The 71,134-nt window shown below is 46.7% G+C and overlaps 1 protein-coding gene and 6 non-coding genes across 7 annotated transcripts in view; 5 read left to right on the forward strand and 2 right to left on the reverse strand.

Moving 5' to 3' along the window:
- The first annotated feature begins 343 nt into the window (after positions 1-343).
- On the forward strand, positions 344-417 carry TRNAN-GUU (transfer RNA asparagine (anticodon GUU)). Its single transcript has one exon. It is a non-coding gene; the product is annotated as a tRNA-Asn (tRNA).
- Positions 418-25,309: 24,892 nt separating this feature from the next.
- On the reverse strand, positions 25,310-25,383 carry TRNAN-GUU (transfer RNA asparagine (anticodon GUU)). Its single transcript has one exon. It is a non-coding gene; the product is annotated as a tRNA-Asn (tRNA).
- Positions 25,384-26,072: 689 nt separating this feature from the next.
- Positions 26,073-26,144, forward strand: TRNAH-GUG (transfer RNA histidin (anticodon GUG)). Its single transcript has one exon. It is a non-coding gene; the product is annotated as a tRNA-His (tRNA).
- Positions 26,145-37,060: 10,916 nt separating this feature from the next.
- Positions 37,061-37,131, forward strand: TRNAG-CCC (transfer RNA glycine (anticodon CCC)). Its single transcript has one exon. It is a non-coding gene; the product is annotated as a tRNA-Gly (tRNA).
- Positions 37,132-51,860: 14,729 nt separating this feature from the next.
- On the reverse strand, positions 51,861-51,932 carry TRNAH-GUG (transfer RNA histidin (anticodon GUG)). The gene has a single exon. It is a non-coding gene; the product is annotated as a tRNA-His (tRNA).
- Positions 51,933-52,621: 689 nt separating this feature from the next.
- On the forward strand, positions 52,622-52,695 carry TRNAN-GUU (transfer RNA asparagine (anticodon GUU)). The gene has a single exon. It is a non-coding gene; the product is annotated as a tRNA-Asn (tRNA).
- A 13,015-nt stretch (positions 52,696-65,710) lies between these two features.
- Positions 65,711-71,134, forward strand: part of LOC137761259 (neuroblastoma breakpoint family member 6-like protein) — an 8,901-nt gene continuing 3,477 nt past the window's right edge. The window contains exons 1-3 of the mRNA XM_068538169.1: positions 65,711-65,888; positions 67,759-67,861; positions 69,705-69,940. Coding sequence (XP_068394270.1) covers positions 65,711-65,888; positions 67,759-67,861; positions 69,705-69,940 — 517 coding nt within the window. The remainder of the gene's footprint in view (positions 65,889-67,758; positions 67,862-69,704; positions 69,941-71,134) is intronic.

Consider the following 71,134-nt stretch of genomic DNA (forward strand, 5'->3'; position numbering starts at 1 on the left):
GCAGATGGTCGGGTGAAAGCGGAGCAAACCGGGAACCGTTACGGAGCCCACCGGGCGTTCAGCTTCCCTTGGGCCCCACTCGGCTCAGGCCCCGGCCGTCTCCGGGGCGCTGGCGTCGGCGGGTGTGGAGCAATGCGCAGTGGGGACGCTCGGCTGCCCTTCTGCCTTCGGAATCGCCCAACGCACGGTTTCCCCACGGGACAAACACGCTGCGTGGACTCCACCTCTCCGGTTGTCCGAGGCTTGGAGCCGGGGCCGCTGTCCTGGGAAAGGCGAGAGGCTCCGCCTAGCTTGGTAGGCATACTTGCTCTCTGTGGGCCTGAGGACAGAGGGGGCTCCTCGTGTCTCTGTGGCGCAATCGGTTAGCGCGTTCGGCTGTTAACCGAAAGGTTGGTGGTTCGAGCCCACCCAGGGACGCATCTCACCCTTTTAGAATGTAAAGGATGTACCAAGGTTTCTAGTCTGCGCATCCTCTCCCATGCTCCACTATTAGGCTCCTGCCCCCTGACACAGGAGGACCTAAGTCCAGATAATCACTGAGCCTCAGAGAGGATCTCTGGAGGAAAGCACTGGGAATCTCGGAATTCACGAAAGAGTAGACTCATCATCTTTACCCTGTAAACTCCTTTTACCAATGAAGTTTCTTACACTGTTTGTACTAGTCTTTATTTAACCCTTTCCATATACTTTTGCAATTAATTTGGTACTATGCTTTTCCTATTACAAATAATGCTACAGTCATCATTCTTGTACACATAGCTATAGGGTAGAATCTTGGAAGAGCAATTACTCTATCATAGCTTATACATGGTTTTGTATATAATTCCATTCTCTCGCCTTTGTTGGCTTACTAGTTATAACTCTTTCTCTTGTTATTTCATTGATTGCTTTAGGCTTTAGAGCAGGCATCTGTAACTTACCACAGCCTGCCTTCAAGTGATGTCATACCTCTTCACATTTCTTGCTTGCCTGCCTTTATGCTTTTGTTGTCATGCATTTTACTTTGCATATGTTATGAACCACAAATCCAAGGTTATTACTTTTCCTTAAACTCTCCCGTGTTTTTAAAGAGATTTAATTGATAATAAAAAATCATATATTTTCCCATGCAGATACTATGTCTCTTGTCCTTTCATTCCTTTGGTTTTTTTATTTAATTTTTTTTTAATTGAAGTGTGGTTGATTTACAATGCTGTGTTAATTTCTGCTGTACAGCAAAGTGATTCAGTTTATATATATATACATATACATATATATACAAATATATATATATATATGCTTTTTCATATTCTTTTCCATTAGGGTTTATCTCAGGATATTGAATATAGGTCCCTGTGCTATAGAGTAGGACTTCATTCCTCTGTGTACATCCAGAATTCCATCTGATGTGAGCTCTCTTCTTGGAGGACTCCTTTAACAGTTCTTGCATTATGGATTTGCTCCTGATGAAGTCTTTCAGCATTTGTATGTCTGTAAATGTTGTCATTCACTTTCATTTTTCAAAGAGTTTTTATTTTGGAGGGGGGGAGGAGGCATAGAATTCCACCTTGACTTTTTTTTTCCTTCAGTCCTTTAAAAATGTTGCTTCACTGTCTTCTCACTTCCACTGCTTTTGATGAGAAATGTGACGTAATCTTTTTGTTTTCTGTATGTACTGTGTCTTTTCTCTCTGGCTGCACTGGGGAATTTTATTTTCTTTTTCAATGGATTTGAGCAGTTTAATTATAATGTGACTAGGTATGGTTTTCTTCATGTTCCTTGTGCTCAGGGTTCATTTGGCTCTCTGGACTGGCAGGTTTATAATATTCATTATGACTGGAATATTTTCTGTCATGTTTCTTCAAAATTGTTTCTTCAAGAAATTTCTCCTGGTATTTTCAGAGACTCCAAACACTCCTATATTAGACCTTTTAAAGTTACTCTACGATTCAATGATGCTATGTTCAGTAAAAAAAAAAAAAAAAATTTAACTGGAGTTTCATTTTGGATATTTTCAGTTGTTCAAGGCTTTGTGTTCCCTAATCTTTTTTCCTGCAATGTCTAATCTGTTGTTGATTCACATACGTTATAGTTTTCATCTCTAAAGTTAGCTTTTTGCCATTTTTGTATGTTCCACACTTCTAATGAACTCTTTGGACATATGTAACATAGTCATGATAACTGTTTAAACTCCTCTCTGCTGATTTTTACATCGTGTCGGTTCTGGTGCAATTTTGATTGATTATATTCTTCCTTTCACATCATATTTTCCTGCCTCTTTGCATGCCCGGCATTTTTTTGCTTGGATGCTGGACATTGTCAAAATTTCTCTTCTGGATACTAGCTATTTTGGTATTCCTGTGAATTATCTTGAGTTTTGTTTTGGAGTACAGTTAGGTGACTTGTAAATGGTTTGATCTCTTTGGATCTTGCTTTACGAATTTTTAGGTAGGTCAGTCTAGAGCTGATTATTCTAGGGCTGAGTGTTCTTCCCAAAGGCTCATGAATTATATGAGTAGTCTAGTCTGGCTGGTGGTGGTGAGTACAATTGCCTGTCCTGTGTGAACACCAGGCACTGTTCCATGATCTTTTCAAAAATTTCTTTTCTTGGTCTCAGGCATTTCTTCACAAGCTCTTATCAGAACTCTGTTTAGTACTTGAGGGAGACTCTTTCATATCCTTGGATTCTCTCTCTCTCTCTCTCATCACTGGACCTTTGTTCTATGAACTCTAGCTGCTTTGCTCTCCACCAACACTCAGCTTCATCTCCACAATCTAAGGAGTTGGTCTCAGATAGCCCTCCTCATGCCCAACTGGAAACTCTCTGAAAGCATTTATGTGGGCCAATGGCAGGACTCAGCTTGTTTCTCATCTCTCAGAGATTGCTGTCATCTGTTGCCCGATTTTCTGTGTCTAGAAAACTGACATTATGTATTTGTCTTTTTTTTTTCCCCTTTGGGGGCAGACAAGAAGGGAAGGGTGAAATTTCAGGCGGGAGGGTAAATCTGGTTTTTGTCATTCCACCTTTGTCAGAGGCTGAAAGCATCTCCTTATGTGTTCCCAGTTTGATTTCAGTAGCAGGTGTGCCAATTTGTATTCCCAGTTTTCCAGCTCCATGAAAGAGCTTTCTTCTTCATATTCTTGCCATCACAACAAAATCTATACATCTATATGATACTCTAACAAGGGGAGTGGCGCCCTCCTGATTCAGCTAAGCCAGAGGTACAACAAAAGTCCAATGTGGACATTACTCAGCGATACCTTATTGCACATGTTCAGCAGCTAAACTTGCAAGATGTTTAGAAAGTCTTCCAATAATTGTAATTATTTTTGGTGGTGACCTACTTATTCAGGTGCAGAGAAGACTGACCAGAATGACTTCCAATTGCTTCATACTAAACAGTCTATGGATAGGAGGGGGAAAAAACATTGGTCTCAGACATTTATTCTTCTTCCCTTTTCTTCATGAATATATTTTTGCCATCTTGGATGCACACATCTAATGATTGGTCACCCTCTTATTCAAGGCTGTGTTAGCATGCTAATGACTGTCTCTATATGATTCCTTGACAGTGTTTGGCTGTTTCTGCAAAAATTATCCAATTTGAGACAAATCACCATGACCAACAGGATTCTGCGCCTGACAATCCATCTTGTGCAGACATGGATGCCAAGAGTTATTGGTTGACCTTCCCTGGGTTCTTCTGTTGAATCTCATGAGCACACATGAGCTCTTAGGCTTTTACACACTAAATCTAGTTCTTGGACATTCTCTCTACTCTCTTAGTGTGTGTCTTTGTCTGTCTTCCTCTGTCCCTCATACTCTAGGCCTCCACCAATCTACCTACTTTCTTCTCCTTTTCAGCTTTCCAGGACATTGCACTAGATTGCCTTCAATCACTGAGCACTTATTAGGCACTTACTAGATGCCAGGCCTTGCTATGGGGGGAGGGGGAGAGAGATGCTGCATCGTGAGCCAACTCGAGGTCTCTGGCCTGTGGAGCCCACATCTGGAGGCAGCGAAAAGGACAGTGCAGCGGGAACATAACTGGTTCCTGGCAGTTTTTCCCAGGCTTATCTGCCCACCTTGGCCTAGGGGCTCTAGAAGTGATAGAGACAAGAGAAGCATAATGAAGAACAGTAAGATGGATGACTTCAGGCCTAGAGGTAGGTAACCTAGAACCAGAAACATTGTTTTATTAAATAAACAAGCACTTTAGGAAAACAGGAGGCTTTCAGTGACAGCTCCCTACTTCCTGGAGCAGATATTCCATGCGTTCTACAATTCTTGCAGTTACATTGATGGCCACAGTCACCAGCCTCCCATAAACGTTACCTGAGCCTCCTCTCAACCTGTTCACATATGGCCATTCTCTAATCTACAAAAATACGAGGCAGGGCTTCCCTGGTGGCGCAGTGGTTGAGAATCCACCTGCTAATGCAGGGGACACGGGTTCAAGCCCTGGTCCGGGAAGATCCCACGTTAAAAAAAAAAAAATACGAGGCAGCATCATAGTAGAACAGTGTTTCTCATTTCTATCTCAATTATAAATTATACAGGCAAAGACCACACATTAATTAATTTAATATCAATCAAAGAACTTAAAGATAAAAATAGACCTTAAAATCAAAAGTTGAGCTGACACATAATAGAGAAATGCATGTTGGAGTCATACAGTAAATGATATCCCAAATTGTAAGTGGAATAATTAAGTTACTATGATTTCTAGAATTATAATAGTAAATCTCCATTTAAAATATATTATATGGTATACTTAATTTACTGGAACACATGATTTTAAATTTCATAAACTTAAATATTTATTGGATTTAAAATTTCTTGTTAAACAAGTAAAGCCAGTATAAGAATTTAAGCAGTTCAATGTTATTAGAATTTTGAAGAGAAAATAAATCCAGGACTTGTGAAACTAGAGGACTATGCTACCCATATGTTCCATATTATTGTAATATTTGTAAAACAACATAAAGTAGTTTTTAGACCGAAATTATTAAACTGGTGTGATGCATACAAGGAGTCATCTCTAGAAGTATAACATTTTCTATACAATCATATGTTAATTATTAGAATTCTCTAGAGTGTTAAAAGTATTCGAGATTTATCCTTACTATCAACTTGAATTTTTTTTCTTGTACCTAGCACACTAGGTACATACTAATTTATCTCTATGATACAGTAAAGCTAAACTTTTTGGTTTTTCTTCAGAGTTACATTTCAGCAAGAAAGGTCAGTAAAAAGCACCTTGGACGCTATCCACTGGAATCCTCAAAGTATAGAGGCTCTATCAGAGCCCCACTTTGGGGAGTGACACAATGGAATGAATACATAACTACAAATCAGGATGCCAGCGAAAGGACACTTCCCTGACCGGGAATTGAACCCGGGTCCCGGCGGTGAAAGCGCCGAATCCTAACCATTAGACCACCAGGGAGCCACGCAAAACGTCCAACTTAATGTCTTCAGGTGGAAACTGTTAAAATAAAAATTAAATTCCTGAGATGCCTAGAGCAGGAAAGGAGGCGATTCCCAGTGGCCCACGGCTGAAGGCAGCTGTGCCAGGCTCCCAGCCCTTGCCCCGCTGCTCATCACCTTTTACCTCTCCTGTCCTGGGTGACACTTTGGGCTCTGAGGCCAGGCCGCAGGGTAACTGGCTGGGTTCCATCCTGGTCTAGCTTTAGCGCTGTGTGCGGCAGAGCCAAGGTCATGCTCTCTTTCTGAACCTCGGTTTCCTTATGAGTCAGGTGTTGACTTGGTTTTCCGCGGGTGATGAGCGGATCCGTTTACTTCCTGATCTCTGACCTGGCTCCGGGGGCTCTCTTGATAATGGCACCTGCACGGGCTCCTTTTCGTGCCGTGACTCAGTTAGTGGAGTTCTTCATCTACCCGTCTTTGGCTCCAGCCCCCCGTGCAGAGTCGGGTTCGATCTCTTTTGTTCTGTCACGCAAACCGTGTGTGCTGAGGTGTGGGAAAGCCAAGTGTGCTTCAGAGGGATGAACTCCTTGGTTTTCACAGCCATAATACTACTGTCAGTGTGTAGAAGAGAGTTAGGCGCCAGATGAGATGAGGGGATTTCCGGACGTAAAGGTAACCTGAAGTTGGCCTTGGCCTGTGCCCTCCTTGGAGTAACTGGTGTGGCCTGGTGTCCAAAGTGACTCAGACAGAGGAAGCCTGGCTCATAGTGCTGAGTAGGCATTCAGGTAGTCACGGAACTCCTCGCAGGTTTCTTGGGGATCGAAAATGCAGCTGCTCCCCACACCGCTAGCCTCCTTTTAAAAAGTTTTTCAAATGTGACTGTAACTCTGGAAAGAAATAGAAGCTCTTTCCTCCTGATTTTGAAGTGGGGACCTCTCGCGTGTTAGGCGAACGTGATAACCACTGCACTAGGAAAACCACCTGAACCACAGGCCCTAAAGACACATTCAAGAACTGTACCTCTTGCCACCATTGGCCACAAACATTTTTGAAAGGAAAGGACCCTGGGAGCACAGGCTATCCCTCAGGTAAGGAGGCTGCGGCTCCCAAGAAGCCCTAGTTTAGGGTTCCTCGCCTCCCCGGAAGCGAGCTCCCTGGGGCTCCCACAGTTTGACTTCCAGATCCCGCATCCAACACAGCTAGGCACCGAGTGCAGGGGTCGCCCCCGCGGACTCTCCAGCTCCCGGAAGCCCCAGGAGCCGGGGGTTAGGTGAGCCTGAGCCTCAGGAGACCCCGTCTCCCAGCAGTGTGGACGCAGCCGCTCCAGGGCTGCGGACCGGCTCTTCTGTGGCCCTTCTCACAGCGCGGGCGCTCACTGCGCTCGGCTCTCAGAAATGATCGATGCTCTGAATCCACCCGGGAACCATAGGACCCTCCCTCCCCACCTCTCCCTCCCCACCCTCCCCACCCTCCCCACCTCTCCCTCCCCTCCCTCCCATCCCTCCCTCCCCACCCCGCCCTCCCCTCCCTCCCCTCCCTCCCCTCTACTCTGGTGCGCCTGACCCGCGCGCTCCTTCCTCGAAAACCCTTTCGCAGCAGCTCTTCTCTGGAGTCCTTCCCGGCAAACGGGCTTCCTCAGGTTCCTGCCACTGTGGCTTATTCTAGTCGTCTAGTTTAAGTCCAGTACTTTAATCACACTTTCACGTTTAGCAGGAACCGTAGCAAAGGCTGACGTCTCAGGTCATTTGGCTGTTGGAAAAACATCGAACATCAAGGCAGGCCGAGCCGCGCTTCCCGGCCTGTATTGACTTCGTTGGAAGACCAGGCCCAGCAGAAAGCCGCGGAGGACGCAGGCGCGGTCCACGCCGATCTCACGGTTGTTCATTCCTCCCTCATCGTACTTGACATTCTTCTTGAGGAACAGTTTTGTTTTACCTTTTACAATGTCTGAAACGTCTTTTATTTGCCTTTTATAATTTTCCACTTCAACAGGTCATGGAGAGCGAATTTTAACCTAGGAAGACAAAGAGGTAAAGGCGGTTTTCCCAGAAAGCCGGTGTATGGAGGGGGTTTCGTGTTCGCCTCACAGCACACGGCCAGCAGGCAGAAGACTTTCTTTTTGCTGAAAGACTTTAATGCAACGTTGTCTGTCTGTGTGTCTGTGTCTCCCTGTCTGGTTTCCTTTAAAAGTAAAGCTTTACAAGTTTGGGGAAGCATGTGCCATTTTCTCCAGCGGTTGCTTTTCTTCTTTCTTAGTGTGGCGGTTACCGCGTTTCCTTCACACGTGAGGTTCAAGTGCTCCGACCCCGAGGAAGGCGCGGGCAGCGTGCGCACTGACCCCCAAGCCGCGGGGCTCTGCCTTGTTCCGCGTCGACTCCAAGTGCCGTCGAGGGTGCGACCGGACTGCAGCATCCTCGCCAGCGCTGGAGGGCTGAGTCCCCAAAGAGGCGGACTTGAAAATAGCTTTAGATCAGGACATTTCATGAGATTTTCCCTCTTTTCCCTCCCCTCCAGGTTCCAGTTTTTACCTCCCACGCGCAGCCAGAGGAACGGATTCGCCGTCTTTCGGTCGCGTCCGGCGCGCTGCCGTCCCACGTGGACAGGACGAGGGGGCGGTCGTCCTTTCCCCGACAAGGGCGGAGGGACAGCGGGCCCCCGAGGGACCACAAACACACGCCCGCGCCGCTGGGGCCCGCAGACCCAATCAGGCGGCCCCTGGAGCCTCGCTGCAGCCGCAAGGGGAGGCGCGGGGCTCCAGAGCCGGCGACAGGAGCGCGCTGAGGGCACCCGGCCCCGCCCCTGGCCTCGAGGACGGGCCCGGAAGAGGGACGCAGCCCAGGAAAAAGCGCAAGGGTCACCCAACGCCCCCATCCGAGGTTCAGGGTGAGGGAGCCGAGCGTTACACTGATTTCCCCGCCTGTATCAGGAGAGTCGTTTGCCCAAGTCCAGAGTCGCGAAAAGGAGGGACTGTGTAGGCCAAAGTCCACCTGGACCGAGAAGCAAACACGAAGTCCTAACTAATTGCTTGTGGGGTCTGAGGAAAACGCTGCGTCAAAGACAACTCTTGGTCGGAGCCTTAGGAAGCTGGAGTTGGCGTCATCTAAGGCGGGAGAACGGCAGGCGCCGCAGGTAGTGAGGGGAAGACCCGGAATCCAGGTCTGGGGAGAGGTCATGCTCTCTTTCTGAACCTCAGATTCCTTATGAGTCATGGGCAGACTTGGTTCTCAGCGGGTGATGAACGGATCCGTCTACTTCCTGATCTCTGACCTGACGCTGGAGGGTCTCCTGATAATGGTACATTTACCGGCTCCGTTTCCTCCGCGACCAGCTCAGTTCGCAGAGCCTGACGTTCTTCATCTTTGGGTCTTTGGCTCGAGCCCCCGGTGCAGAGTTGAATTCGGTCTCTTTTGTTCTGTCACGCAAATCAAATTGTTCCGCACGTGTGCTGGGGTGAGGGAAAGCCTAGTGTGCTTCACGGGGATGTACTACTACTTGGTTTTCAGAGACATAATACGTGTCAGCGTGTAGTGGAGATTTAGGCGCCAGAGGAGGAGGTGAGGGGATTTCCGAATGTAAAGGTACCCCGAAGTCGGTCTTGTCCTGTGCCCTCCTTGGATTAACTGGCTATGGCTTGGTCTGCAATATGACTCAGCAGAGAAGGGAGGGCTGGCTCCTAGTGCAGATTAGGCTTTCAGGTAGTAACGAAACTACTCCCAAGTATCTTGGGCCAAGGAAAATGCAGGTCTGCCCGCTGTCTCACACCTTCCGCCCCCCTTTTTAGTTTCTTGAATGGGAATGTAAATGTCAGGGAAAAGAAATATGTTGCCACCCGGTTTCAAACGGGGGACCCTTCACGTGTGAGGCAAACGTGATAACCACTACACCACGGAAACAATCAGCTATGTAAGAGTTCAAACCTATGTCCATGAAAAGCTCAGTTCCTGCCACCACTATCCTAGTCACCAACCTTTTAAACTAAAGAATGAACCTGGAACCACCAGTGATCTCTCAGCGGAGGAAACTGCGGCTCTCGAGAGGCCCAGCTTTAGGGTTCCTCACCCCACCCCATCCCCGCCCCGTTTTACAGATGAGGTAGCTGAGGTAACTGAGATGCTGGAAAGTTAAGTACATTTGCCCAAGGTCACACAGCTAGAAGACACATTGCTAGTATTCCAACCCAGGCATGTGTCTCCATTTTATTCATATAGTATTTGAGGGAGAATCCAGAGGCCTAACTAGTCCACCATCCAGTTCCCACAGCCCCGCAGGCTGTCTTTGTCTAGTTCTGGGCCTGCCGTGTACATGTCTGCCCTTCTCCTTGCACAGATTTGTTCTTTATTCTACCAGCCTGGGCTTCCCCACTTCACACACGTTCCCACACAGCTTCCTCCTTACCCAAGCCTTGCAGCCGGTCTCATCTTCTCTGCCAGCTCCCCCTCCTCAAACAGCACTTCCTCCTCCAGCACAGATTCAGTGATGTCCTTAAATGCTTCACACTCTGGGGAAACAGAGACGCTGCCTCAGGGGAAAGCTGGACAGGCTGCTGCGGTCACTGCCTTCAGGGGAGGAGGCAGGGTCCATCCCAGGGACAGATGTAACCTCGGTGCCAGGCTCTACGCAGGGATTTCCACATCTGATTCCTCAGCCTCCCAACTACGTGGCATTTGATTCCTCCCCATGTTACAGCTGAGGAAAGAGAAGCTCACAGACAGGTATAATAACTTTCTCGAGATGATTCAACTGGAATGAAGCAAAGTCAGAATTCACATACCCTGAGTTCTGACTCCAAAACTTTACCAAGCCTTGCAGCCTCTTAAGTAGAATATTAAGCTGGGGCATGGAGTAGGAATTTCCCGTGTTTTGGGGAAGGCTCCAAGGACTGTAGGGCTGACAGTTGTCCCACACTGAGAGTGTCCGTAATCCCCCAATATTTCAAAGATTTTAAAAAAATTTTTATTTATTCATTTATTTTTGGCTGTGTTGGGTCTTCGTCGCTGTGTCCGGGGTTTCTCTAGTTGCAGCGAGCGGGGGCTACTCCTCGTTGCGGTGCGCGGGCTTCTCATTGCAGTGGCTTCCCTCATTGCGGAGCATGGGCTCTAGGCCGGCGGGCTCAGTAGGTGTGACACACGGGCTTAGTTGCTCCGCAGCATGTGGGATCTTCCCGGACCAGGGCTCGAACCCGTTCTTAAACACTGTGCCACCAGGGAAGTCCCTCAAAGATTTTAAAGTTTATCTGGATACAAACTATGTAAAAATGTGCATGAAGGGAAAAAAGTCTGAAAGACATATGCTCAAATGCTAACAGGTGCTGTGTGTTAGTCTGGAGACAGAACTAATACACAGTGTTTGCCAAGGCCCTGTTCTAGTAGATTTTCGAGAATTATCATCCTGTAATCATCACCACTACCTGAGGAGGTAGATACTAGTCCTATTACCATTACAGATGTGGAAACTGAGGCAGAGAGAAGATAAATAACTTGGGTTATTTCCAGGAAGTCTGGCGCCAGGGTACATGCTCTTAATCACTGCACTGTATTACCTTTACATGAAGATGTTAGATGATACGTTTCTTCTTCTGCAGTTTCAAAAAAAGCTGTGTTATGATTATAATAATTGAAACTTAAAAACCTTACATTCCCATACCCCAAAGCTTGTCTTTTCACTTCTTTGACAAGTAGGTTTTAATTTTTACTTTTCGGCCCATGTCAGTAAGTTGGATAGAAAATTTTATATTCCATTGGTTTATTGAAAAATAATGGTAGAAATTTGAAAGCAAACTCAATTTCAGTATCAGTAAGAATCCTCCCCTTATATCCCTGTCCCTCTCATGCCCCCGCTCCCGTGTTCCTCAGTCACTACAGCTCCACCCCTCCACTCTCTGTTATTGATGTTCTCATCTCCAGATATCTGCGGTTCACTTGGGAACAGAGAGCTTTAAACTCCTTTAAGGTATTTGGGGTCTCCTATCACTTCTTTCTCCCCAAGTGCAGCTGGAACTGTGCTTTGCAAATGGGTACTCATAAAAGTTTGAATTAAATTCTAACATGTTTAAGCCAACAAGGATCTGACATGTGTTCCTGGGAGAGAAAAGAAAGTTTAGTGCCTGAACCGAGATCTCAGCCCCTATTCCTCCATACAATCTCACTGCAAACTTTACTCCTTTGTGCCTCAGTGTTTCCATCCTCTGCAAAATTAGGGTAAACTACCCACTTCCACCTTTCTAGGAGTATAGTAAGGAAGAGATTTATTTTATTTGATTTGATGAAGAAGAGAAAAGAAAGTCTGGAGGGTGTTTAGGTGCTTAGAGGGAAGATGGACAATCATTTATCACTCTGGTGACTGTGAACCCATAAGACTTACTGTATTTCTGCAGCTGGCAGTAGCTTGGGACATGAGGAATTTCTCTGTGAGGTCTCAAAAGTCCTGTTTGCTTTTTTCCAGCTGGGAGCGCAAGTACTGGTTGGTTTCCAGGATGCTCATTTCTGTTCTTGGACCAGAGAAAGTGGTGAGAGATACTGCCATGCTGAAGCTTATGGTGGAAGAAGTAGAGCCAAAACCTGGGGAGGAGAAACCCAAACAAATAATAAATTAAAAACAAGTGAATGGATTCTGGTGATGGCTGTACTGCCTGGTAAATTACTAAAATCACTGAAGCATACAATTATATTGGGTGAGTTTTATAGTATGTAAATTATATCTCAATAAGGTTTCATTAAGTGAAAAAATGTATTTAAACAGGTGTAAAGAATGCAGATGTAATTCATTAGTTAGTTCGGGCCAGACTTTGTCAGCATTCCACAACTGAGAATCCTTAACCACAAAAATAAGGCAAAAGATGCCAAAGCTCAGAGGTCAGGCTCTGACAAGAGTGCCCGAGGGAGGACCCAGTGTGCCAGGTAACCATGTGGAGCTGCAGTAACAAAAATGGAAGGTGGGGCTGTCATGGAATCGTGGGAGCCCCTGTCTTCTAGTCGCCTAGGCCACACTGATACTCAAGGCCACCGGGTCTGTTCTGAAGGTCACCACTGATGGGGACACCCCCTCAGCAGCTACTCTCAGTAACTTGTACTGAAACCACAGACCTGTCTCTTTCTAAAATTCAAGATTATTTTGTACTGTTTATTCTTACAAGCGTAGAAAACATCAAGGAATTGAGATTTTCCCAAATTCTTTCATTGTTTTAAGGACTGTCATGAACACACTTTTCTTACAGAAAAATTGAAAACTTTTAGTTATATTAAGGGGGTAAATACACAGTCAAAATTATTTTATTATTTTTAAAGGAATAAAAAGGAAGTATTAGCCTAACTGGCAAGAAAAGGAGCAAAAATGTGCAACTTCAAAGAAAGCAGAAAAGAGAAAATAATAAAGCAAAAAATTTTTAAATGATGAATTGAATGGTTGCAAAATTTTGTGAATATACTAAAAATCACTTAACTACAAACTTTAAAATGGTGAATTTTTGGTATACGTAAATTATATCTCAAAGCTCTTATAGAAAGAAGTAAGGAGTCAGTAAAGAGAAAAGCAGTAGAATGAAAAATGAAATAAAATTTAAAATCTGGTTCTTTTGAGAAAAAAATAATGAAATACAGTAAAATTGGCAACTTTCTGGAAAATTTAATCAAAGAAAAAAGGAGAGAAAAATAAACTTTAAAAAGAGAAAAGGGATAATATAAATATGAAAAAAATTTAAATTATAAATGAATACTACATGTCAACCCTTACACAAATTTTAAAATTTCAAAACAAGAAAAAGAAAAATTGAAAACTTTTAGATAGTCTTGGTGTTCTTTGATTCTCTAGTTTTCTCCACACCATTTTAATATTGTGGGGAAAAAATCCTGAGTATAATACTGTGCTCCGTGTGTACATAATTAATTTATAAGGATTACCGGCCAGATTGTCTCTTATTTACCTTCTTGCTGGAGACCAATGCTATGGTGGCTTCTTTTCACTCACTGGGGAAGCATGTAGGCTTCTCATTAAACTTGAAATCAGGTTTGACCTCCCTGCCTCCAGTCCTGCCCTCCTCTTCTCCTGTAGGTTGCTTTGTGTTTTAATCTATATATAAGATGTCGTGCTTGTCACTTGTAAATGTCATCCTAGCACCACAGGGTTTCTTTCCAACTTGTCAAAGTCACTGAAGTACTTTTTATATGTTTCTTTCAATACATGCAGTGGCCACCTAATTTGGGATGACTTGGAAACAAATGCTGCTCCTTATGCCCAGAGCAGTTTTCATAGAACTCTGACTGATAGTTTGTGTTGACCCAAAGCTGTTGACCTGTGGTTGTATTCTCAGCCAGAGCACAGTAAACATCAAGATCATGGGTCTATGGTTGTTGTTGGTGACCCACAGCACTCCTGCACAGTGGGATCTAGTGACATAGAAGCTGAGGTTTTAAAGAGAGGCACAGACAGGCAGGATAGAAAGTGATCCCCTGACCTCTGCTTACTTCCTATGTATCAATTCGTCCCTGGTTTTGTGAGCCTGAGACTAGGGCAACTTCCCTGAAATATCTATCTCTTCTCTTCAGCTGTCTAGCTTTTCCAGGCTGATGGCCTACACGTAACATGTGGGACCACGGCCACCTCCATAAGTGCCACTGAACATTCATGACAAAGTGAAGGATGGAGGACAGACTACCCAACCCGCTTGCCACCCTGCTTCTAGACTGTAGTATTGATGTGTGAGATGTCCCAAATTGTATATGACTTCAATCCCTTTAAATGTATTCTAGCTTATTTTATGTCTTAGTGAATAGTCTCCTGGAGAATGTTCTCAGTGCACTTGAGGGAAATTCTATTCTGCTCTTGTTGGGTGGAGTGTCTATAGGTGTTGTTTAAATCTTCTGTCTCCTTCGGCTCTTCTGCCTGGTTGATCCATCCACTGCTGAAAGTGTGGTATTGAAGTCTCCAACAATTATTGTTGAATTGTCTGTTTCTTCCTTTGATTCTGTCAGTTTTTGCTTCATGTATTTTGGGACCCTGTTAGATGCACTGTGTTTAAAACTATTACATCATCCTGATGGATTAACCCTTTTATTGTTACAAAATATCACTCTTTATCTCTGGTAACATGTTTTGTTTTTTAACATCTTTATTGGAGTATAATTGCTTTACAATGGTGTGTTAGTTTCTGCTTCTGGTAACATTTTTTTTAAATTTTTATTTATTTATTTATTCTTGGTTGTGTTGGGTCTTCGTTTCCGTGCGAGGGCTTTCTCTAATTGTGGCAAGCGGGGGCCACTCTTCATCGAGGTGCGCGGGCCTCTCACTATCGCGGCCTCTCTTGTTGCGGAGCACAGGCTCCAGACGCGCAGGCTCAGTAATTGTGGCTCAGGGGCCTAGTGGCTCCGCGGCATGTGGGATCTTCCCAGACCAGGGCTCAACCCGTATCCCCTTCATTGGCAGGCAGATTCTCAACCACTGATCCACCAGGGAAGCCCTTCTGGTAACATTTTATTGTTGCAAAGTCTCCTGTCTATTTTGTCTGGTGTTAGTATAGCCACTCCACCTTCTTTATGGCTACTATTTGCATAATTATGTTACATTACATGGCAAAAGGTACTTTGCAGAGGTAAAACAGTTGACCTTAAAATGGGGAGATTATCCAGGTGGACTGATCTAATCACAGGAACCCTTTAAAATCTGGGTCAAGAGGTCAGAACTAGAGAGTTGGAGAGAGTCCAAGCTTGTGAGGGATTCAGTGAGGCTTTGCTGGCTTTGAAGGTTGGGGGAGCCACAGGCAAAGAAACAAATTCCTCAGTCCTACAGCTTCATAATTACTGCTACCTACATACATTCACTGGTAACTTTAAAAATGCATTTATAGTGTGTGCTGTAGAGATTCAGATGGATTCCCACTGCCTCTGACCACCCTTGTCTTCTTGCAGGTTACTGTATCTGTCTAAATTGGGGGACACAACTGCCAGGGCTTTGTTCAGCCTCTTCTCTTCTCTCACATGTGTATGGCTCCCTGGAGCCAATGACACTGTTGAGGGCGGAGTGCTGAGCCCAGGCTCCTGGTGTGATTGGAAGCCACAGGCTCCTGATACATCTAGACTCTGAACACCACTTACCTGGAAAGCCCCAGTACCCTCCTCAAGCTTCCTGTCAGCAATAAATAGATTAGTACATTCAAGCCCTGCCCTTCCGTGCACCCCTGAGGCCATGGCCTCTAACATCTCAGCCACTTTTGGATGGATATGTCCCACCCCAGGGCTACTCTCCTTCCTGGAGGTTCACTTCCTTCATCCCTACAGCACGTTGAGAAGCTACCAGTGACCAGCCCAAGGGCCAGCTTGCAAATCAGGGTTAAACAGTAACCTGAGGATGCTTTGTCTAGATCAGCCAGAGGTGTAGGTGAATATGCCACGGAGATTATTTCCAAATATTCCACACTACAGAAACGCCCCACAACCGACTTCCCACCATGGAATATACAACCTGGAGGAGCGATTGTTACACCTCAGGCCAAGCACTAATCCCTCCAGGATCACAACCTGGCACCCAAGGCTGCCAAGCTACTGTTTAGACAAACTCTTGAATATCTTTTATTCCAAAATCAAGGCTGGGTTCTCCACACTTTCTTCAGTTGACAGCATCATTGCTCCTGGCTGCTAGATCTCTGCATGGAACAGACTTACCTGTGCAATAAACAGTCCAGCAGAGGTAGTAGAAAGGGTGACTCTTCTAATCTTGCATGCACAATAAAGATTCCCACACATGCTCTGCAGAGGCAGAAAATAAACTGTGGCAGAGTGAATGGCAAACACATACCTTGGCCGGGAGTCAAAACTGGGTACTGCACATGAAACCACAGATACTGCCATTGAACTACTGATGTTGTAAATTCAAGGTTGGGTGCAAGCTCATAACACTCCCAATAGCTCACGTTCTGCAACCACCATATCTGGACTTGGGGACACCACAGCTCCCAGCTACACTGAGAGCCCTCGTGGTTTGGGACCGTGCTGTGGAAAGAACCAACTGGACCAGAACTGCAACTAGTATCCAGTTCCTCCTCAAGGCTACAAATTCCCACCTGGGGTCTGGAATCCAAAACTGTGCCTGTACAAAGGTCAGGGTGCGCCAATGACACCTCTGACACTTGACTACTAAGAATTCCCCAAGCCTAAGTTCCATAACGTTCCTCTAGCGAGTTTCCCTAGAGGGATCTTTAGGGGCCTCCATCCCAGCTGCCAGAGAACTGAGTTGAATGAATTCATTAGTCAGAAGTTCAGGCACATCAGAGGACTGCTGTTGGTCAGTTACTCCTCTGATGAGTGTGGTCCAGATGCCTTCAGGACCTAGACTGATAGTTGAAAAGCAAACATTCGAGTGGTGCAAACCTTTGGAATTTTGTCTTCCAAAAAAGGAGGCGGGGGACGGGAGGTTCCCAGAGTGAGACCCAGGATCTCCAATATCATAAAGGACGACGGATGCGGGAACGGGGACGGCCTGGGTGGAAAAGGCTTTCAAGGAAGGCCCCAGGGCTCTGAACGAAATTCCGGGTCTTTCCCCTAAAACCTGCGGCAATTGCAGCTTTCCCGCCTTAGTTGATGATCCGTGTGCTCAGACCAAACACACTTCTCTTTTACGCCGGTCTCGCTCTCACACCACACTTCCAACTTGTCACAAAATCGTATTTTTTCTTTGATTAATTGCGCACTTTGATCCACACATGTTTTTCTTGGTCTGATTTTGGCCCTCGACTCTCCTGATAAAGGCGTGGAGATTGATTCAACTCGCGACGCTCGGTCCGCCAAGGCTTCGGGGTTTGAGACCTTTAACCTCGGGAGCGTGGGGCCGGGCCGCGCTTGAGACTTTTCTCGGCTCCGCCGGTCCAAATCGGCCTCTTCCGGGCCTGTCCTCAAGGGCCGGGGGCAGGGCCGGGCCGCCTCAGCGGGGCCCCTCTCGCCGGGTCGGGAGCCCCACACCTCGCGTGGCGCCCGCGGAGAAGCTTCGGGCGGCGTGGGTTCAATTGGCCCGCGGGTAGCGAGACGCAGGGGCGCGGTGCGCGCGGGCGCACGCGGCGACTTTGTGGTTCTCGGGCACCCGCTGCCCTCCCGGCTCCTCTCGTTCTCCCTCGCGGGCAGTAACGTCCGGGCAGGAAGAGACCTGTAGGAGAAGGGCAGCCTCTCCTTTAAGTCCTGTCCACTCAGGATCCAAAAACGGTCTTGAAGACACAGAAAGAGAGGTGGAAACAGACTAAGGGAAAAGAAGAAATCCTATGCGAATTCCTCATCTAAACGCACCCTGAAGATGAGGTCGGCGTCGGCAGGGACCCGGTCCTCCCGGCGCTGGTGAAGGTGAGTCGAGTTCCCGTGAGCAAGTGGCGCCAAAGCCGACAACCTTGGCCAGGCGGCCAGCGAGTAAGCAGCCCCTCCGCCTCCCCAGACGGGCAGCACTTTAACTGGGAGCAGTTGAACCTCTTTCCCTTGTCTTTTGATGGATTCCAAGGATGCAACAGATAGGTTTCTTTTTAATGCACTTACTTAGCGTAACACCACTTTAAAAGTTTTAGCAAAGAAAACGACTGCCGAGAGGTTTTAAAGTGAGGATTTTTAGGTTTGGGGGAAACTAGACAAAACGACCACATACTGTTGAGAATGTCACACACTCAGGGGCACCTCAGCCGGGTAGGTGTGACCCCCAGATCGGTCCCATTTTACTTTCAACGCATTGTTTGTGGAACTCACTGAAATATGCGTTATATGTCACAGGGGGACTACCTCAATGCGGTTTTGTGGAAAGACAGAGAGAGAGATCAGGCTCAACGCTGAATACAACAAAGCAAAGTGGGAATTTATAGCCACGAAGCACGGTGAGGGTTAGTGAATGGAACATTACTAAGAGGAAACACCAGGAGTAAGGGGAGATTATGGCTAAACCAAGCTAAGGGATTCTTACTGAATGCTGGCCAAAGTGATCAAGCATCAGCTGGGGTATGGTGGTGGAGGAGGAGGAGGAGACTATCATGGGGGGGGGGGGTTCTGTTTAAAATGACTTAGCAGGATTCTTGCTAAAATTGGACAACGCAAACACAAACTCTGAAGTCTGAGAATCAAGACCTAGTTGAGAAGAGAGTTCAGAGGAGCCTGACGTAGTGTTTGGTCAAGGAGAGAATATGTGTCAACAATCAGAGCTCTCATACATTGCTGGTGTAACTACAAAGTGGTACAACCACTTTGGGAAACATTTAGGCAGTTTCTTATAAAATTAAATCTCCACCATGCCTCTTAAGTATTCAACCAAGAGAAATGGAAGTGGGGCGGGGGGGGGGTGTGGCTGGGGGGGTAATGTGCCCACAAAGACACATATAAGAAGAATGTTCATAGAAGCTTATTCATAACAGCCCAAATGGGAAACAACCCAAATGCCCAATATCAGGAGAATGATAAAGAAATTGGAAAATATCTCTGCAATGGACTACTACTCAGGAATAATACTACTTCTTCAGTCTTGCCTGTGCAATAGAGAAATTAGCTTTGCAAAATTCAGTAAATCTCCATTTTGGGGAATCAAAAGCAGTGTCCTGGGGATGGGAGAAAAATTCGACCACTGTCCCGCAATTGCTGACATGACTGCCTTACTCTCGTCCCAGCAGCCTTCCAAAACAGGGAAATCCCTGCAGTATACAACATAGGCGCCTGCACAGTACTGCAGCGATAATAATCAAACGTGGAAGGAAAGGAGGGCTTGTGGGACTAGCCAAGCAGCTGAGACCCCTCTGTGAGAGAGCAGGACTGGCTGAGGCTCTTATTCTCTTGGTGAAGGTGTTGGGATCTGATGAGGAAGCAAAGGCAGCTGCACAGCCGGCCGCACCCCGGAGTACCCGCGGCTGAACTGACGTTCAACTGTATCTAAGCAGATGGAGAAAGGCATTCAGAATTGTTATTAGATGTGAGATCTTATGAAATCTGTTTATCACTACAGGGAAATAAAGCAGATGATTTTATGGTATAATGGTTATTCTCTAACCTGTGCTGTCCTATAGTGTAGCCAATAGCCACATGAGAGTATTTAAATTTAAATTAATTACATATTATGAGGTAAAAAAAGAAATATTCAACATCTCCACACTAGCGGCATTTCAAGCACTCAGTTGCCACGTGTGTCTAGTGGCCACTGTATTAGATAATGCAGATCAAGGTCATTCATCTAGCGAGTCAGTACACATAAGATTTTTAAATTTCAAGGTCCTGACTTCTCACTCAACATTAGATTCATTCTAGTCCATTTCGTTCATCCCTCGTACCAGTAGCTCCTGGGTCTATACTGACCTCGATGTGGTCTCTGAGCTTTGATTGAGAGGACGACTTTAGTGTTCCCTTGGCTGGAAAAGAAGAAGCATTCCATACCCTAAGGGCTACTATAGGGCAGTGGTAAACCAGGCACAACCAGGGTTTTCTCACATTGGTCTCTCCAGCCCCAGTGCTGCTCTAGATTGCTCTAAAGGCCGCCCCTGCCCAGACCTCCAGGGGATGTTTGTGCACACTCATGAGCTCTGCTTATTAACTCTGCTATTAGCCATAATAACACCTGTTTTCTTTTTATTTAATTTTAGAATTACATCCTGCTTGTGGAAACTCATAGTGGTATTTCAGTTGTGGTAGTGAGAGGTAATTAATTTTAAAAATAAATTTTCCAAGCAAAAAGGTGAATCAAAGCATGAAAAATATCAGGTAATCAATGATAAAGATACATGGCTATGGCTAAATATGAAAGTGATTTGTTCATTAATGAACTTAGAAAAGCATGCTTTTGTCTGATTTCTATGGGATGTCCTCCCTACCTCTTTTCCCTCGAGGAGCGCTTCCTCTCGCCTGAAGTCAAGAAGGCAGGAATGCTTAGCTGTTCCCTCTACAACTTGAACACAGAAGGCACTATCACCTTTTTCTGGGAACTCCCGAGTTCGGATCAGGAAAATCAAGGCCCATAAAGACATCTGGTTAGAGATGTGATTGCATCCTCCCCAGAGCCATAGAGTCTGTTTCTTGGGAAGACTAAATGGTTCTGTTTAGTCTCTCTCTTCTTCATTGCATTAATTGGTTCTGAGTGTTTTGTAGGCCTTCCTTTCAATCTTCTTTTTCTCTTTGAAATCTTGGAGGTTGAACAAGAAGGAGAGGATGCAAATCTTAGTGAAGTTTTCTCAGTTACCCCTGAGCATGGTGGCCAAGGGAAAGGGCGCTGGAGGCAGACTGCCTGGGTCTGAGTGCTGGCTCTCACTGTCACGGGGGTGGGACCCTTAAAAGGGTAGCTCAGCTTTTCAGTCTTCTCCTCTGCCACAAGGAGGTGGTAATATCCTACACTATCTTTTAGGGTTGTTATGTGGACTTAATAAGTTCTTGCACAGTAAAGCCCCGAGGAACAGTGCTGGTCACACAGTGAAGCTCCGAGAAATCTGGTATTATTTCCACTTCTAACTGTACCACTGCTGACTTTCAACATTCCCCAGATAAATGAGTGTTTAATGGTTTAACTGATCTCTTCTGCCCCATATTAGTGATCACCAACTGGAAAAGTGGTTGGTTTTGATGTTGATCTAAGTGGTGATCTAACTGCAATGGGGGACTGGATCCAACTTCATCAGTTTCTTGGACCTTGGACAGGCATGATGACTGTTTAGCTCACGGTAGACAATATTTTGCACGTGCTTCCAGCAAGAACTTTCAATATACAGTCAGTTAAGTATTATAAGAAAAGTCCAAGTATGTACCAGTGACCCAGTCTTTTTGGTTGCTTTTGTTTGTTTTCTTTGTAAGAAATCAAAGGAGGGAAATATACTTTATCTGGAAGTTGTAGAAGATTTCCTCTCTCGGTTATGGTGCAGTGTTTGTAGCAAAGCAGCATTCACCCTGAAAATAACCAAATAAAGTCTGGCTTAAAGAAATTCTGTTTGAGGTCATTGGAGAAATACCTATGCAGCGAGGACCCACAGGATCAGCTCCAGAGAGAGAGAGAAGGAGAGAGAGAGAGAGAGAGAGAGAGAGAGAGAGAGAGAAGCTCATTGGAACGAAACTGATTCTCTACCTTTTCCCCTTAGGGCATTTGCCAGTTCTTGGCAAGGCACAAACGACTGGGAAGCTGGGGACAGGGCAGCTGCTGAGGGTCAGGGAAAACAGCAACGCTCTAAGTAGTGTCAGAAATCTGGTGAGCAAAAAAAATGAGGAGGAGGAGGGTGAGGAAGAGGGGAGGGGTGGAGGAGGGGAGGGGAGTGGGAAAGGGAGGAGAAGACGGGGTAGGAAGAAGAGAAGGGAGATGAGAAGAAGAAAAAGAAGAAGAAGAAAGAAAGAAATGTGGAGCTGTCCACGTATTCAGACTTATGGAGCCAATATCCTGGAGTGGCTTGAAGAGTGTGCTGGATGCTTGCTTCAGGATTTCCCCTTAAGACATTTGCAAATTAAGCCATGTGCGTGTATGACGCTATGAGGGCAAGCAGAGTGTGGCTGAAAGAGAGTGGAATTTCCACCAGTATCATGGTACGAAGGAGATAAAAATGCAAGTTCAGAATTCCGCAAGGGGCAGGACACAAGGAAACACCTCAAGGTCTCAGGTGGGAGCCCTAGCCATCTAGAGCACGGCACTGTGAGCAAACTAGCTATGGACTGAGACTTCCCTGCAAATCCGCTCAGTCAAGGACTGGATTGAGGCGATCTTCCCCTCTGCTGCCTGCTGGGGGAGAGGGTGCACAATCTTCACACAAAGATAACATCATGACTCTATCTATGATTTTTCACACAACAGGTTCATCCTTCAGTCACAATATTCTAGGACTATAAAGGAACAGAAGCAAGGAAACGTGGAAGTTGACTCAACAGATGATTGAGATATTGAAGTTATCAGGTAGGAACTTAAAGTGATATGTTTTAACTGTTCAGAAAATAGATGACAGGATCAGTCTTTTTCACCAACGGTAGAGAATCTATTTTAAAGAACCAGTGGAGATTCCAGGAGCTGGGGAGTCAGCGGGGGCGACTCCTGCCCTCGGGTGCTTAGTTGTGGAACTGGAGAAACTGCGTCGGATGCGGGATCCCGAAGTTAAGCGAGAGCCTCTCAGGAGTCACAATCTTCTCGCTTGAGGTGTCGCTGGTGCTTCCCGGTTTATTGTTCACTTTAAAACGTTGGTGACCACGATACTGGTGGCAGGACCTACGGTTTTCATGGATATAGCTGACGGCTTTCAGCATCGTTTCCGTAGTGTAGTGGTTGTCACGTTCGCCTAACACGCAAAGGGGCCCCGGTTCGAAACCACGCGGAGACACACTCGACTGCGCTGGCATTTTCCTAAAATTTACATTCCCATTTAAAACATGAAAAGGGGGCGAGCGGAGTGAGGAGTAGGGACCTGCGCAGCTGCATTTTCCATCCCCAAGATACATGGCCCGAGTTCAGTTGCTGCCTGAAAGCCGACTCTCCTGATAACCAGACAATTTTGCATGCATCACAAGAGTCTAAGAACTTCTGTCTAAACACTACTTTATGTTGTCTTCCGGATTTTCTAATGATGTGGAAAGTATTGCTGGCACAGTATTCTAGCGTGTACACGTCTTGGATTTATTTTCTCTTCAAAATGCTCATGACACTGAACGGCCTAAATTTCCTCTTCTGGTTTTACTGAGCCAATAAGCAAACTTTAATTCCAATAGCTATTGAAGTTCATAAAATTTAAAATTATGTGTTCCAGGAAAATACACGTGCCCTAGAATATCTTTTAAATAAAGATTACTTCTCAGAATTCTGTAAAATCATAGCGACTTAATTATGTCAGTTACAATTTGGGGGTAAACTGTTTTAGGCGTCACCCAATATATGATTCTAACATGCATTTCTCTATTAGGATTCGGTTCGAGTTGCCATTTTAAGATCTATTGTTCTCTTTAAGTTCTCTGGCTGATATGAAGTTGAGTTAATTGATGTATAATCTTTGCCTGGAGAATGTCTAATTAAGACAGGAAAAACAAAACACTGTCCAACTTGGTATAATGCTGCCACATATTTTTATAGACTGCAGAGTGGTCAAAGTTTCACAGGTTAGGAGGAGTTGTGGGAATCGTTAGGGGATGGTGGTGAACGCAGCCATCATGTCACCTGAAGAAGTGTAAAACGGACCCCAAAAACCATGAAAGCAAGATCCAAAGGGATCCAATTGTTTACAAGTTGCTTAACTGTACCCCAGAAGAAAACTCAGGAAGATTTAGAGGAATACCAAAATAGCCAGTGCCCAAGAAGGGAAACTTTGACAATGTCTGGCATGCAATCAAAGAACGCCAGGCATACAACGAGGCAAGAAAACATGAGGTGTAAGGAGGAGACTAATCAATCAAAACTGAACCACAACTGACATGATGTTAAAATTAGCAGAGAGGACTTTAAGACAGTTATTATGACTGTGTTGCATATGTCCCAAGAGTTAAGTAGAAATGTAGAACACATACAAATGGCCAGAATCAAACTTTAGACATGGAAATGATAACATCTCATATTATGTAATTCACCAGATGGCGTTAATAGTAGGTTAGACATTGCAGGGGGAATTTTAAAAAAAGAAAGAAAGAAAAAAGAAGGATCAGGGAACGTAAAGCCATGAACGACTGACAGTATCCAAAATGAAACTACAGCCAAAAAGCATTTTAATGAACATAGCACCACTGGGTGGTGAGGTATGTTTAAAAGGCCCAATATATGAGTAATTCGGAGTCCCTGAAAAGACCAGAAGAGAAGGAACAATTCTTGCAGAAACACTGGCAGAAAAATTTCCAAAGAGCCAAATGAACAGTATGAGTACAAGAAACAGGAAGCAAAGCACACTTAGCCACATCATAATTAAACTGCGCATTACTCCATTGAAATAGAACAATATCTCCAAAGCAGTGAGGGAAAAGACACAGTACATACACAAAACAAAAATAAAGATTATTTCAGATTTCTCATCAGAAGCAGTGAGAAGACAGTGGAGCAACATCTTTAAAGAACGTGGAATTCTATGCCTCCTCCCCAAGAAATGTCTTTCAAAAATGGAAGTGAATAATGACATCTACAGACATACAAATGCTGGAAGAATTCATCACCCGCTGACCCACACTATAAGGAATGTTAAAGGAGTCCACTGACACCAGATGGAATTCTGGAAGTACACAAAGGGGCGAAGGACAACAGAAAAGGTATCTGCCTGGGAAAATACCTAAGATGTTTCTTATTATTTAAGTCTCTTTAGAAACATGGGACCGGTTTTTCTAAAGTAATAACGGTGGATTGTGGGGTTTAGGACACATGCAAAGTAAGATGCATGGTGACAATAGCATAACGGCCGGCAGGGAAGGAATGCGAAGAGGTGTGGCATCGCTTGAAGGCAGACTGTGGTAAGTTACAGAAGTCTGTTATAAAGCCTCAAGCAGTCGCTAAAATAAGAAAGAGTGATACCTCATAAGCCAGCAAAGGAGCGAAACTGGAATCATATACGAACCATGTAAGCACTATGTGATCGAGCAACTGCTTCTCCAGGACTCTTCCCTCTAAGAAGAACTTGTACAAGTGGCTAAAGATACCTGTACAAGGATGACTGCAGCATTATTTGTAACCGTGAAATCGTAGAACCAACTTAATTTCAAAAGTATATGGAAAGGGTTAAATAAATACTACTACGTGCAAACAACGGATGGAAGAAAGTCCATCGTGAAAAGGAATTCAGAAAGTAAGGATGCCAGCCCTCCTCTTTCGATGATTTCCAGGCGACCTCTTCCGATCGCACCTTATGTCCTCGTGTGGTGAACACGACACGGGGGACAGGAGGGTAGTACTGGAGGAGCCTTTTTCGGCCTTTACGGGAGAGGGTGTGCAGAGCAGAAAGAACCACGAAGCCTTTGCTTTGTAAAAGAGGCGGAAGAAAGGCGTCCCTGGGTGGGCTCGAACCACCAACCTTTCGGTTAACAGCCGAACGCGCTAACCGATTGCGCCACAGAGACACACGAACGCCGTCCCCCTCTCATCCCCGTGGCAATCAAACACCGCTTCCGCGCCAGGCGGAGTCACTCGCCTTTCGCGGGACAGTGGCGACGGCTCCAAAGCCTCGGACAACCGCAGAGGTGGAGTCGACGCAGCGCGTTCGTTCCGTGGAAAAGCTGTGCGTCGGGCGATTCCGAAGGCAGAAGGGCAGCCGAGCGTCCCCGCCGCAGATGCCAGCGCCCCGGAGACGCCCCCGGGCCTGAGACGGGGGGCCCCCGAGGGAAGCTGAACGCCGGGTTTGGCTCCGTGGCGGCTCCCCGTTCGCTCCGCGGGCGCTGCCCGCCCTCTGCTCGGCCTCGGTCGGTGGGGCGCGAGCCGGAACCGGGAGGGGCTGGGGAGGGTTGGTCCAAAGGGGCAAACGCGAAGAGGCGGGTAAGAAGCCGGCGAGGTGGGCACGAGGACAACTTGACTTCCCAAGAGGCCTGTGGAGAGGCACGTGCTGGATTAAGGGAGATGAGAATTGGGTTTTGGTTTGGTTTCGTTTGATCATCATGTACCAGAATTGAGAGGAAGGCAGTGGAAAACGGAGGGAGGGGATGAGAGAAAAATATGAATACCTACAGTTGCCCAGGCACAGCGCAGTAATTGGAATGATTTTACGTCAACATCGTAAGAGCAAGAGCTTTTCTCGCTGCGGGGTTCGTGGCGCGCCGTGATCGTATAGTGGTTAGTACTCTGCGTTGTGGCCGCAGCAACCTCGGTTCGAATCCGAGTCACGGCACCCTCCCCTGTCTCACGTGGCACGGCGGCTCCCCTTTTACTTTGTCTTGAAACTTGCACGGGCCTGGGGGCCGGAGAGCACTGCTTTCCCCAGGCCACCTGGCGGCAGGAGGTCAGGAGAAGGGAAGGAAACCCCACACAGGGCACTCACCTCGTGTCTGAGCAGAAGGAAACCCAGGGCAGCGGTTTCTCTTCGGTCCTGCTCCAAAACAGGGAAGCCCGGCAAGGAGCCTCCTGTGCTGTAACTGGTGAAAAATGTTGTTTCTGTGTTACTCAAAAGCTGCAGGATCTTAAAGACCAGGTAAAAAACTTTATCAGATTGGTGACTCCCCCTCCCTAGACCTGTTTTGCTGGTTTAATCTTGGCTCCCGGGAATCTCTGCTCCGAGGACTTTTTCAATCCTTGGCTATTGTTCCCTTTAGAGTCACCGAAGTAACCTCTCTAGTGCCTTTCTATACTCTCAAGGATTTTAAATGCCTGTCGGCAGCCACTCACAAGACAAATGGTATCCATCAGGAGTGGACAACTGGAAGACCTTAACAGTCACCGCAGAAATGATGATAACGGTTACTACAGCACCCTCCGCCCTGACGACCCAGCTAGTGGAGACAGCGAATATGTGTGATTCTTCTGCCTGACTACATCAATGCTGGTACCCGAGAGTACCGTTAGACTGAGAGCATGACCAAAAGCGGGGAACTGTTAAAAATCAAACACAAGTGGAGATCACACTTGAAAACTCCCTGAGCAGACAAACCCGTTTAGTCATACAAAGAAGAGCTCATTTAGCTTATTTTGCAAAACAAGTGAAATTTACCTTGGGCCACTTCTTGTTTATGCCTCTGAAAATCATAAACAAAGCCTAAAACTGTTCGCCAAAATTGATGGGAGGTAACCACTTTTAACCAATTCCCTATCACAAGGAAAACTCTAATGTTACAACCAATCACTGCGAAGGACAAAACAGCCACCGCCCCCTCACGATATAAGTTGCTTTCTAACAGTGTACCACCTCTGAGCCTCCTTCCATATTCCGTTGGAGTGCTCCCAGTTCCTGAACGGTAAACCTTTTTGTGCAGGGTAAACCTTCACTAATTACTGTTTCGGTGATCACCAGTGGTTTAACTTCTGCTATATCTGAACTTTGACGGTGCCTCGACATTTTCATCTACCAGATTGGACTAACAAGGGAACACCACATCATACTGTTGTCCCACGTGCCTGGACTTAGTGACTACTCAGTCAGTCACGCAGAATCATTAAAATCATTGCCATTGTCCTCTGTTTTATTTGTTAACAATCACTGCCCAGACTCCACTTTACCTTTGCCTCTTCTAGAATGTCATGGAAATGGGATCATAGTGTACACACTCTTGTCTGCACACCTCTTCCTCTTTGCACAATGTCTCTGACTATCCATTGTTGAGTAAAGCAGATGTCATTCCTCTTTCATTGCTGAGTTGTATTCCATGGCAGTAACATAGCACAGTCTGTTTATCATTCACTCGAAAATGAGCATTTGAGCTGTATCCAGTATTGGCTATTGTGAATAAAGCTGCTTTGAACAGTGTTTCCACAAGAGATTTTTTGGACGTAGGTTTTCATTTCTCTCGGTGAAGAATAGCTGGTACCAAAGAGTAGCATATGCTCCACTTCATAAAAACCACCAAAGCCTTTTCCAAAGCAGTTGTACCATTATATGTTACCACCAACAATATGACACTTGTGGTGATTCCACATCTTTGCCAAGATTGTTTGTGTTTCCTCTCCTTATAATTTTAGCCACGCTACGAGGAGTAGTGGTATCTCAACGTGGTTTTAATGTCCATTTCTCTGACAGCTAAAAATATTGAGCACTGCTTGTATGCTTTTCTGGCCACGTGCATATGTTCCTTTTGAAGTATCTGTTCATATTTTTAAAGCCATCTGAAAAAAAGTGGGTTTTTTGATCTTTGAAAAACTTGTTACTGTGTTGGAGGAGCTCATTATACATTATAACAACAGGCAGTGAGGGTTGTCAGCTATGTGTTGTGAATATTTTCTCCCTGTCTCTAGCTTGCTTTTCCATTTTAGTGGCCTCCTTGGATGAGAAGATACAGCTAACGTTGATGAACTCTAATTTATCATTTGTCTTTGTTTTATACATTCTTTGGGTCCTGGTTAGTAAATCTTTGCCTGCCACCAAATCACGAAGTATCCTCAAATGCCTTATACCTTTAGCTTTTACGTCTTGGTCTATGATGTACTTCAGATTGACTTTTGTGTGTAGTGTGAGATAGAAACACAGCTCCCCCCCCACCTTCCCAATATGGAACCTGTTTCCTTTCCACATTGAACTGCTTTTCTTGACAACTCATTCACTAATTGAGATATGGTTCGGTTTCAAGTCTCTCAACTCAGTCCATTTTCTAGTTGTGTACCCTGATGCCACTTGCACACTGCTGGTCTATGTTGGGGGGGGCGGTCATAGTAACTCTTAAGGTCAGGTGGTGCAAGTCTCCTCATACCGTTCTATTCCACACAGAGCGATACATTTTGCAACGTGTAATAACTCAGGTAACCATCCCCCAGGTCAAGATACACATGCCATCACATCATTTTTCTCATTTTCTTGTGGGACACAGGCCCTCCCTCCCATGTACTGGCTGCCCCCTTGTGGCCAAAGAGCTTCTATTGTACCCTCTGGGGAGAACAAACACCCAGTTGCCTGCAGGGCGGCTGAACCATGCCAGAAAGATCTACAAGACTCAAAACAGTCGGGATTTTCGGATGCAGGGGCAGGGGCGAGGGCGGGAGGGGGGTGAGGGGGAGGTGGGAAGTTAGCTCACTTTTCAGGCCTTTGGTCTTAGAGAAAGTTTCCTTTAGTAATTCCTAACCGTGGAAAGTACAAAGCTTTGTGCTGCTTAACATTTCCTCTTCTTTCTAGACAGAGCGAGTCCCATGGAGCGTACCTAATTTGCAAAATTGTTCGCTGAGTGCGGGTGCGTTGTTGAAAACTGGAGGCTGAGGGAGAGCTCTATCATGTTTTGTTTTGTGTGAATAAAAGAAAATGAGGAAGAAGCAGAGATACAGAGAGGGAAATAATAGGCTGCAGCCTGAAAAGCGATCTTAGGGTTTGGCCCTGGGTGTCAGATTTTGGAGAAAGAGAAGACATTGATGAGCATATCCAGGGAAGGACTTCGTTGGAAAGAGCAGACACTTAAGGCTATTTTATGACGTTTTCCATTCGTTTATATGTACTTCTCCTTTCCCATCTTTGTAGATAAGGCACAAGTGAGCTTGATACGTTCATGGCTTTTTGGAATGCATGCTTAAACAAAAGTGACTACCATACTTCAAATATTCATCTGTGAACCTGCTAGACTCCTCTTAGGTGCCACCAACTGTGCATTAAAAGTAAAATGGGTCCAACCTGGGGACTCTACCTGGGAAAGTGCAATTAATTTTAAGGGGGTGGGTGAGAGAGAAATGAGACAGTCTCAACAATGGTTGCTTTCCTTACTGCAGTGGTTTTCATATATGGTTCACACGCGATCGATCGATCCTTTCCTCAAATCCTTTCCTCCTTTTCTCAAGCAGTTGAGAAAAAGAACTCAGTTAGTTGCACCCTGGAAATGCACGGATTTCGTGGCTAGGGAAGTTCAAGTACTCCCAAGTGGGAAGATTGGGGACTGCCTACTCACTGGTACCCTGGCCATCGTTGTCTGCTGTGTCTACTTGGACTGGACGGGACAAGGGGACTCCACTCGCCTTCGCCAGCCAGGGGGAGGACGCGGTTCCAGAGGCGGTCAACTTCATGGTAACTCCAGACCCTGAAACCTCATAAGATTTTTCTTCACTTTCCCTTTCATGTCTCTTCTGTCTGCCCAATGAGAGAGGATTCACTGCCTTTCTCTCTCAGTCAGGACCCTTTTGAGCGTCCCTTGTGGACAGGACTGAAGTGGCCCTCTGGTTCCCCCTAGGTGTCCCTGCTGGCTTGGGCGTCTCCGGAGCTCAGGCGGGCCCAATACTGACCCCCCAGCTGGTGGGACCGCGGGGAGCCCAGAAGGCTGCACTAGCAGTGGTGGAGGTGCGGGCCCCAGGCGGCAGGCGTCACAGTCAAAACCTATTCTTCCCCCGTGCACCTCCTCCTCGGCGATGCGTGGGGCAGCTGGAATAAAGCGGCCCCTAAAGTTTCTCTGCCGGCTGAACCCAAAGAGGCGTGAAGTTCCAGAAGGGGCAAGAGGAACCTCAATGAGCAGACTCAGACTTCTTCCCGGCTGCCTCTCCTGGGCAGGCTCAAAAGAAGCTGATTTCGAGGATGGAGCCAAAGAAGAGGCTTCATGGCAGAAAACCCCACGATCTCGACAGGCATGAAAGTCTTAAATCCTAACGTCTAGATGAGCAGGGGGCCAAGCTGAAATCCACCCCTGCGCCCTCATCAGGAGAGTCATCTGCATGAGTTCAGAGGCCAGGAACAGGAGCGACTGTGTACATCTGTGGTTCTCAAATGGGGGCGATTTGGGCTCCCACCCTCATCCCCGGCCCCCTCTGTGACACTAGGCCTTGTCTGGAGACATTTTTTATTGTTAAGACTGGGGGAAGGGGGACGGAGAGTTTCTCCCTGGCATCCAGTCAGCAGAAGCCAGGGGTGTCAGTAAACATGCTTCGGTCCTCAGGCGGAACCCTCCCCCACAAAAATGATCCCGTCCAAAATATCAACACTGCGGAAGTTGAGAAACCTCGGTGTAGATCAATGTCCACACACTTGAGAGAGGAGAAAACACGAATTCCTGACTACTTGGATGTGGGGTCTGAGGAAAACCGTGGCATCAAAGAGAACTCCAAGATCGTTGACCTGGGTATAGAGAAGGATGGAGTTGGCATGGACTAAGGCGGGAAAACTGCAGGTGCAGCAGTTTGTAAGGGGGAAGATCTGTTATCAAACGGCATTCGGGTCCTCTGGCCCATTGCACAGCAAAGTCAATCAACCGACACCAGGCTGTGGTAAGGAAAGTACAGCGTTCATTGCAGGGTGCCCAAGCAAGGAGAACGGGCAGCTAATGCTCAAAAAACCCGAAATCCTGGATGGCTTTCAGGACAGTGTATTTAAAGACAGTGTGAGGGAGAGGTTCTCAGGGTGCGTGATCAGCTCCCACACAATTCTCTGGCTGGTTGATGGTGAGGTAACAAGGTGAAGTTTCAGGAAGCAACATCATTAATCTTCTGGCTCTAACTGGTCTGGGGTCTATGTGCTTGTGGTCAGCAGTTTCCATCTGGTGGGGAATCTGGTTTCTCTAAAAACAACTTGGCAATGTGCATCAAACAGTGTTATCTATGTCCTTCAGGGAGGAACTACAGGTCCTGTGACTCTGCTATATGACTGATACATTGTGAAAATTCTTACCAGTTCTCCTGCCCGACTGCTGTTCTTTGTCTCTGCATGTTCTCATTCCTCTAATCATTAAGTCTTGGGTCAGACTTTTTGCAACTCAGGGAAAGCTCAGGAGACTGAAGTTTTTCTTTCCGGAGAGCTGGGGACACGACGGGATGGGTTAACCGACAAAGCCCATCTGGGGATTGCTCGGCTTTAGATCCGGAATCCAATTTAGCGCCTTGGAGCCTGGCTTACAAGGGTTTTCCATCCAAGCCATCTCCGTTGCTGCATCCGCCTGAGTCCTTTTGGACAGTGGAGTTGCCGGCTCTTGGTGCCTGGCCCCTTCTCACCCCCGGCACACTCCCTCCCGCCTCCTCCCGGCCACTGGGCCCCTCGCACGCTCCCCGGGCTCCGGTGACCTTCTCTCCACACGCGGCGACCTCACAAAGACTCGTCACAAGGCTAGTTCTCAAGGCTAGGTGCAGCCGGGATGAGGCAACTCGCTCGGGACGTGCGGACCCGGCAGGCCCCGTGGGCGTTCGGGCTCCTTTTTTAGAGGAAGCACGGAGGGAACGGCCTTAGCTAAGGCTTTCTGGAAAGACGGGTGACCCCTTCGGAAGGCTCAAGGCCTTCCAGCGCAAAGGGAAAAGGTCACTGTTGTCAGAAGCAAGAAGAAAAGCCAACCACCAGCAGCTCCCTGGTGGTCCAGTGGCTAGGATTCGGTGCTTTCACCGCCGCGCCCCGGGTTCGACTCCCGGTCAGGGAAACCTTTTGGGCAGCTTTCCATCCCCTGAATTGTGTGCTGGGGTGCTCCCCGCACCGAGGAAAACCAGAGTGGCCGATTGTCAGGGCACCTAGGTCGTGCTTATCTCCAGGGCAGCCCTACCCCACCCGCACATCGCCACATCCCCTCATCTCCACCGCACAAGTGGCTTTCGAGGGCTTCCGAGCATCTTGCTCAGGTTTACACAGCCCTGCAGAGGTTCAACTCCCTGTGCGGTTCAAACCCATGCCCGTTGCCACCCGGGGCGCAGGTCACGTTGAGCTCTGAATAACCGAGAGAGGCCAAGCCGAGTCTTGGTGTTAGTATCAATAGATGCCTTGGATGAAATGCTTATTAGGCGCTCGGCAGAGGTGCCTGGAGGCGATATCCACGAGGGTTGAGAGGAAGGTGAGCGCTGGGTCGGATCCTCGAGGGTTGTTCCCCTTGTAGATTAAGCGGTGAAGGGAGTTAACATTAGTTAACTGACCCAACAAAGGCAGCAGGTGAAGTATGCGCAGAATGGAAAATTGTTACACTGCTGCCGTAAGCAGAAGGTAGGAGTAAAAATCAACACCGCTACGTCAAAACGATGCTACCCACCACAATCAAGTCCCACAGTTTCTACAATGGCTGTTGCATTTAAACCCTGCATGCTCTCCCAGGCCCTGGGCGCGTTTTCCCTTTTCCCTTGGCCGCTCACTCCGAAGACCTGTTGGGATAAATGTTGCGTCCACTGTGCGGCAACAGGAGAGAGAGCGAGAGCCGTGGCAGGTGTTGCGGACGGAGCCTCAGAGGCAGCAGGTGGCGTGTGTAGATGATGAGACAGCGCAGTGGCTGCGGGTCGGTGGGTGGGGCGCCGCTGCTGAAAGGCGTTCAGTCTTGTGAGCCGGGCCGCGGGATCTCCTGTGTGTTGGGCAGGCGGGAGTGGGCGATCGGTGGCTTTTCGGAGATCGGTCTGGAAGACAGCGAGGGGAGGGCAGGGTGTTGACCGTGCCTGCGGGGTGTATGCTCATAGTTACCGGGCACGGGAGAGACTGTGGTCACGAACGTAGTTTTCCCAGGACGAGGCTCGTCTACTGCACTCAGGACGTGCTGATGTAGGGATTTGTGCTAATGAGAGGTTGCGTTCGTGCTCTCCCCTGATACCCCTCGGTTCATGACAGACGACGTCTGTTCCGTGGTGTCTCGCTGCGCTGCGCTCCGCTCCCTGGGCGCAGGGCGAGAGGCGCACCCCCAGCCAGCGCTCCACAGCTTGGGAAATCGGGTCTGCACCCGCACCTTCCCGGCTTTCCTGTTTCGTGACCAAAGTGAATGGATGGGTCCTGCTTCTTGAGCCACGCCTCCTGTCTGTTCACAAGTGCAAGACGTGCCTTCTCCTCCAGCCCGCTGCCGGCCACGCGCGTGTGTGTGCGCGCGCCGGGCCCCCGCCCACTGGGCACCGCTCTAGTCTGGGCAGTTCCCGCAGGCTGGCCGGCAGGCATCTGCAGGAGAAAGGCCACGCGGCCGCGGTGTTGCGAAAGCGTGGGAACGTCGCCCGAAGGCCTCGCGCTCCACAGTCTCTTGGGGGCCAGATCGGAAGGTGGCACCCCTTCCAGGAACAAGGAGGCCCGAGGCCTGCCTTCGCAAGGAGGCTCCCGGAGCCGGCGCGCAGTATCCTTGCCTGGGCTAGCCAGCCCTTCTGGCCTTCCACCCGGCCTCGCCTTCCGCCTTCTCCTCTTCCACCCCAGCTATGTTCCTGCGGAGAGTTAGCGCTCCCTCCACCCGCCCTTCGGCGCCCCCCGCCCCCCCTGCCCCCCTCCCCGCCCTCAGAAATGATCTAGCTGCCTCTCCGGTGCTTACGGCGGGAGTTGGATCAGTGTTTTCCTGCAACGGGAGGAGAGAGAACCTGCGGCGGCAGGAGGCAACCCGTTCCCTTGCTGGTTCTCTGGGCTCAGCCCATCGAGGGGCCTAGCTCAGGGGCCTGGGTCTCGCGCGGCCCGGGGAGCCGGCCAAGTTGGCGTCTCTCCCACTGCTCCTCAAGGAACAGCAGGAATATCCTGTGGGGTCCACTCTTACCCTGAAGAGGCACCCGGGAACTCATCTAACAGAAGGCCGGACGCTGCGCAATGGACCACTTCGGAGCAACGCTTCCGTCGGTCTGTCCTTCCCTCCTAGGGCTTTGGGGAGCGGAGAAATCATCTAGGACGACGCGCTCTTCAGCGTCCTGTCTGAGACAAAAGAAGGAAGGAGGGTGTCTTCCAAGAGGGCAGCAGAGCCTAAGCCTGTGGTCGCAGAGAGGCTTGTGAAGCAAGAGCGCCCTCTCTCGACCAGGGTTATCCAGCTGCTAAGCAAAACTCACCTGGCTGAGGCCTCCTCCTCCCCCTCCTCCCCCTCCTCCTCCTCCTCCTCCCCCTCCTCCGCCTCCTCCCCCTGCTCCGCCCGCCCCTCCTTCGCCTTCCCCTCCTCCTCCCCCCTTCCTCTTCCCCCCTGTTTGTTTTCTATCCTGGGGTTCCTTGAGTGCCTACCTTCCTTTGTGCCACGGGACCTCTCACCTCCGCCGGAGGGCTGCAAAACATACAAACAAGCAAAGAAACAAAACCAAAAACATATCCTGTTGAGGGCAATTTCTTAAAGTCTTCTAGGGAATTAACTAAATTGGCACATTTGCCATTTTCCTCCCTTTACCGCCGCCCCCTCTATTGGAGACTAAGAACGACACAAATTGCCCTCAACAGGATTTTTTTTTTTTTTTTTTTTTTTGCAGCCCTCCAATACCGTGAAGAGAGCATGTTTTTGAAGCCCCAAGTGTGTCTGCTGGATCTCTGCGGTTTGGAATACTTGAAACTGAAACCATTGTTACTGTTATCCTTTCTCCTATCCTATCCTTGGGCTACATCGCACGTGGAGTGGGGATGAAGAAATGAAGGTCACTGAAGGACTGTAGCTGTGACGGGAGAGGCCTCAGGGGCCCAGGGAGGGGGACGTTTGTGGGGAGGAATTCGTGCAGAGATGAAGGAAGTTGGGGAGTGAGGCCTCTGACCTTGCTACGCCTGAGTTTGCCGGTCTTGGTAAAATTCAGGACAAGGAACAACCTGTCTGTGCCAAGGATATTGCCCATGGAAAAGGGGAGAGGCAACCGAAGAAAAGAAAGCATTGGCCTAGAATCAAACCCGGTTCTCCCGCATGGGAGGTGAGAATTCTACCATTGAACCACCAACGTTTCCACCTGTACTGCTCAACTAGGACTCCTCTGGAAGAGGCTCGGGAAGAACTTTGAAAAGAGTTCTGAAAACAACAGGATTCTTTGGTAGACATGCAGAACAAACTGGAAAAACAAACAAACAAAAAAACACCCACAGCAAAGGTTTGCAGAGGACGCTTACGTCAGGCAATACCATCAAGCTGTGGCTTTCACATCAAAATACCGTGGGCTTCATTTCCTCACTGACGATGCAGCCATTCTCTTTGTCCCCCCATCGCTTGGGGCCCCCCAAACCTGTCGAGGCAGAGGGTGGTGTGTGATGCTGACAGGGAACTCACTGGTATGTTGAGTTTTAGCATTTGTGACTCTGAGACGCATAGGGGGCATTGATTTGTGATTTAGGAGTTGTGAGTTTAAAGTGCAGGTTTGTAGTTTAGAAAGGGGTGTGGGAATACATGTAGATCTGGTTGATGTAGGTGGTAAATGAAAGCATGTTGGCCAGAGCTGGCATTTGTCTTGGGTGTTGGGCAGAGGGCAGATAGAGCCAAAGCTCTTCAAGGTCAAGGGGATGGTCGTTTTCCTTGTTGAGTTCAAGTTTATGACTCAGCCTCCACCTAGCTTGGCTTCTCAGCAAGAGGAGCATGACTGCACGTCTGCAGCTCCTATCTTTCAGAAAGTCATAATGATTCCTAAGTCCCAACATATGGCGGAGCGCCCCTCCAGATTCCTTTCTCCAGTGTAATTTCCCCATGGAAAATTTGGAAAGAATTCTCTCTGTATTTCAATTTCATCAGAGGACCAATATGTTAACCTCGACACTATGCTAAAAATTAGTCTGCTCCTTATATAAACAAAACACCAAAGCCTATGCCCCACATGCATCTCAGAATCACAAATGCTAAAACTCAGCACAACACGGAGTCCCATTTGGGAGATTAGATTCTCCCATATAATCAAACATTGGTTGCAAACAATAGTAATTAATCTTTTAATAATTATGATATATCACATATCCTTCCAAATGCTTTGAACACCTTAAAAAGCAGACACATACTATTGTTATAATGGTTACAAGAATGACTCACTATTCTTGTACAAAAAAACGGTGTGTTTCTTCGTTATCTCTCTTTTGATTCTGGCCCTTTCCTTCTTCTAATTCCAGTCTAATTCTGCTTCTGTTTCTTATTTCTTGCCTGGATGAGAATTTCACTTGCCTATCCTAGCAAGTTGGATTATTTTCTCAGACTCTCTAGGGTAAGAGTTTGAGGTCGACAGTTGCAGGTATAGGGTCATAAAAAAGGGATCTGGATGAAATTCCGATGTTTTTTCGGCAGGGGTCTGTTGTACGGTTAGAAAGAGCCTTTTTCAGAGTTGTGGTGTGAGCTGACGAAGCCGATATTTTGATATTTTCATTTGAATGTTCCCACTTCATGCTGTTGCCTGCTTGTAGGCCTTTTTCACAAGGCTCTGCTCCGAGTGCCTGTCAGTCTGTGAGCTCTGTCTTTCAAAGACAACGGTGTAGGCCTATTTTGGAACCTCTTTGTTTCGCCGCTGCGGGGCCCTCGGTCGCTGTGGAGATTCTTTCTGGAGAGCCGTCAGAGTCTTGCACAGGGAGAGGCACTGGTGGTTCAGTGGTAGAATTCTCGCCTCCCATGCGGGAGACCCGGGTTCGATTCCCGGCCAGTGCAGTTGGTCCCTTTTCCGGCCCAGACTTTGCACTCCTTGGTTTTTGCCTGCTGTACACGAAAGTCCGATGACGTCGTGGTTCTGGCCACAAGGAGTACGAAGATGAGAATTAACAGCCTGAGAATTAACAGCCGAAGGCAGTCCTGAGCGGAAGACATTAAGGACGCGTCTAAATGGGTGCTTTGCAGAGCCCTGGGGCTGTGAGGGAGTAGCATATGGCAGCAACCACCTCATTGGCCAGTTCGTACCTTTCTACCTGCAAGTGTCCTCCACCTCCTACTCATCCTCCTTCTCCTGCCCCACTTCCTCCCCTCCGTATCCCCCTCTTCCCTTCCCCTCTCCTTCTCCTTCTCCTTCCCTTTCCCCTCCCTTTCCCTCTTCCCCCTCCCTCTCCCTCTTCCCCCTCCCTCTCCTCTTTCTCCTTTGCCATCTGTAATGTTCCCTCATTGGGATTTCACTTCTAATATCCCTTATAGGTTATGAATTTGAGCACCCTTACATATTTGTTAACCATTTGGATTTTCTCTTGTAGGTTCTCCCTCACACCCACAAGACCTTGGTGATTTTCCTACAGGTCTTTTTCTTCTTGTTTTGTAAGAATTTATTAAATATCTTCAGTACCAGTTGATTATGCTGACTGCAAGGACATTCGCTCAAGTTGTGACTTGTCTTTTTTACGCTTTAGTCTGTGGTTTGATGAACAGAGATGCTTGATGTAGTCCAATTGATCTGTCTTCGTTAAGAAGTGGTCTTTTTTTTTCTACATTTTATGATATATTCTTATTAGTTATCCATTATACATATTAGTGTATGTATGTCAATCCCAATCGCCCAATTCATCACACCACCACCCCACCCCCGCCACTTTCCCCCCTTGGTGTCCATACGTTTGTTCTCTACATCTGTGTCTCTATCTCTGCCCTGCAAACCGGTTCATCTGTACCATTTTTCTAGGTTCCACATATATGCGTTAATATACGATATTTGTTTTTCTCTTTCTGACTTACTTCACTCTGTATGACAGTGTCTAGATCCACCCACGTCTCTACATATGACCCAATGTCGTTCCTTTTTATGGCTGAGTAATATTCCGTTGTATATATGCACCACATCTTCTTTATCCGTTCATCTGTCGATGGACATTTAGGTTGCTTCCATGACCTGGCTATTGTAGATAGAGCTGCAGTGAACACTGGGGTGCATGTGTCTTTTTGAATTATGGTTTTCTCTGGGTATATGCCCAGTAGTGGGATTGCTGGATCATATGTAATTCTATTTTTAGTTTTTTAAGGAACCTCCATACTGAAGAACTGGTCTTTTTATCTTATTTTAAAAATCCTTGCTTACCCCTGAGATCATGGAAATACCCTGCTATATAATACCACCTAAAATCATTTTAGGTTTCATTTCGTGTTGAAATCATTTTGGTCACGGTAGAGGTAGGAGTCACCTTTCATTCCCCCGTCCCCTCCCCAGTGCATGTGATTGAACTGTGTGGTATAATTGTTGAACATTTAAAATGTTTTTAATACCTTTGTTTCTTGAATCCTCAATTTCATCCAATTGAATCCTCCAATTTAGTCTGATTTTAAAATATTTGTATATACCAAATAAACTCAATTCTCTTAATAATTCTAGTAGTTCATCTTTCATCCATGTAAATAATTATAGTAGTCATTTTTCATTTTCACTTATTATACCTTTTCTTTTTCTTGCCTTTCCTCACTGGCTAAGATCTCCATCACAATGGTGAAAAGATGTGGTCAGAGTGAGCCCTATTTGTCTGATTCCTGAGGGTTCCTGATTGGTAAGGGGGTGGGGGTGGGAGCCAGGAGTTTATTATCCACTATAATGTTTGCTGAAGCTTTCTTGTTTGTTTTTGTTTTGGAAGCTATCCTTAGCAGATTAGGGCTGTTCTCTTCTAGCCTATTATGCTAATGGGTTTTTTTTTAATGGTAAATCAATGGTGAATTTTTTCAAATACCTCTTCTGTTTTAGTGATTATGATTTCCCTCCTCTACGTTGTTAATGTGGTGAGTTAGATATTTATTTTCTAATGATAATCAACTGTTTTCCCAGGATAAGACCAATTTTTCACAATTAAAATATGTATTGCTGGATTCAGTATTTTTTTTTAATTGCAGCAATAAAACAGGTCTGTAATTTATATTTTTCACATTGCCTTTGTGGGGGGGGGTGTTGGTTTCAACATAAACGCATAAAAAGTGTTGGAGAAATGTGCCATCTTTTAATTCTTTTAGAATATGTATGCTTTGGAGTCATTTCTTCTAATGAACATGTTTTTGGTCCTGGAGCTTTCTTTGAAGGAAGATTTAAAAATTCTGATTTAAAAAATGTAATGCCTGTAGGACTAATCCATTTTATTTCCCTAAACTCATTACTGGAATATGTTCACTTCCGCTAAATTTTTAATCGGTTGTCATATATGTGTTTATGATATTCACTCATCATTTCCTTATGTCTACGAGTTCAGTAGTAATGGCTTCCTTCTTTCCTCTTTTTTTTAAAATCTATGTATATTTCTTTTTATTTAGAATTTCCACAAGCTGTGAAATTGGGGTTTGAGATAATATTTTTAGCTCTCAAGGATTTTGGAGACCTCTGCTGACATTTAAGAGCCATGCAATGCCTAAGAAAAGGCACTGGGTGTATTTAAGAAAACACTCTCCTATGTCAGTCCCACACTCACCTCCCACTCTGGGCTATTATTTCTTTAAAATATTTGTAAAAATTTTTTAAATTTCAAAAATACGAAACGTACCAAAAATAAATATGCATCCCTCACCTAATTTTAAATGATGTTATCCTTTTGCCATGTTCTGTTTAGAATTTTCATAAGAACTAAAAATATTTCAGATGTTGCTGAACTTCTCCCCACCTCCTTAAGCACTTTGCCCCATTCTCCCATTTCCCTTCTAGAAATAACCATCCTCCTGATGCTGGTGTGACATTTCTTTACATGTTTTGGTATATGACAATAAGTGATTAAAGACATATATAATATATCCATCTTTTTTTTGTTTTAAGAATTTATATGAACACCATCATACTGTCATCTTTTGTCACTTGATTTTTTTTCCTTCAACTTTGTTTTTCAGTTTTATCCATATTGATAGATAGAACTAGTTCATTCATCTTAATAGCTGTAGAACAGTCCATGGAAAGAATAAACCAGAGTTTATGTATCCTTTCCCCTCAGAGGACCATTGGGTAGTTTACATGTTTTTATAAGTACATGCAGTGCTTCAGTGAACCTTCTTGCACATGTGTTCAGAAGCACACGTGTGGGAGGCCTTCTTGCCTCTTAACAGTTTTATCAGTTTTAGTAGTCTTTTCAAAGAGGCGACCACTTACTTTTTTGCTTCTGTAAATTTATTTCTAATTCTTAAGTTCCTGGTTTTCTACATAATTTCTGCACTTATCTGCTTCTGTTGTTGTTGTTGTTATTCTTTTTTGTAACTTTTTGAAATGGAGATTTAGCTCACTAGCGATCAGTTCTGATTTTCATAATTTACATTGAAATCTGTGTATTGTCCTCTAAAGACCGGTTTAGCTGCACCTTGTGTGTATACATAGTATTTTCCATTTTGTTTGATTCAGAATATTTTCTAATTTTCATTTTCATGTCTGCTTTGATACAAGTGTCGACAAAAATTCTATTAACAATCAAGTTAAGAAGAAAAAAGAGAATTTTATTCAAGCCAAACTGAGGATTATAACCTGGGAGAGAGACTCTCAGAAGCTCTGAGAACTGTTCTGCCTGTTAGAAGTCGAAGGCACAGTCATGTACATTTCTGAGACGAAAGGTCATACATCCAAATGACATACTGACATTTTACATAAAGTTCACCAAAGATACATAGTCCAGGTAAGCATGTACAAAGCAAGCAGGAAGTCACTTGACCACTTACGAAGTTGGGAAAGAATGCTAATCTTTTAAGAAGTTACATTGCTACTGTCAGAAGAAATGGCGGTGGGGGGGAGGATGATCTCTACAGTCAATGGGACATTTACACCTCTGAGGGGGTCTGGTTATTGTATAATGCAGATGCACTTTTCACATGAAAGTGGGGAGAGAGGAAGCCCAAGAGGACAGAGAGACAGAGTTTTATGCTTAAATTTTCTCAACCTGCTTTAAAATATAAATTTCATTTCATCACAAAGATTGATAGAAGTGTTGTTAAAATTCCAGATGCATGAGATTTCATTCTTATGTGTTAAAACTGAATTCTAGATACTAATTGCTTCTCTTGAAATGTTATTTTTGGATACCTCTACAGCCCTAGGATGAATATATTTTCCTCTGAATATAGTCTCCTCTGATAGGCTCCTGGGGTTCGTTAGCAGCTGGGAAACAACACACCAAGTTGATGTCTTATGGTTTCCCAGACTACCCAGGCTACTAGTACTCAAGGCTAAATCCGCTAGAGGTCGAGTCCGTGGCCACGATTTCTCATGAACTTTAAAAATTATCTTATTCTTTATACTGTTTGTGGCACCAAGGCTGCCTGGTCCAAAGAGCCCTGGGATTTGAAGGGGCAGGACTAGATCGGATGACCCTTACCCCTGAAGGCTTAAGACTTTGGGGTCCCAGCTTAATGTAGGGAGGACCTCCTATAAGACTTCTCAAGTTAGCCTGGGATTAAAACTTGGCTTCTGTGTTCCTTGTGCCCAAACAGAAGATGAAATAAGCTATCTTGGCAATTCACCTCAGAGTGTAAGCAGTTTTGAGGCCTCTTTTCCTTTCTTTTGCACTGGCACCTGCCAATGTTAGTGGCAAGCTTGCCATCTATCTTGAGTCTATGCTTTTTAAAATGACTGATGAAGCTTTAAAAAACAAACAAGCAAACAAACAACAACAAAAAGCCCTCTTCATTGAAATTGAAGCAGATTGTATTCTCTTACTTTGAAAACTATACCTTTGTAATCATCAAGGATGAATTTAGAATTCCTGGACTTCTTGGAGTGACACACCAGAGAAAGGAAGCATGGTGAGACCCTCCACCACTGCTTGCCTACTGGCCTGCTGGAACCAGGTTTTGTTCTGCACCTCCAACACGTCCATGCTGCATCCACTAGCTCTCCCTAAAAGCAGCCTCTTGACACTGCACTGTCCACAAGCTCTAGGTCTGAGTACAAAAGTAAAAAAACAAATAAACAAAAAAAAACAAGTGACTTTTGCCTTCAGTTTGACAATGCCAAAAAGAAAGATCCAAAAATTCTACACATGAACTAAAAGACACTTGGGCAAGGGATTCTGGGATTCTTTGCACATTGTGGGAACGTCTCCTTGGTTCCATATAATCTTTGCCTGATGGAAGAAGGCACGGCCAGAAGAGGGCCACAGTGGGACCCATGGCAGATCTCTTCTGCCATGACTGCAAGCACAATATTGGATAGACCAGGATGTGAACAATGGAAGCATTAACATTCCCCAAGCAACAGTGGTGCTGCCAACCATTTTATTGGGAGGCTGTGACCTAAGAACAGAAGAAAACAAAGAGAAGAGAAGAGAGCACTGGGTGGAAAAATCTCCTTTTCAGCTAATCTGGGATATTGTGCCAGTTGTCCAGAGCCCTTGAACTGAGATGGCAACGAGCTATGGCAATTTGCCCCCGGGGGTTTGATTCCTGGCAAAGTTTTGTAAAAGGTATTTAACATCAACAGACTGGCTACAGAGTGTATAAAAGAACAGTCTCTGTCCTACAGAATTGCCAAGGATATATGTGTAAGAATATTCTCCACACGCTGTTTTTCATAATAAAATGGCAGAACCAATTTATTATTCAACAAGTATGTAAGGTTTAAATGTATATTAATATATTCCGACAATGAAAACGCACTTGTTAGAAAAGAGACCATCCTGATGATTCAGATGATGTTACTGATAAAAATAAGAGGTCACCATTACTGAGCATTCGTGGCACTCTTACACACAATTCTTTATTTGAAATTCAGAACTACCCAAGGAAATGTGTAACCTGCGGCGGAGGTGAGAGGTCCCCTGGCACAAAGGAAGGTAGGCACTCAAGGAACCCCAGAATAAGAAAACAAAGAGGGGGGAAGAGGAAGGGGGGGAAGAGGAAGGGGGGAAGAGGAAGAGGGGAAGAGGAAGAGGGGAAGAGGAAGGGGGGGAAGAGGAAGGGGGGAGGAGGAGGGGAAGGCGAACGGGGAGGAGGCGGAGGAGGGTAAGGAGGCGGAGGAGGGAAGGAGGGGGAGGAGGGGGAGGAGGGGGAGGAGGAGGCCTCAGCCAGGTGAGTTTTCCGCATCAGCTGGATAACCCTGGTCGAGAGAGGGCGCACGTGCTCCACAAGCCTCTCTGCGACCACAGGCTTCGGCGCTGCTGCCTTCTTGGAAGACACCATCCTTCCCTCTTTTGTCTCAGACAGGACGCTGAAGAGCGCGTCGTCCTAGATGATTTCTCCGCTCCCCAAAGCCCTAGGAGGGAAGGACAGACCGACGGAAGCGTTGCTCCGAAGTGGTCCATTGCGCAGCGTCCGGCCTTCTGTTGGATGAGTTCCCGGGTGCCTCTTCAGGGTAAGAGTGGACTCCACAGGATATTCCTGCTGTTCCTTGAGGAGCAGTGGGAGAGACGCCAACTTGGCCGGCTCCCCGGGCCGCGCGAGACCCAGGCCCCTGAGCTAGGCCCCTCGATGGGCTGAGCCCAGAGAACCAGCAAGGGAACGGGTTGCCTCCTGCCGCCGCAGGTTCTCTCTCCTCCCGTTGCAGGAAAACACTGATCCAACTCCCGCCGTAAGCACCGGAGAGGCAGCTAGATCATTTCTGAGGGCGGGGAGGGGGGCAGGGGGGGCGGGGGGCGCCGAAGGGCGGGTGGAGGGAGCGCTAACTCTCCGCAGGAACATAGCTGGGGTGGAAGAGGAGAAGGCGGAAGGCGAGGCCGGGTGGAAGGCCAGAAGGGCTGGCTAGCCCAGGCAAGGATACTGCGCGCCGGCTCCGGGAGCCTCCTTGCGAAGGCAGGCCTCGGGCCTCCTTGTTCCTGGAAGGGGTGCCACCTTCCGATCTGGCCCCCAAGAGACTGTGGAGCGCGAGGCCTTCGGGCGACGTTCCCACGCTTTCGCAACACCGCGGCCGCGTGGCCTTTCTCCTGCAGATGCCTGCCGGCCAGCCTGCGGGAACTGCCCAGACTAGAGCGGTGCCCAGTGGGCGGGGGCCCGGCGCGCGCACACACACGCGCGTGGCCGGCAGCGGGCTGGAGGAGAAGGCACGTCTTGCACTTGTGAACAGACAGGAGGCGTGGCTCAAGAAGCAGGACCCATCCATTCACTTTGGTCACGAAACAGGAAAGCCGGGAAGGTGCGGGTGCAGACCCGATTTCCCAAGCTGTGGAGCGCTGGCTGGGGGTGCGCCTCTCGCCCTGCGCCCAGGGAGCGGAGCGCAGCGCAGCGAGACACCACGGAACAGACGTCGTCTGTCATGAACCGAGGGGTATCAGGGGAGAGCACGAACGCAACCTCTCATTAGCACAAATCCCTACATCAGCACGTCCTGAGTGCAGTAGACGAGCCTCGTCCTGGGAAAACTACGTTCGTGACCACAGTCTCTCCCGTGCCCGGTAACTATGAGCATACACCCCGCAGGCACGGTCAACACCCTGCCCTCCCCTCGCTGTCTTCCAGACCGATCTCCGAAAAGCCACCGATCGCCCACTCCCGCCTGCCCAACACACAGGAGATCCCGCGGCCCGGCTCACAAGACTGAACGCCTTTCAGCAGCGGCGCCCCACCCACCGACCCGCAGCCACTGCGCTGTCTCATCATCTACACACGCCACCTGCTGCCTCTGAGGCTCCGTCCGCAACACCTGCCACGGCTCTCGCTCTCTCTCCTGTTGCCGCACAGTGGACGCAACATTTATCCCAACAGGTCTTCGGAGTGAGCGGCCAAGGGAAAAGGGAAAACGCGCCCAGGGCCTGGGAGAGCATGCAGGGTTTAAATGCAACAGCCATTGTAGAAACTGTGGGACTTGATTGTGGTGGGTAGCATCGTTTTGACGTAGCGGTGTTGATTTTTACTCCTACCTTCTGCTTACGGCAGCAGTGTAACAATTTTCCATTCTGCGCATACTTCACCTGCTGCCTTTGTTGGGTCAGTTAACTAATGTTAACTCCCTTCACCGCTTAATCTACAAGGGGAACAACCCTCGAGGATCCGACCCAGCGCTCACCTTCCTCTCAACCCTCGTGGATATCGCCTCCAGGCACCTCTGCCGAGCGCCTAATAAGCATTTCATCCAAGGCATCTATTGATACTAACACCAAGACTCGGCTTGGCCTCTCTCGGTTATTCAGAGCTCAACGTGACCTGCGCCCCGGGTGGCAACGGGCATGGGTTTGAACCGCACAGGGAGTTGAACCTCTGCAGGGCTGTGTAAACCTGAGCAAGATGCTCGGAAGCCCTCGAAAGCCACTTGTGCGGTGGAGATGAGGGGATGTGGCGATGTGCGGGTGGGGTAGGGCTGCCCTGGAGATAAGCACGACCTAGGTGCCCTGACAATCGGCCACTCTGGTTTTCCTCGGTGCGGGGAGCACCCCAGCACACAATTCAGGGGATGGAAAGCTGCCCAAAAGGTTTCCCTGACCGGGAGTCGAACCCGGGGCGCGGCGGTGAAAGCACCGAATCCTAGCCACTGGACCACCAGGGAGCTGCTGGTGGTTGGCTTTTCTTCTTGCTTCTGACAACAGTGACCTTTTCCCTTTGCGCTGGAAGGCCTTGAGCCTTCCGAAGGGGTCACCCGTCTTTCCAGAAAGCCTTAGCTAAGGCCGTTCCCTCCGTGCTTCCTCTAAAAAAGGAGCCCGAACGCCCACGGGGCCTGCCGGGTCCGCACGTCCCGAGCGAGTTGCCTCATCCCGGCTGCACCTAGCCTTGAGAACTAGCCTTGTGACGAGTCTTTGTGAGGTCGCCGCGTGTGGAGAGAAGGTCACCGGAGCCCGGGGAGCGTGCGAGGGGCCCAGTGGCCGGGAGGAGGCGGGAGGGAGTGTGCCGGGGGTGAGAAGGGGCCAGGCACCAAGAGCCGGCAACTCCACTGTCCAAAAGGACTCAGGCGGATGCAGCAACGGAGATGGCTTGGATGGAAAACCCTTGTAAGCCAGGCTCCAAGGCGCTAAATTGGATTCCGGATCTAAAGCCGAGCAATCCCCAGATGGGCTTTGTCGGTTAACCCATCCCGTCGTGTCCCCAGCTCTCCGGAAAGAAAAACTTCAGTCTCCTGAGCTTTCCCTGAGTTGCAAAAAGTCTGACCCAAGACTTAATGATTAGAGGAATGAGAACATGCAGAGACAAAGAACAGCAGTCGGGCAGGAGAACTGGTAAGAATTTTCACAATGTATCAGTCATATAGCAGAGTCACAGGACCTGTAGTTCCTCCCTGAAGGACATAGATAACACTGTTTGATGCACATTGCCAAGTTGTTTTTAGAGAAACCAGATTCCCCACCAGATGGAAACTGCTGACCACAAGCACATAGACCCCAGACCAGTTAGAGCCAGAAGATTAATGATGTTGCTTCCTGAAACTTCACCTTGTTACCTCACCATCAACCAGCCAGAGAATTGTGTGGGAGCTGATCACGCACCCTGAGAACCTCTCCCTCACACTGTCTTTAAATACACTGTCCTGAAAGCCATCCAGGATTTCGGGTTTTTTGAGCATTAGCTGCCCGTTCTCCTTGCTTGGGCACCCTGCAATGAACGCTGTACTTTCCTTACCACAGCCTGGTGTCGGTTGATTGACTTTGCTGTGCAATGGGCCAGAGGACCCGAATGCCGTTTGATAACAGATCTTCCCCCTTACAAACTGCTGCACCTGCAGTTTTCCCGCCTTAGTCCATGCCAACTCCATCCTTCTCTATACCCAGGTCAACGATCTTGGAGTTCTCTTTGATGCCACGGTTTTCCTCAGACCCCACATCCAAGTAGTCAGGAATTCGTGTTTTCTCCTCTCTCAAGTGTGTGGACATTGATCTACACCGAGGTTTCTCAACTTCCGCAGTGTTGATATTTTGGACGGGATCATTTTTGTGGGGGAGGGTTCCGCCTGAGGACCGAAGCATGTTTACTGACACCCCTGGCTTCTGCTGACTGGATGCCAGGGAGAAACTCTCCGTCCCCCTTCCCCCAGTCTTAACAATAAAAAATGTCTCCAGACAAGGCCTAGTGTCACAGAGGGGGCCGGGGATGAGGGTGGGAGCCCAAATCGCCCCCATTTGAGAACCACAGATGTACACAGTCGCTCCTGTTCCTGGCCTCTGAACTCATGCAGATGACTCTCCTGATGAGGGCGCAGGGGTGGATTTCAGCTTGGCCCCCTGCTCATCTAGACGTTAGGATTTAAGACTTTCATGCCTGTCGAGATCGTGGGGTTTTCTGCCATGAAGCCTCTTCTTTGGCTCCATCCTCGAAATCAGCTTCTTTTGAGCCTGCCCAGGAGAGGCAGCCGGGAAGAAGTCTGAGTCTGCTCATTGAGGTTCCTCTTGCCCCTTCTGGAACTTCACGCCTCTTTGGGTTCAGCCGGCAGAGAAACTTTAGGGGCCGCTTTATTCCAGCTGCCCCACGCATCGCCGAGGAGGAGGTGCACGGGGGAAGAATAGGTTTTGACTGTGACGCCTGCCGCCTGGGGCCCGCACCTCCACCACTGCTAGTGCAGCCTTCTGGGCTCCCCGCGGTCCCACCAGCTGGGGGGTCAGTATTGGGCCCGCCTGAGCTCCGGAGACGCCCAAGCCAGCAGGGACACCTAGGGGGAACCAGAGGGCCACTTCAGTCCTGTCCACAAGGGACGCTCAAAAGGGTCCTGACTGAGAGAGAAAGGCAGTGAATCCTCTCTCATTGGGCAGACAGAAGAGACATGAAAGGGAAAGTGAAGAAAAATCTTATGAGGTTTCAGGGTCTGGAGTTACCATGAAGTTGACCGCCTCTGGAACCGCGTCCTCCCCCTGGCTGGCGAAGGCGAGTGGAGTCCCCTTGTCCCGTCCAGTCCAAGTAGACACAGCAGACAACGATGGCCAGGGTACCAGTGAGTAGGCAGTCCCCAATCTTCCCACTTGGGAGTACTTGAACTTCCCTAGCCACGAAATCCGTGCATTTCCAGGGTGCAACTAACTGAGTTCTTTTTCTCAACTGCTTGAGAAAAGGAGGAAAGGATTTGAGGAAAGGATCGATCGATCGCGTGTGAACCATATATGAAAACCACTGCAGTAAGGAAAGCAACCATTGTTGAGACTGTCTCATTTCTCTCTCACCCACCCCCTTAAAATTAATTGCACTTTCCCAGGTAGAGTCCCCAGGTTGGACCCATTTTACTTTTAATGCACAGTTGGTGGCACCTAAGAGGAGTCTAGCAGGTTCACAGATGAATATTTGAAGTATGGTAGTCACTTTTGTTTAAGCATGCATTCCAAAAAGCCATGAACGTATCAAGCTCACTTGTGCCTTATCTACAAAGATGGGAAAGGAGAAGTACATATAAACGAATGGAAAACGTCATAAAATAGCCTTAAGTGTCTGCTCTTTCCAACGAAGTCCTTCCCTGGATATGCTCATCAATGTCTTCTCTTTCTCCAAAATCTGACACCCAGGGCCAAACCCTAAGATCGCTTTTCAGGCTGCAGCCTATTATTTCCCTCTCTGTATCTCTGCTTCTTCCTCATTTTCTTTTATTCACACAAAACAAAACATGATAGAGCTCTCCCTCAGCCTCCAGTTTTCAACAACGCACCCGCACTCAGCGAACAATTTTGCAAATTAGGTACGCTCCATGGGACTCGCTCTGTCTAGAAAGAAGAGGAAATGTTAAGCAGCACAAAGCTTTGTACTTTCCACGGTTAGGAATTACTAAAGGAAACTTTCTCTAAGACCAAAGGCCTGAAAAGTGAGCTAACTTCCCACCTCCCCCTCACCCCCCTCCCGCCCTCGCCCCTGCCCCTGCATCCGAAAATCCCGACTGTTTTGAGTCTTGTAGATCTTTCTGGCATGGTTCAGCCGCCCTGCAGGCAACTGGGTGTTTGTTCTCCCCAGAGGGTACAATAGAAGCTCTTTGGCCACAAGGGGGCAGCCAGTACGTGGGAGGGAGGGCCTGTGTCCCACAAGAAAATGAGAAAAATGATGTGATGGCATGTGTATCTTGACCTGGGGGATGGTTACCTGAGTTATTACACGTTGCAAAATGTATCGCTCTGTGTGGAATAGAACGGTATGAGGAGACTTGCACCACCTGACCTTAAGAGTTACTATGACCGCCCCCCCCAACATAGACCAGCAGTGTGCAAGTGGCATCAGGGTACACAACTAGAAAATGGACTGAGTTGAGAGACTTGAAACCGAACCATATCTCAATTAGTGAATGAGTTGTCAAGAAAAGCAGTTCAATGTGGAAAGGAAACAGGTTCCATATTGGGAAGGTGGGGGGGGAGCTGTGTTTCTATCTCACACTACACACAAAAGTCAATCTGAAGTACATCATAGACCAAGACGTAAAAGCTAAAGGTATAAGGCATTTGAGGATACTTCGTGATTTGGTGGCAGGCAAAGATTTACTAACCAGGACCCAAAGAATGTATAAAACAAAGACAAATGATAAATTAGAGTTCATCAACGTTAGCTGTATCTTCTCATCCAAGGAGGCCACTAAAATGGAAAAGCAAGCTAGAGACAGGGAGAAAATATTCACAACACATAGCTGACAACCCTCACTGCCTGTTGTTATAATGTATAATGAGCTCCTCCAACACAGTAACAAGTTTTTCAAAGATCAAAAAACCCACTTTTTTTCAGATGGCTTTAAAAATATGAACAGATACTTCAAAAGGAACATATGCACGTGGCCAGAAAAGCATACAAGCAGTGCTCAATATTTTTAGCTGTCAGAGAAATGGACATTAAAACCACGTTGAGATACCACTACTCCTCGTAGCGTGGCTAAAATTATAAGGAGAGGAAACACAAACAATCTTGGCAAAGATGTGGAATCACCACAAGTGTCATATTGTTGGTGGTAACATATAATGGTACAACTGCTTTGGAAAAGGCTTTGGTGGTTTTTATGAAGTGGAGCATATGCTACTCTTTGGTACCAGCTATTCTTCACCGAGAGAAATGAAAACCTACGTCCAAAAAATCTCTTGTGGAAACACTGTTCAAAGCAGCTTTATTCACAATAGCCAATACTGGATACAGCTCAAATGCTCATTTTCGAGTGAATGATAAACAGACTGTGCTATGTTACTGCCATGGAATACAACTCAGCAATGAAAGAGGAATGACATCTGCTTTACTCAACAATGGATAGTCAGAGACATTGTGCAAAGAGGAAGAGGTGTGCAGACAAGAGTGTGTACACTATGATCCCATTTCCATGACATTCTAGAAGAGGCAAAGGTAAAGTGGAGTCTGGGCAGTGATTGTTAACAAATAAAACAGAGGACAATGGCAATGATTTTAATGATTCTGCGTGACTGACTGAGTAGTCACTAAGTCCAGGCACGTGGGACAACAGTATGATGTGGTGTTCCCTTGTTAGTCCAATCTGGTAGATGAAAATGTCGAGGCACCGTCAAAGTTCAGATATAGCAGAAGTTAAACCACTGGTGATCACCGAAACAGTAATTAGTGAAGGTTTACCCTGCACAAAAAGGTTTACCGTTCAGGAACTGGGAGCACTCCAACGGAATATGGAAGGAGGCTCAGAGGTGGTACACTGTTAGAAAGCAACTTATATCGTGAGGGGGCGGTGGCTGTTTTGTCCTTCGCAGTGATTGGTTGTAACATTAGAGTTTTCCTTGTGATAGGGAATTGGTTAAAAGTGGTTACCTCCCATCAATTTTGGCGAACAGTTTTAGGCTTTGTTTATGATTTTCAGAGGCATAAACAAGAAGTGGCCCAAGGTAAATTTCACTTGTTTTGCAAAATAAGCTAAATGAGCTCTTCTTTGTATGACTAAACGGGTTTGTCTGCTCAGGGAGTTTTCAAGTGTGATCTCCACTTGTGTTTGATTTTTAACAGTTCCCCGCTTTTGGTCATGCTCTCAGTCTAACGGTACTCTCGGGTACCAGCATTGATGTAGTCAGGCAGAAGAATCACACATATTCGCTGTCTCCACTAGCTGGGTCGTCAGGGCGGAGGGTGCTGTAGTAACCGTTATCATCATTTCTGCGGTGACTGTTAAGGTCTTCCAGTTGTCCACTCCTGATGGATACCATTTGTCTTGTGAGTGGCTGCCGACAGGCATTTAAAATCCTTGAGAGTATAGAAAGGCACTAGAGAGGTTACTTCGGTGACTCTAAAGGGAACAATAGCCAAGGATTGAAAAAGTCCTCGGAGCAGAGATTCCCGGGAGCCAAGATTAAACCAGCAAAACAGGTCTAGGGAGGGGGAGTCACCAATCTGATAAAGTTTTTTACCTGGTCTTTAAGATCCTGCAGCTTTTGAGTAACACAGAAACAACATTTTTCACCAGTTACAGCACAGGAGGCTCCTTGCCGGGCTTCCCTGTTTTGGAGCAGGACCGAAGAGAAACCGCTGCCCTGGGTTTCCTTCTGCTCAGACACGAGGTGAGTGCCCTGTGTGGGGTTTCCTTCCCTTCTCCTGACCTCCTGCCGCCAGGTGGCCTGGGGAAAGCAGTGCTCTCCGGCCCCCAGGCCCGTGCAAGTTTCAAGACAAAGTAAAAGGGGAGCCGCCGTGCCACGTGAGACAGGGGAGGGTGCCGTGACTCGGATTCGAACCGAGGTTGCTGCGGCCACAACGCAGAGTACTAACCACTATACGATCACGGCGCGCCACGAACCCCGCAGCGAGAGAAGCTCTTGCTCTTACGATGTTGACGTAAAATCATTCCAATTACTGCGCTGTGCCTGGGCAACTGTAGGTATTCATATTTTTCTCTCATCCCCTCCCTCCGTTTTCCACTGCCTTCCTCTCAATTCTGGTACATGATGATCAAACGAAACCAAACCAAAACCCAATTCTCATCTCCCTTAATCCAGCACGTGCCTCTCCACAGGCCTCTTGGGAAGTCAAGTTGTCCTCGTGCCCACCTCGCCGGCTTCTTACCCGCCTCTTCGCGTTGGCCCCTTTGGACCAACCCTCCCCAGCCCCTCCCGGTTCCGGCTCGCGCCCCACCGACCGAGGCCGAGCAGAGGGCGGGCAGCGCCCGCGGAGCGAACGGGGAGCCGCCACGGAGCCAAACCCGGCGTTCAGCTTCCCTCGGGGGCCCCCCGTCTCAGGCCCGGGGGCGTCTCCGGGGCGCTGGCATCTGCGGCGGGGACGCTCGGCTGCCCTTCTGCCTTCGGAATCGCCCGACGCACAGCTTTTCCACGGAACGAACGCGCTGCGTCGACTCCACCTCTGCGGTTGTCCGAGGCTTTGGAGCCGTCGCCACTGTCCCGCGAAAGGCGAGTGACTCCGCCTGGCGCGGAAGCGGTGTTTGATTGCCACGGGGATGAGAGGGGGACGGCGTTCGTGTGTCTCTGTGGCGCAATCGGTTAGCGCGTTCGGCTGTTAACCGAAAGGTTGGTGGTTCGAGCCCACCCAGGGACGCCTTTCTTCCGCCTCTTTTACAAAGCAAAGGCTTCGTGGTTCTTTCTGCTCTGCACACCCTCTCCCGTAAAGGCCGAAAAAGGCTCCTCCAGTACTACCCTCCTGTCCCCCGTGTCGTGTTCACCACACGAGGACATAAGGTGCGATCGGAAGAGGTCGCCTGGAAATCATCGAAAGAGGAGGGCTGGCATCCTTACTTTCTGAATTCCTTTTCACGATGGACTTTCTTCCATCCGTTGTTTGCACGTAGTAGTATTTATTTAACCCTTTCCATATACTTTTGAAATTAAGTTGGTTCTACGATTTCACGGTTACAAATAATGCTGCAGTCATCCTTGTACAGGTATCTTTAGCCACTTGTACAAGTTCTTCTTAGAGGGAAGAGTCCTGGAGAAGCAGTTGCTCGATCACATAGTGCTTACATGGTTCGTATATGATTCCAGTTTCGCTCCTTTGCTGGCTTATGAGGTATCACTCTTTCTTATTTTAGCGACTGCTTGAGGCTTTATAACAGACTTCTGTAACTTACCACAGTCTGCCTTCAAGCGATGCCACACCTCTTCGCATTCCTTCCCTGCCGGCCGTTATGCTATTGTCACCATGCATCTTACTTTGCATGTGTCCTAAACCCCACAATCCACCGTTATTACTTTAGAAAAACCGGTCCCATGTTTCTAAAGAGACTTAAATAATAAGAAACATCTTAGGTATTTTCCCAGGCAGATACCTTTTCTGTTGTCCTTCGCCCCTTTGTGTACTTCCAGAATTCCATCTGGTGTCAGTGGACTCCTTTAACATTCCTTATAGTGTGGGTCAGCGGGTGATGAATTCTTCCAGCATTTGTATGTCTGTAGATGTCATTATTCACTTCCATTTTTGAAAGACATTTCTTGGGGAGGAGGCATAGAATTCCACGTTCTTTAAAGATGTTGCTCCACTGTCTTCTCACTGCTTCTGATGAGAAATCTGAAATAATCTTTATTTTTGTTTTGTGTATGTACTGTGTCTTTTCCCTCACTGCTTTGGAGATATTGTTCTATTTCAATGGAGTAATGCGCAGTTTAATTATGATGTGGCTAAGTGTGCTTTGCTTCCTGTTTCTTGTACTCATACTGTTCATTTGGCTCTTTGGAAATTTTTCTGCCAGTGTTTCTGCAAGAATTGTTCCTTCTCTTCTGGTCTTTTCAGGGACTCCGAATTACTCATATATTGGGCCTTTTAAACATACCTCACCACCCAGTGGTGCTATGTTCATTAAAATGCTTTTTGGCTGTAGTTTCATTTTGGATACTGTCAGTCGTTCATGGCTTTACGTTCCCTGATCCTTCTTTTTTCTTTCTTTCTTTTCTTAAAATTCCCCCTGCAATGTCTAACCTACTATTAACGCCACCTGGTGAATTACATAATATGAGATGTTATCATTTCCATGTCTAAAGTTTGATTCTGGCCATTTGTATGTGTTCTACATTTCTACTTAACTCTTGGGACATATGCAACACAGTCATAATAACTGTCTTAAAGTCCTCTCTGCTAATTTTAACATCATGTCAGTTGTGGTTCAGTTTTGATTGATTAGTCTCCTCCTTACACCTCATGTTTTCTTGCCTCGTTGTATGCCTGGCGTTCTTTGATTGCATGCCAGACATTGTCAAAGTTTCCCTTCTTGGGCACTGGCTATTTTGGTATTCCTCTAAATCTTCCTGAGTTTTCTTCTGGGGTACAGTTAAGCAACTTGTAAACAATTGGATCCCTTTGGATCTTGCTTTCATGGTTTTTGGGGTCCGTTTTACACTTCTTCAGGTGACATGATGGCTGCGTTCACCACCATCCCCTAACGATTCCCACAACTCCTCCTAACCTGTGAAACTTTGACCACTCTGCAGTCTATAAAAATATGTGGCAGCATTATACCAAGTTGGACAGTGTTTTGTTTTTCCTGTCTTAATTAGACATTCTCCAGGCAAAGATTATACATCAATTAACTCAACTTCATATCAGCCAGAGAACTTAAAGAGAACAATAGATCTTAAAATGGCAACTCGAACCGAATCCTAATAGAGAAATGCATGTTAGAATCATATATTGGGTGACGCCTAAAACAGTTTACCCCCAAATTGTAACTGACATAATTAAGTCGCTATGATTTTACAGAATTCTGAGAAGTAATCTTTATTTAAAAGATATTCTAGGGCACGTGTATTTTCCTGGAACACATAATTTTAAATTTTATGAACTTCAATAGCTATTGGAATTAAAGTTTGCTTATTGGCTCAGTAAAACCAGAAGAGGAAATTTAGGCCGTTCAGTGTCATGAGCATTTTGAAGAGAAAATAAATCCAAGACGTGTACACGCTAGAATACTGTGCCAGCAATACTTTCCACATCATTAGAAAATCCGGAAGACAACATAAAGTAGTGTTTAGACAGAAGTTCTTAGACTCTTGTGATGCATGCAAAATTGTCTGGTTATCAGGAGAGTCGGCTTTCAGGCAGCAACTGAACTCGGGCCATGTATCTTGGGGATGGAAAATGCAGCTGCGCAGGTCCCTACTCCTCACTCCGCTCGCCCCCTTTTCATGTTTTAAATGGGAATGTAAATTTTAGGAAAATGCCAGCGCAGTCGAGTGTGTCTCCGCGTGGTTTCGAACCGGGGCCCCTTTGCGTGTTAGGCGAACGTGACAACCACTACACTACGGAAACGATGCTGAAAGCCGTCAGCTATATCCATGAAAACCGTAGGTCCTGCCACCAGTATCGTGGTCACCAACGTTTTAAAGTGAACAATAAACCGGGAAGCACCAGCGACACCTCAAGCGAGAAGATTGTGACTCCTGAGAGGCTCTCGCTTAACTTCGGGATCCCGCATCCGACGCAGTTTCTCCAGTTCCACAACTAAGCACCCGAGGGCAGGAGTCGCCCCCGCTGACTCCCCAGCTCCTGGAATTTCCACTGGTTCTTTAAAATAGATTCTCTACCGTTGGTGAAAAAGACTGATCCTGTCATCTATTTTCTGAACAGTTAAAACATATCACTTTAAGTTCCTACCTGATAACTTCAATATCTCAATCATCTGTTGAGTCAACTTCCACGTTTCCTTGCTTCTGTTCCTTTATAGTCCTAGAATATTGTGACTGAAGGATGAACCTGTTGTGTGAAAAATCATAGATAGAGTCATGATGTTATCTTTGTGTGAAGATTGTGCACCCTCTCCCCCAGCAGGCAGCAGAGGGGAAGATCGCCTCAATCCAGTCCTTGACTGAGCGGATTTGCAGGGAAGTCTCAGTCCATAGCTAGTTTGCTCACAGTGCCGTGCTCTAGATGGCTAGGGCTCCCACCTGAGACCTTGAGGTGTTTCCTTGGGTCCTGCCCCTTGCGGAATTCTGAACTTGCATTTTTATCTCCTTCGTACCATGATACTGGTGGAAATTCCACTCTCTTTCAGCCACACTCTGCTTGCCCTCATAGCGTCATACACGCACATGGCTTAATTTGCAAATGTCTTAAGGGGAAATCCTGAAGCAAGCATCCAGCACACTCTTCAAGCCACTCCAGGATATTGGCTCCATAAGTCTGAATACGTGGACAGCTCCACATTTCTTTCTTTCTTCTTCTTCTTTTTCTTCTTCTCATCTCCCTTCTCTTCTTCCTACCCCGTCTTCTCCTCCCTTTCCCACTCCCCTCCCCTCCTCCACCCCTCCCCTCTTCCTCACCCTCCTCCTCCTCATTTTTTTTGCTCACCAGATTTCTGACACTACTTAGAGCGTTGCTGTTTTCCCTGACCCTCAGCAGCTGCCCTGTCCCCAGCTTCCCAGTCGTTTGTGCCTTGCCAAGAACTGGCAAATGCCCTAAGGGGAAAAGGTAGAGAATCAGTTTCGTTCCAATGAGCTTCTCTCTCTCTCTCTCTCTCTCTCTCTCTCTCTCTCTCTCCTTCTCTCTCTCTCTGGAGCTGATCCTGTGGGTCCTCGCTGCATAGGTATTTCTCCAATGACCTCAAACAGAATTTCTTTAAGCCAGACTTTATTTGGTTATTTTCAGGGTGAATGCTGCTTTGCTACAAACACTGCACCATAACCGAGAGAGGAAATCTTCTACAACTTCCAGATAAAGTATATTTCCCTCCTTTGATTTCTTACAAAGAAAACAAACAAAAGCAACCAAAAAGACTGGGTCACTGGTACATACTTGGACTTTTCTTATAATACTTAACTGACTGTATATTGAAAGTTCTTGCTGGAAGCACGTGCAAAATATTGTCTACCGTGAGCTAAACAGTCATCATGCCTGTCCAAGGTCCAAGAAACTGATGAAGTTGGATCCAGTCCCCCATTGCAGTTAGATCACCACTTAGATCAACATCAAAACCAACCACTTTTCCAGTTGGTGATCACTAATATGGGGCAGAAGAGATCAGTTAAACCATTAAACACTCATTTATCTGGGGAATGTTGAAAGTCAGCAGTGGTACAGTTAGAAGTGGAAATAATACCAGATTTCTCGGAGCTTCACTGTGTGACCAGCACTGTTCCTCGGGGCTTTACTGTGCAAGAACTTATTAAGTCCACATAACAACCCTAAAAGATAGTGTAGGATATTACCACCTCCTTGTGGCAGAGGAGAAGACTGAAAAGCTGAGCTACCCTTTTAAGGGTCCCACCCCCGTGACAGTGAGAGCCAGCACTCAGACCCAGGCAGTCTGCCTCCAGCGCCCTTTCCCTTGGCCACCATGCTCAGGGGTAACTGAGAAAACTTCACTAAGATTTGCATCCTCTCCTTCTTGTTCAACCTCCAAGATTTCAAAGAGAAAAAGAAGATTGAAAGGAAGGCCTACAAAACACTCAGAACCAATTAATGCAATGAAGAAGAGAGAGACTAAACAGAACCATTTAGTCTTCCCAAGAAACAGACTCTATGGCTCTGGGGAGGATGCAATCACATCTCTAACCAGATGTCTTTATGGGCCTTGATTTTCCTGATCCGAACTCGGGAGTTCCCAGAAAAAGGTGATAGTGCCTTCTGTGTTCAAGTTGTAGAGGGAACAGCTAAGCATTCCTGCCTTCTTGACTTCAGGCGAGAGGAAGCGCTCCTCGAGGGAAAAGAGGTAGGGAGGACATCCCATAGAAATCAGACAAAAGCATGCTTTTCTAAGTTCATTAATGAACAAATCACTTTCATATTTAGCCATAGCCATGTATCTTTATCATTGATTACCTGATATTTTTCATGCTTTGATTCACCTTTTTGCTTGGAAAATTTATTTTTAAAATTAATTACCTCTCACTACCACAACTGAAATACCACTATGAGTTTCCACAAGCAGGATGTAATTCTAAAATTAAATAAAAAGAAAACAGGTGTTATTATGGCTAATAGCAGAGTTAATAAGCAGAGCTCATGAGTGTGCACAAACATCCCCTGGAGGTCTGGGCAGGGGCGGCCTTTAGAGCAATCTAGAGCAGCACTGGGGCTGGAGAGACCAATGTGAGAAAACCCTGGTTGTGCCTGGTTTACCACTGCCCTATAGTAGCCCTTAGGGTATGGAATGCTTCTTCTTTTCCAGCCAAGGGAACACTAAAGTCGTCCTCTCAATCAAAGCTCAGAGACCACATCGAGGTCAGTATAGACCCAGGAGCTACTGGTACGAGGGATGAACGAAATGGACTAGAATGAATCTAATGTTGAGTGAGAAGTCAGGACCTTGAAATTTAAAAATCTTATGTGTACTGACTCGCTAGATGAATGACCTTGATCTGCATTATCTAATACAGTGGCCACTAGACACACGTGGCAACTGAGTGCTTGAAATGCCGCTAGTGTGGAGATGTTGAATATTTCTTTTTTTACCTCATAATATGTAATTAATTTAAATTTAAATACTCTCATGTGGCTATTGGCTACACTATAGGACAGCACAGGTTAGAGAATAACCATTATACCATAAAATCATCTGCTTTATTTCCCTGTAGTGATAAACAGATTTCATAAGATCTCACATCTAATAACAATTCTGAATGCCTTTCTCCATCTGCTTAGATACAGTTGAACGTCAGTTCAGCCGCGGGTACTCCGGGGTGCGGCCGGCTGTGCAGCTGCCTTTGCTTCCTCATCAGATCCCAACACCTTCACCAAGAGAATAAGAGCCTCAGCCAGTCCTGCTCTCTCACAGAGGGGTCTCAGCTGCTTGGCTAGTCCCACAAGCCCTCCTTTCCTTCCACGTTTGATTATTATCGCTGCAGTACTGTGCAGGCGTCTATGTTGTATACTGCAGGGATTTCCCTGTTTTGGAAGGCTGCTGGGACGAGAGTAAGGCAGTCATGTCAGCAATTGCGGGACAGTGGTCGAATTTTTCTCCCATCCCCAGGACACTGCTTTTGATTCCCCAAAATGGAGATTTACTGAATTTTGCAAAGCTAATTTCTCTATTGCACAGGCAAGACTGAAGAAGTAGTATTATTCCTGAGTAGTAGTCCATTGCAGAGATATTTTCCAATTTCTTTATCATTCTCCTGATATTGGGCATTTGGGTTGTTTCCCATTTGGGCTGTTATGAATAAGCTTCTATGAACATTCTTCTTATATGTGTCTTTGTGGGCACATTACCCCCCCAGCCACACCCCCCCCCCCCCGCCCCACTTCCATTTCTCTTGGTTGAATACTTAAGAGGCATGGTGGAGATTTAATTTTATAAGAAACTGCCTAAATGTTTCCCAAAGTGGTTGTACCACTTTGTAGTTACACCAGCAATGTATGAGAGCTCTGATTGTTGACACATATTCTCTCCTTGACCAAACACTACGTCAGGCTCCTCTGAACTCTCTTCTCAACTAGGTCTTGATTCTCAGACTTCAGAGTTTGTGTTTGCGTTGTCCAATTTTAGCAAGAATCCTGCTAAGTCATTTTAAACAGAACCCCCCCCCCCCATGATAGTCTCCTCCTCCTCCTCCACCACCATACCCCAGCTGATGCTTGATCACTTTGGCCAGCATTCAGTAAGAATCCCTTAGCTTGGTTTAGCCATAATCTCCCCTTACTCCTGGTGTTTCCTCTTAGTAATGTTCCATTCACTAACCCTCACCGTGCTTCGTGGCTATAAATTCCCACTTTGCTTTGTTGTATTCAGCGTTGAGCCTGATCTCTCTCTCTGTCTTTCCACAAAACCGCATTGAGGTAGTCCCCCTGTGACATATAACGCATATTTCAGTGAGTTCCACAAACAATGCGTTGAAAGTAAAATGGGACCGATCTGGGGGTCACACCTACCCGGCTGAGGTGCCCCTGAGTGTGTGACATTCTCAACAGTATGTGGTCGTTTTGTCTAGTTTCCCCCAAACCTAAAAATCCTCACTTTAAAACCTCTCGGCAGTCGTTTTCTTTGCTAAAACTTTTAAAGTGGTGTTACGCTAAGTAAGTGCATTAAAAAGAAACCTATCTGTTGCATCCTTGGAATCCATCAAAAGACAAGGGAAAGAGGTTCAACTGCTCCCAGTTAAAGTGCTGCCCGTCTGGGGAGGCGGAGGGGCTGCTTACTCGCTGGCCGCCTGGCCAAGGTTGTCGGCTTTGGCGCCACTTGCTCACGGGAACTCGACTCACCTTCACCAGCGCCGGGAGGACCGGGTCCCTGCCGACGCCGACCTCATCTTCAGGGTGCGTTTAGATGAGGAATTCGCATAGGATTTCTTCTTTTCCCTTAGTCTGTTTCCACCTCTCTTTCTGTGTCTTCAAGACCGTTTTTGGATCCTGAGTGGACAGGACTTAAAGGAGAGGCTGCCCTTCTCCTACAGGTCTCTTCCTGCCCGGACGTTACTGCCCGCGAGGGAGAACGAGAGGAGCCGGGAGGGCAGCGGGTGCCCGAGAACCACAAAGTCGCCGCGTGCGCCCGCGCGCACCGCGCCCCTGCGTCTCGCTACCCGCGGGCCAATTGAACCCACGCCGCCCGAAGCTTCTCCGCGGGCGCCACGCGAGGTGTGGGGCTCCCGACCCGGCGAGAGGGGCCCCGCTGAGGCGGCCCGGCCCTGCCCCCGGCCCTTGAGGACAGGCCCGGAAGAGGCCGATTTGGACCGGCGGAGCCGAGAAAAGTCTCAAGCGCGGCCCGGCCCCACGCTCCCGAGGTTAAAGGTCTCAAACCCCGAAGCCTTGGCGGACCGAGCGTCGCGAGTTGAATCAATCTCCACGCCTTTATCAGGAGAGTCGAGGGCCAAAATCAGACCAAGAAAAACATGTGTGGATCAAAGTGCGCAATTAATCAAAGAAAAAATACGATTTTGTGACAAGTTGGAAGTGTGGTGTGAGAGCGAGACCGGCGTAAAAGAGAAGTGTGTTTGGTCTGAGCACACGGATCATCAACTAAGGCGGGAAAGCTGCAATTGCCGCAGGTTTTAGGGGAAAGACCCGGAATTTCGTTCAGAGCCCTGGGGCCTTCCTTGAAAGCCTTTTCCACCCAGGCCGTCCCCGTTCCCGCATCCGTCGTCCTTTATGATATTGGAGATCCTGGGTCTCACTCTGGGAACCTCCCGTCCCCCGCCTCCTTTTTTGGAAGACAAAATTCCAAAGGTTTGCACCACTCGAATGTTTGCTTTTCAACTATCAGTCTAGGTCCTGAAGGCATCTGGACCACACTCATCAGAGGAGTAACTGACCAACAGCAGTCCTCTGATGTGCCTGAACTTCTGACTAATGAATTCATTCAACTCAGTTCTCTGGCAGCTGGGATGGAGGCCCCTAAAGATCCCTCTAGGGAAACTCGCTAGAGGAACGTTATGGAACTTAGGCTTGGGGAATTCTTAGTAGTCAAGTGTCAGAGGTGTCATTGGCGCACCCTGACCTTTGTACAGGCACAGTTTTGGATTCCAGACCCCAGGTGGGAATTTGTAGCCTTGAGGAGGAACTGGATACTAGTTGCAGTTCTGGTCCAGTTGGTTCTTTCCACAGCACGGTCCCAAACCACGAGGGCTCTCAGTGTAGCTGGGAGCTGTGGTGTCCCCAAGTCCAGATATGGTGGTTGCAGAACGTGAGCTATTGGGAGTGTTATGAGCTTGCACCCAACCTTGAATTTACAACATCAGTAGTTCAATGGCAGTATCTGTGGTTTCATGTGCAGTACCCAGTTTTGACTCCCGGCCAAGGTATGTGTTTGCCATTCACTCTGCCACAGTTTATTTTCTGCCTCTGCAGAGCATGTGTGGGAATCTTTATTGTGCATGCAAGATTAGAAGAGTCACCCTTTCTACTACCTCTGCTGGACTGTTTATTGCACAGGTAAGTCTGTTCCATGCAGAGATCTAGCAGCCAGGAGCAATGATGCTGTCAACTGAAGAAAGTGTGGAGAACCCAGCCTTGATTTTGGAATAAAAGATATTCAAGAGTTTGTCTAAACAGTAGCTTGGCAGCCTTGGGTGCCAGGTTGTGATCCTGGAGGGATTAGTGCTTGGCCTGAGGTGTAACAATCGCTCCTCCAGGTTGTATATTCCATGGTGGGAAGTCGGTTGTGGGGCGTTTCTGTAGTGTGGAATATTTGGAAATAATCTCCGTGGCATATTCACCTACACCTCTGGCTGATCTAGACGAAGCATCCTCAGGTTACTGTTTAACCCTGATTTGCAAGCTGGCCCTTGGGCTGGTCACTGGTAGCTTCTCAACGTGCTGTAGGGATGAAGGAAGTGAACCTCCAGGAAGGAGAGTAGCCCTGGGGTGGGACATATCCATCCAAAAGTGGCTGAGATGATAGAGGCCATGGCCTCAGGGGTGCACGGAAGGGCAGGGCTTGAATGTACTAATCTATTTATTGCTGACAGGAAGCTTGAGGAGGGTACTGGGGCTTTCCAGGTAAGTGGTGTTCAGAGTCTAGATGTATCAGGAGCCTGTGTCTTCCAATCACACCAGGAGCCTGGGCTCAGCACTCCGCCCTCAACAGTGTCATTGGCTCCAGGGAGCCATACACATGTGAGAGAAGAGAAGAGGCTGAACAAAGCCCTGGCAGTTGTGTCCCCCAATTTAGACAGATACAGTAACCTGCAAGAAGACAAGGGTGGTCAGAGGCAGTGGGAATCCATCTGAATCTCTACAGCACACACTATAAATGCATTTTTAAAGTTACCAGTGAATGTATGTAGGTAGCAGTAATTATGAAGCTGTAGGACTGAGGAATTTGTTTCTTTGCCTGTGGCTCCCCCAACCTTCAAAGCCAGCAAAGCCTCACTGAATCCCTCACAAGCTTGGACTCTCTCCAACTCTCTAGTTCTGACCTCTTGACCCAGATTTTAAAGGGTTCCTGTGATTAGATCAGTCCACCTGGATAATCTCCCCATTTTAAGGTCAACTGTTTTACCTCTGCAAAGTACCTTTTGCCATGTAATGTAACATAATTATGCAAATAGTAGCCATAAAGAAGGTGGAGTGGTTATACTAACACCAGACAAAATAGGCAGGAGACTTTACAACAATAAAATGTTACCAGAGATAAAGAGTGATATTTTATAACAATAAAAGGGTTAATCCATCAGGATGATGTAATAGTTTTAAACACAGTGCATCTAACAGAGTCTCAAAATATATGAAAGAAATACTGACAGAATCAAAGGGAGAAACAGACAATTCAACAATAATTGTTGGAGACTTCAATACCACACTTTCAGCAGTGGATGGATCAACCAGGCAGAAGAGCCGAAGGAGACAGAAGATTTAAGCAATGTGACCTAACAGACACCTATAGACACCCCACCCAACAAGAGCAGAATAGAATTTCCCTCAAGTGCACTGAGAACATTCTCCAGGAGACTATTCACTAAGACATAAAATAAGCTAAAATACATTTAAAGGGATGGAAGTCATATACAATTTGGGACATCTCACACACCAATACTACAGTCTAGAAGCAGGGTGGCAAGTGGGTTGGGTAGTCTGTCCTCCTTCCTTCACTTTGTCATGAATGTTCAGTGGCAGTTATGGAGGTGGCCGTGGTCCCACATGTTATGTGTAGGCCATCAGCCTGGGAAAGCTAGGCAGCTGAAGAGAAGAGATAGATATTTCAGGGAAGTTGCCCTAGTCTCAGGCTCACAAAACCAGGGACGAATTGATGCATAGGAAGTAAGCAGAGGTCAGGGGATCACTTTCTGTCCTGCCTGTCTGTGCCTCTCTTTAAAACCTCAGCTTCTATGTCACTAGATCCCACTGCGCAGGAGTGCTGTGGGTCACCAACAACAACCATAGACCCATGATCTTGATGTTTACTGTGCTCTAGATGAGAATACAACCACAGGTCAACAGCTTTGGGTCAACACAAACTATCAGTCAGAGTTCTATGAAAACTGCTCTGGGCATAAGGAACAGCATTCGTTTCCAAGTCATCCCAAATTAGGTGGCCACTGCTCGTATTCAAAGAAATATAAAAAAAATATTTCAGTGACTTTGACAAGTTGGAAAGAAACCCTGTGGTCCTAGGATGACATTTACAAGTGAGAAGCACGACATCTTATATACAGATTAAAACACAAAGCAACCTACAGGAGAAGAGGAGGGCGGGACTGGAGGCAGGGAGGTCAAACCTGATTTCAAGTTTAATGAGAAGCCTACATGCTTCCCCAGTGAGTGAAAAGAAGCCACCATAACATTGGTCTCCAGCAAGAAGTTAAATAAGACACAATCTGGCTGGTAATCCTTATAAATCAATTATGCACACACGGAGTACAGTATTATACTCAGGATTTTTTCCCCACAATATTAAAATGGTGTGGAAAAAACTAGAGAATCAAAGAACACCAAGACTATCTAAACGTTTTCAATTTTTAATTTTCTTTTTTTGAAATTTTAAAATTTGTTTAAGGGTTGACATGTAGTATTCATTTATAATTTAAATTTTTTTCATATTTGTTTTATCCCTTTTCTTTTTTTAAAGTTTATTTTTCTCTCCTTTTTTCTTTGATTAAATTTTCCAGAAAGTTGCCAATTTTACTGTATTTCATTATTTTTTTCTCAAAAGAACCAGATTTTAAATTTTATTTCATTTTTCATTCTACTGCTTTTCTCTTTACTGACTCCTTACTTCTTTCTATAAGAGCTTTGAGATATAATTTACGTATACCAAAAATTCACCATTTTAAAGTTCGTAGTTAAGTGATTTTTAGTATATTCACAAAATTTTGCAACCATTCGATTCATCATTTAAAAATTTTTTGCTTTATTATTTTCTCTTTTCTGCTTTCTTTGAAGTTGCACATTTTTGTTCCTTTTCTTGCTATTTAGGCTAATACTTCATTTTTATTCCTTTAAAAATAATAAAATAATTTTGACTGTGTATTTACCCCCTTAATATAACTAAAAGTTTTCAATTTTTCTGTAAGAAAAGTGTCTTCATGACAGTCCTTAAGACAATGAAAGAATTTGGGGAAATCTCGATTCCTTGCTGTTTTCTATGCTTGCAAGAATAAACAGTACAAAATAGCATTAAATTTTAGAAAGAGACAGGTCTGTGGTTTCAGTACAAGATATTGAGAGTAGCTTCTGAGGGGGTGTCCCCATCAGTGGTGACCTTCAGAGCAGACCCGGTGGTCTTGAGTATCAGTGTGGCCTAGACAACTAGAAGACAGGGGCTCCCAAGATTCCATGACAGCCCCACCTTCCATTTTTGTTACTGCAGCTCCACATGGTTACCTGGCACACTGGGTCCTCCCTCGGGCACTCTTGTCAGAGCCTGACCTCTGAGCTTTGGCATCTTTTGCCTTATTTTTGTGGTTAAGGATTCTCAGTTGTGGAATGCTGACAAAGTCTGGCCCGAACTAACTAATGAATTACATCTGCATTCTTTACACCTGTTTAAATACATTTTTTCACTTAATGAAACCTTACTGAGATATAATTTACATACTATAAAACTCACCCAATATAATTGTATGCTTCAGTGATTTTAGTAATTTACCAGGCAGTGCAGCCATCACCAGAATCCATCACTTGTTTTTAATTTATTATTTGTTTGGATTTCTTCTCCCTAGGTTTTGGCTCTACTTCTTCCACCATAAGCTTCAGCATGGCGGTATCTCTCACCACTTTCTCTGGTCCAAGAACAGAAATGAGCATCCTGGAAACCAACCAGTACTTGCGCTCCCAGCTGGAAAAAAGCAAACAGGACTTTCAAGACCTCACAGAGAAATTCCTCATGTCCCAAGCTACTGCCTACTCCCTGGCCAACCAGCTGCAGAAATACAGTAAGTCTTATGGGTTCACAGTCACCAGAGTGATAAATGATTGTCCATATTCCCTCCAAGCACCTAAACACCCTCCAGACTTTCTTTTCTCTTCTTCATCAAATCAAATCAAATAAATCTCATCCTTACTATACTCCTAGAAAGGTGGAAGTGGGTAGTTTACCCTAATTTTGCAGAGGATGGAAACACTGAGGCACAAAGGAGTAAAGTGTGCAGTGAGATTGTATGGAGGAATAGCGGCTGAGATCTCGGTTCAGGCACTAAACTTTCTTTTCTCTCCCAGGAACAGGTGTCAGATCCTTGTTGGCTTAAACATGTCAGGATTTAATTCAAACTTTTATGAGCACCCATTTGCAAAGCACAGTTCTAGCTGCACTCAGGGAGAAAGAAGTGATAGGAGACCCCACCTACCTTAAAGGAATTTAAAGCTCTCTGTTCCCAAGTGAACCACAGATATCTGGAGGTGAGAACATCAGTAACAGAGAGTGGAGGGGTGGAGCTGTAGTGACTGAGGAACACGGGAGCAAGGGCAAGAGAGGGACAGGGATATAAGGGGAGGATTCTTCCTGACACTGAAATTGAGTTTGCTTTCAAATTTCTACCATTATTTTTCAATAAACCAATGGGGGATAAAATTTTCTATCTAACTTACTGACATGGGCTGAAAAGTAGAAATTAAAGCCTACTTGTCAAAGAAGTGAAAAGACAAGCTTTGGGGTGTGGGAATATTAGGTTTTTTTAGTATCAGTTATTATAATCATAATGCAGCTTTTTTTGAAACTGCAGAAGAAGAAAGATATCATCCAACATCTTCGTGTAAAAGTAATACAGTGCAGTGATTAAGAGCATGTACCCTGACTTCAGACTTCCTGGATTTAAACCCAAGCTGTTTATCTTCTCTCTGCCTCAGTTTCCACATCTGTAATGGTAATAGGACTAGTATGTACCTCCTCAGGTAGTGGTGATGATTACAGGATGATAATTCTCGAAAATCTACTAGAACAGGGCCTTGGCAAACACTGTGTATTAGTTCTGTCTCCAGACTAACACACAGCACCTGTTAGCATTTGAGCATATGTCTTTCAGACTTTTTTCCCTTCATGCACATTTTTACATAGTTTGTATCCAGATAAACTTTAAAATCTTTGAGGGACTTCCCTGGTGGCACAGTGTTTAAGAACGGGTTCGAGCCCTGGTCCGGGAAGATCCCACATGCTGCGGAGCAACTAAGCCCGTGTGTCACACCTACTGAGCCCGCCGGCCTAGAGCCCATGCTCCGCAATGAGGGAAGCCACTGCAATGAGAAGCCCGCGCACCGCAACGAGGAGTAGCCTCCGCTCGCTGCAACTAGAGAAACCCCGGACACAGCGACGAAGACCCAACACAGCCAAAAATAAATGAATAAATAAAAATTTTTTTAAAATCTTTGAAATACTGGGGGATTACGGACACTCTCAGTGTGGGACAACTGTCAGCCCTACAGTCCTTGGAGCCTTCCCCAAAACACGGGAAATTCCTACTCCATGCCCCAGCTTAATATTCTACTTAAGAGGCTGCAAGGCTTGGTAAAGTTTTGGAGTCAGAACTCAGGGTATGTGAATTCTGACTTTGCTTCATTCCAGTTGAATCATCTTGAGAAAGTTATTATACCTGGCTGTGAGCTTCTCTTTCCTCAGCTGTAACATGGGGAGGAATCAAATGCCACGTAGTTGGGAGGCTGAGGAATCAGATGTGGAAATCCCTGCGTGGAGCCTGGCACCGAGGTTACATCTGCCCCGGGATGGACCCTGCCTCCTCCTTTGAAGGCGGTGACCGGTGACCGCAGCAGCCTGTCCAGCTTTCCCCTGAGGCAGCGTCTCTGTTTCCCCAGAGTGTGAAGAGTACAAAGACCTCATTGAATCTGTGCTGGAGGAGGAAGTGCTGTTTGAGGAGGGGGAGCTGGCAGAGAAGATGAGACCGGCTGCAAGGCTTGGGTAAGGAGGAAGCTGTGTGGGAACGTGTGTGAAGTGGGGAAGCCCAGGCTGGTAGAATAAAGAGCAAATCTGTGCAAGGAGAAGGGCAGACACGTACACGGCAGGCCCAGAACTAGACAAAGACAGCCTGCGGGGCTGTGGGAACTGGATGGTGGACTAGTTAGGCCTCTGGATTCTCCCTCAAATACTATATGAATAAAATGGAGACACATGCCTGGGTAGGAATACTAGCAATGTAGCTTCTAGCTGTGTGACCTTGGGCAAATGTACTTAACTTTCCAGCATCTCAGTTACCTCAGCTACCTCATCCGTGAAATGGAAATACGAACAGTGTCTACCTCAGAGGGTTATGAAGATTAAATGCACGATTACCAGTGGTTAGAACCCTCTCACACACATGTGAAGCTCTCAACAAATATTTGCTGTAATTATTATATTTGTTCTTACTTTTTATAAGTGTGGTGATTGTCATCTTTTTTTAATATTAGATTTGGTTTTTACTAGTTATGCAGTCCCGACTTAAGGAATCCATGCTGGCAAAGGAGTCCTGAGGCCTGAGAGGGGCTTCTTGATGGTGGCTGCCCCAGGTTACGCAGCCTCAGGGCTGGGTCTCTGTAAGACTAGGCCCCTGGGGTGGCGGCAGCCTGGGGACTGCGAGGACCTCTGCTCTGGACAGGCCCGGGGCTTGGCCATGGCTGGCAAGGAGACACTCCTCACTTCCAGTTTTCCGAAGTACCTTTCATGATAATAATGTTTCTCCTCCCCAACTTTGATTTTTTTTCCCCCAAGTATCAGACTATGTGGAGTGTTAACTGGGAGGGCCATTGAGTAGATAGATAATTGAGCAGCTGTTGCCTAGAAAATGAATTATTAATTTGCAAGGACCAGCATTGCCCATCCTTAGAGAGTTTCAAACATAGGGTAGATTGTGGCATTTAAGACGTCTTTTAACCTTGGTTAAAATGAAATCTGAGAAGCTCAATTGTGTAAGACCCACTAAAGCAGAGATACCTGATTGAAGGAGGCCTAGGTCTGGAGCCCTGATTCTCCCTGGTCTCTGCCTTTTAGGAACCTCCTCTGACACTTTATAGGAACTCTAAGGAATAGAGTTTGAAAGACAATCTGTAGAAGATCACTTAGTGGTGAGGAGATTCAGGCATCAGATGGGGTAGATGACAACCTCTAGTCTAGCATTAGGATTACGTGGTTCTGAGTATTAACTGATTGCCTGCTTGGGTGTATACACGCTATTGTGTACTGTAAGTTGGGTAACACGGCACTGTCTCCAGCCTCACAGAGCTCACATTCTAGATTGGAATCTATAAGAAATGTTTGTACAATAATTAGAAAACTGTGAAATCCCACACAGAGTAATGCAATTGTTACTCAGAATTTTAATTGTTACTCTTAAGTGCCTCCTTACTAATTACGGCTTATCTTCTTGTCATGCAAAGGAATGCTCTTCATCTCGACCCTCTCACTGATTTTTCTTTTCATCCTTTCAATTAATATCAGATGTATCTTTCCAATACTTCCGTACCTGACTTCCCCACACACACACTTTCTGCATAATGCTTGATGATGCATATGACATTGAAATGGATGTGGGCTGAAGTGAGGAACTGAAAGGGCTTCTTTTTAAAGCAAAAATAATAAAAAAGAAAGAGACAAACCCAATGCTATTTTAGTCATTCCCTCTGTCACAGGCAAGGCACACAACCTGCACGAGAATTCAACATGGGGAATTTCTTACGAGTAATCTAAGAGATATCTCTGCTGAAATTCCCATAACTTATCATTCATGGCTTTCACTTTTACATTTTACTTTTCTTTCCCACTCTAGGAGATATGATTCCCTAATTCAGGCTCAGGCCCGAGAACTGACCCACTTACGACAGAAGCTACAGGAAGGGAAAGGTGTCTGTTATTTTTTCATGCAGCACGCAAAGAACACAGTCAAGTCTTTTGAGAGTCTCCTCAGGAGCACTGACGTTACCTACTACCAGAGACAGAGGTTCTGTGAGCTACTGGCCCAAGGAAGCCAGCTGGCAGAGAGACTTGCCAGCAAACTCACCACTGGTAAGTTGGCTTACAGGTTCTGAGGACCCTTAGCTCCTCCCAAGGTCCTAGCCTCACATAAGACTCCGTGCCTCCACGACTCTAAGAGTGACTTTTTAGCCAGATGTCCTGCTGTTTTGTGCCAGTCTCAGCCAAAGGATAGTGATGCTGTCAGCTAGAAAAACCTGGGGGTCCTCCCCTGGGCCCGAGGCAAGCCCCCACAGACATTTCCCCTTTTGGAGCCAATGTTATGGCTGGACCAACCCTTGTGGTTCTTATTATGACTGCAAGATACACCTCAGCAACAACCATCAGGGAACTTTGGAAAACATGAGGTGTATTACTCACACTTCCTGGAGGGTACACGGTTCCCCCAGGGCCACCCAGTGAGGTCAGGGGTAGAGAGGGAGACAGCACAGGCCTGTGGTTCTGCTTAACTTGGGTTGAGGCTGGGGTGCCTAGGGTTTTGTGGGTTCACTCTTTATTTGTGAATTTAAAACAGAAGAGGGGGAATTAAAGTGCAGGAAAGAAAAACAAGCGGTCAAACACCAGTTATCTAAATCAACCAGGGATCTCTAAATCAAGAGAAACTCCAGACGTGGGGCAGCCTGCTTCTTCATCTAGTCCTGTAGCTGCGCATGTGATTCTTTGAGATAGCTGTCTTTGAAGTGGATGCCTCAGGAATCAGTAATAATATCAGGCACTCGGGTTACAATTTTAAAAGAAGAGGACTGTCAGGTGCTTACACTCCACCTGCCATTCACCTCACATTCTGGGGACCATGACAATGTGAGGACTGGCTGGGGGCGAGTACAGGGGAGAATACACGGGGCTGGAGGCCACATTGTTACAACTGCCTCCTTCATCACAGGCTTTTGGACCAGGAGGCAGCAGCCATCCAATCATTTTTGGTTTTTAAGGATAATTGACATACAGTAAAATGACCCATTGTAGTATCAGTTCTGTGAGTTTTGAAAAATGCATACAGTGGTAAAAGCACCACCACAATCAAGATGTGGAATAGTTCCATCACTCCTAAAAGTTCCCTTGTGCCTCTTTGTAGTCAGCCATTTTCCCCAAACCCAGTCCCTGGCAACCACTGGGTCTGTTTTCTGTACCTTTAGACTTTTCATCTCCAGAATGTATCAGTAGTTTGTTCCTTTTTTATTGCTGAGTACTATTCCCTTATAGAGATGTACCACTTTTTGTTTATCC

This window comes from Eschrichtius robustus, chromosome 3 (assembly GCF_028021215.1).
Source record: "Eschrichtius robustus isolate mEscRob2 chromosome 3, mEscRob2.pri, whole genome shotgun sequence".
Classification (NCBI taxonomy): domain Eukaryota; kingdom Metazoa; phylum Chordata; class Mammalia; order Artiodactyla; family Eschrichtiidae; genus Eschrichtius; species Eschrichtius robustus.